Here is a 58,265-nt window from a genome sequence, read left to right on the forward strand (position 1 = left end):
CCTAGGGTGACGCCGGCTGCGCGGACCCAGGCGACAGGCACTCCCTTCGGCGCGCGGGGAGCCGGGGCAGCGGCTGTGCTCCGGGAGAAGCCGCAGGCGAGGCCGCTCGCTCCCGGCCACCGCTCCTGGGGCACTTTCGGCTGCTCCGAGGGGGGCGCAGCGGCAGGCCGGGCGCACGGCGGACGCGGGTCGCGCTGCGGCTCCCGAGGCACCTGCCTGCAGGGCGGGCAGGGCCGGGCCGGGCCGCGCCGCGGCGGGCGGGCGGGCGGCGGCAGCAGCCAATGGCGGCCCGGTTCGGCGGCGCCGGCCTCTCGCGAGAGCCGCCGAGTAAACATCCCTGGGCCGAGGCCCTCCCGCCGCCCTCCTCCTCCTGCCATTAGCGCGGGGGAGGGGGCAGTGCTCGCAGAGGCGCCGGGCGCAGGCAGCGAGTGGGGAGCCGGCGGGAGGGCGGCGCGGAGAGGTGAGTGCCGTGGGGAGCCGCCGCTGCTCTCCGCCCCGGGGGCGCCCCTCGGCCCATCCCGGCCCTCTCCCTGGCGGCGGCCGGAGGGGGGGGAGCGGCGTTCCCCAGGCGTGGTGCGGAGGGAGAGTGGACCCCGTCATTGGAGACTGGAAATCTCCCTCTGCTTCCCCCTCCGCCTTCCTCCCCCCCACCGTGAGGCAGCAGGAGCAGCCATAGCCGTAGAGTGTGAGGGAGGACAGCCCTCGCCCGGCTGCTGCTCAGCGCGGGGAAGAGGCGGGAGCATCGGGGGTGGCTCTCGGCTCCGGAGCCGCCGGGGCAGTTTGCCCGCCTGCCGCCGGCGCGCTGCCCCTCAGGTGACTTCTCCCCCTGCCCCCAGCGGGCGAGCCGGGGCTGCCGCCTCCCGCCAGCGGCACAAGTTGCCCGAGTTCGCCGGTCTCCCCGAGGGCGGCGCTGGGGGTGCCCTGCCGCGACCGCCCGCCGCTCCATCCCCCGGCAGGGCCGGCGGCCGAGCCAGCGGGCGGCAGGGCGCCGTGGGCTGCGGGGCTGGCGTGGCGGGTGGGCTGGCGGAGAGCCGGGGGCGCCCCGCGGGGTGGCGGGGGCAGGGGCTGCGCTTGGCGGGCGGGTTCGGCGCTTAGCGGGGCGGCAGGCGAGGGTGGGGGGTGTGGGTGCCGTGCCGTGGGTCAGGCTCAGGCGCGGCCGGCGATCGTGAGGCGGTGTGGGGTGTACCCGCGGTGATAACGTGGCTTTCGGGCTCTCCTGCCCTCTTTAAAAATAAACGAACAAAGGGACGACGTTACCTCAGTAATGCGCGCTTTAAAAGCAAACAAAACCTCACAAGTTTCCACTCTGGGACGAACAAATCCACAACCGGCTTTTGTACCGTTTCCCCGAGCCAGAGGGGGTCTGGATCGGGCCCGCGGTCTGACAGCCCGGCCCGTGCTCTGCGTCTTTAGGCGATTCACGGTGACGAAGAGAAAAGTTAAACTGAAGAACTGTGACATGTCTCCTGGTTTTGTTTGGTTTTAATTCGTTTGAAACGTCTCCGCTTAGAACGACAGAGTTCACATGCGTGCTAAAAGGCTGGCACTGCGCGCACCCGATTTCCTGTTGCAAAATCCAGAATAGGAATAAATGAGCCTTGATGTAGCCTCTGAATAAAAAGTAATACTGAAGTTTGACTTAAAAAAATCTTCCAGGATGTGTGGTGGGATATACTCCTGTTATTTTGCTTTTACTTGCTCTTTGCTGAAGAGCAGTGAAATTTATTTTGGAGACCACAGACGTTGGATTTTGTCATGTACGCTGGTTCAGTATTTTGATTACGGTTTGAAGTAGAGGGATCTTGTTTGTGAGCATATGTAATGCTAAAAAATCTCGCTCAATTGTTGTGCATGTTCCATAAAAGATGTCTGAATATACACAGAAATGTTAAAACCTGCTTTCATTCCTTATCCTTTAGGAACTTAGGGATGAAAGAGTATCAGTGTTGATTTTACTCTGAGCAGTTAACTGAAATGCTAGCCTATAGGCTACTAACCTGAGAGGTGATAAGCAGTGGCCATGCTCATTGCATATGAGAAATTTCTTCCTGTATCTAATAGAACTGATGCAGTTTTACCTTCTGTGCTATATGTAGGCATGTTTTCCTGCTTTTGTTGAAAGATGTCTAGGATTAGGAAGAGTCAAATTTGTGTAGCTCTGTGAAATGGAACTCAGCTGTTTTGTTGGACGTATAAGTTCAATTTAAATATTGTATTCTAACAGAGCTTAAAATTTTCTGATATTATAAACATTTTATTTCTCAAATACTTCAGGGGAAAAGAAACCCCCAAACCACTAGCTAAACAGAATTCAGAAGCAAATATTTACAGTGGGTAGGAAACTGCCCCCACCCCTGAAGTTACTCTTTAAAATAAATAAATAAAAAAACCAAAACCCAAACCAAACAAAAAAGAAACCCCATACCCTGTCATTAACTTCTGGTGGACTTGGACCAGGTCCCTATGCTCTTGGTGTGCAGTGAGGGAGTGTTCCTTGGAGAACAGAAGTTTTGGATTTCTGTCAGATGATCCATTGTGGGCTTGCTTGTGCAAGCAAGCCTTCGGGAACTGACCTCTGAGGGTCTGATCCTGTTCTTGGTGGAGTTGCTGTGGGCCTGTCATGGATTGGACTGATAGGGGATAGTATGCTGAATGGAGTTCAGTATATGTATAGCTTCTCACACGCTTGGGTGGGGTTTGCGTAGCTATTGTTTTTCAGGACTTCTGTGCAGCCGCCTTTTGGCTCATCTGTCTGTGTGCCCCTGAAGCTTGAATGGTGGGTAGAAGTTTTTATCATTTGAGTTACATGCTGTAGTTTGGGATCTCTTGAATCCTTTAGTGACCACAAGGGGCTTATTCATAGTTTTAGAAGCACTGGTTTTGTCCACTGTAACTGTCTAGGCAATGGGTTTGTCTTGGTTTTAAATCTTATCTTCTCCCTATAAATTAGGTTTTCACTCAGTCCATGTTTATTCTAGTAAAAATGTTCTTCTTCCCACCAAGTTAAAGCTGAGAGTTACTTAAAAATGCAAAGCCAACTGATAAAACTTCGTGTTCTAGGGGATGCAGGGTATACATGTAAGTTACAAGTGAAAGAATTACTTCTCTGAATACAGTATTCATCAGCACAAAGACTGCTAAGCTGATATTATATGGTAAATGGTTTGCTTTTAGTCCCCGAGAAAGAGGCATTATGTATCTTATGGTAATGACAGTTAACATAAATCAAACATATTATTGTCTACAAAATCACTTAATCTTCCTCTTGTTCACAGTTCATTTCAACATATAGCTGCACTTAGAGCGTACCTGTCACCAGTAGTAATTGCATTACTGTAGCATGAAAATGTGGGTTTGATAAATGACTGAAGTCTAATTCTTCAAGATGGGTCAATGCAGGATTTTTCAAAGTCTGGTGACTAAATAATGTCTTTTGTTATGCAAAAAGAAGTAACAGTGAGGGTAACCCAATCTAATGTTACAGGGTATGAATTCAAGGAAGAGTTATTTAGTGCATGGTGTGAATTTATGTGGTGAACTGTATTTAAGGTGGGAGATCTTTCCATGAAGGATCAGAAGTTAGTTGTTGCTAAACACAGAAGAGTAGAACTCACTACTTGATTGGTACCAAAAGTTCCACAGCTCTGCAGTCTAAAACTGCAGAATAAATTTTGGCAGTCCCACTGCTCCTGCATCTGCATGAGAAAACAACAATGTTTTTGTTTGACAACAATAAAACCAAAACAGGAACTGGAGGCGGGAATTAATTTATTGGAAAAAAATTATTTTCATTGTCATAAATTATTTGATCAGTATGGGAAGCATTAAAATGGGCAGTTGTCACAGTTAATACTGTCTTTTACTTGTGAAATCAGGTGATTTTGTGAAGCTTGCATTAATATCTCAACACTTTGTAGAGACTTAGAAAGCCAAAGGCAAACAACAGATTGGGAAAGTGTATTAATCTTTATGCTTAAAATACCTTGTTTTCTGATTTCTTAGTAATTTTGGCATCAGATTTTACATTCTGGTTTGAACTGTAGATTTGGAACTTAGTTTGTGATGTATGTCTTTTTATCTACAGACTTGCAATTTGTTAGCCGACATATGGTTTTATGGGAGTTGCAACTGAATAGAATATGAGGAAAGCAGATATCTAGAATTTTTATGTAATAAACTTGCTTCAGAAGACTACTTACATGAGATTTTGTTTGTCAAAGGAACAGTTGACTTCCTTACTTTTACTAGTGAAGGGAACAGTGGTTGATGAACATGGTATTCTGGGTTTATGGGATTGCACAAGAGTGAGAATCTCCTGAAGCAGTAGAAAGAGACACAACCATTCACCTTTTAGTAACAAGGAGCAGACAATATTAAGTAATAGCTTGGTGTGAGCAGGTGCGCAAACAAGTTGAGTTTATTATAGATGGCAGAATGAATGGGAGGGAGGAAGTAAATGGATAAATCAGGTCAGTATGGGGAGAGGAATTGTGTTTAAAGGAAGAGAGTTTATTGTATTGCAACTTAGATTAGCTATGTCTTTTATGTTCCAGAGCTTGAGCCTGTGATCGCTGACAAGCTGTAGAGGAACTGCAGACTTAGCAAAGATCTTGGCATACTGGAACTTGTCAAATTTCCTTCCACAGAAGCGGAAACAAAAAACCTTTTTGTTATCTTTGGACAGGTGAAAGGCAATAGCAAAAGGTCTCACCGTGTGTAATAAAGATAGCACTTTACAGTTCTTTGAGAGTACAGTGTGTAATGTCCCATCAAGTAGGGCAATGCTAGTGCATATATAAAATGTGCCAAGATGTTTTAGCAGGTAAATCTCCTTGTAGTAAAACAAAACCAAGCAAACCATGCCCCAGATGATTAGAAAACTTTAGTCAAGTGGCTACCTTACTGGAAATAAGTACTTTGTTTAGGGCCCTTTTAATGAGGTGCTATAGTAGAATAATGCTTATGAGAAATACGGTGTTGCTTAAGTTGGGTGCAATTAAAGTGAAGATACTGGGTCACACCAAGCCATAGGAGTTACAAATAGTCAGTCTCCATATGCAGGAGTTTAAACTGAGGGGGGAGTGGAATTAACCGTAACTGTGGCGAGACACATGACTACCCTGAAGCTACTGCTAAGAAGGATGCAAACAGCAAATGTAAGCTGCTTGGTGGAAGCAGCTTGCTACAGGTGGGGAGTTGTGTGTGCTTAGGGGGGCTCTTCTGGTTGTCCAAGGTTAGGCTCCATCTCCCTGTCCCTGATGCAAGAGAGAGACAACTTACCTAGCACAGCTTGTGCTCTACCATGAACTTCTGTCAGTGTCACTAGGAACCTGCACAGAGGACAGATGTCCTCTTCCTGCCAGACCAGTGCCAGTTTGGGGACTTTTGAGTGTGCTCTGTGGGAAAAGGGTTTTCTAGGGACAGTGTTCATTTCCAAGGTAGATTTGCTTCTGCCATGTACGCAAACCTTGAATTTGCTGGCACTGTTACCAGCGTGAGCTCAGTCACTTGTGGGGGTCCACTTGAAAGTGGACTGTTCCCGCAGATCACTGTCTTCTGCTACGTGTTTTCCAGAATGAGTAGAACTGAATCTAATATGGAGAGGCCTGACAAAGCTGCCATGTAACATCAGCACAGCTATAGCTTCACTTGGTAGAAAGCCTCAGTGTTATTATGAGTGCACTAGTAAAAGAAGAATGGATAGTTAAATTCCAAGTAATATTTCGTTGTCTTCAGGAGAGCTGTTCTGTACAAACCAGCCAATATGTGGATTACCTAGCCACAGAACCCGCTTACCATTCTTTGAAGCTGAATTTAAGATTAGCCATCTTAGTTTTCCATGTGTCACAACTGAGCACACAGTAGAGGGTGACAGGACATAGGTGTGGTCTGGTATCTCCCCTTTATTTCTCAGTGCAGAACTACCTCTTTGGCTGGTTAGCTAGGTCTGAACCAAGATGTGGAGAAGGCAGGAGCAGCTCGCAGGCTTAAGTGTTCTACTCCTTCCCATAAAAACTGAAAAAACCCTTTCCTTTCAGGAAAAATTCCCTTTTTCCAGATTAACCAGGTAGAAATAGCAGACCTTAGTCCAGTGGCATCAGGCTGCTTTTGTCTTGCTTTGTATGGTGGGAAAGTGTTTACCACAGATATTTCTTAAAATTTATTTTAAATATGTTTTTGCAATAAATAGTTGCATGATGTGTTTCCAGCCCTTCCCTCTCACTGGTGCCTTATAAGGGAGGTAGCCAGGACGCCAGCCAAATATCAGCCTGATGAAAGAATTGTTCCACTTAAAACGTCACTCATTTTTAGCATGCTGAGTCCTGTACAAAGAAGAAAGCTTGTATTAGTAGCTCCACAGACAAAAGTGTTGTACCGCATTATTTAAAGGCAGTTGTTTCTTGAAGTTAAAGATAACTGGATTATTCTGTTTTGTGGTACTTGGTGTTTGGCAGAGCAGGAAAGGAGAACAAATTCAATCACAGGATAAGGATTTAATGGGAGTACCTGTTTTTACAAACTGTAGAAACTGAATATGAAGAATGAAGTCAGCTTAACAATAATTAAAAGCATAATTTAACAAGCTCTAACATCTGGAACTATAAGGGAATTTGTGTTCTGTGCATGAGCTCTGTGGGACGCTAGGCAATCATACAGCAATGAAAGACATGGCTGTTACATGTTTGTAACAATTGTTAAAAACTGTTAAAACACATTCCTATTTAGTGGAGTAATGGCTTTTGGTCAACAGGTATTTGTAGCAAGTACACTTTGAGACTTTACTTGTCAAGTAAGGTCATCCTATGGTACAGATCATAATAGTGGAGTGTCTTGGAAAGCAGTTGAGTATATCACAGTGATTTCCAACTGTCAAGATGAGTGAAAGAAAGCAATTTTGTCGCTTCTGGTGTCATTAACATGCATCTTTGTCACTGGGTTTTGTTGGGTTTGTTTGTACTTGGTTAGTCCACTAAAGTGAGAAGAGCTCTGGTTGAGCAGGCGAGTTGATACGCTTTGTGACTGACTTGCCATATTTCACTTTGGTGCATCAAAAATTTTGTGTGCCTAAAGAAAATTTCTCTTACTAAATTAAGCTTCCTGCTTACAGTTTAAAACTTATTTCCTTCACTTTGTGAAATTAGTTACAGCATGAATCTTGGTTGCTGAAATGCTGTAGTAAAGGAATTATTCACATTAAAGTTGGGGGGGGAGCGCAAAAAACCCAACCCTGATTATATTATAACTACGATTTTTCAGTCCTTTCACAATTTTAACAGGTATAGGTAGCATCTTACAAAGTAATGACTAAGGGCAGATAAGCAAGGTTTGTTAAAACAGGAGTTCTCCATAAATTCAGCTCTCAAATCTCTTGTGAGCAAAGTATATACATGACCATTTTCTATTGAAATGTATTAGGAACAGGTTCTCTTCTGGTTAATTATTGTATGGAGACTCTTTCCCAACTCTGTACTGTTCACTTTCTCAAGGAGTTTCATTGAAGAGAGTAAGAGAGTTCATATAAAATACATATTATGGGAGCATCTTAGCCCACTGGTGCTCTGGTATGGTGGCCTCACTGCTCAGTTGCGTAAGTAGCAATTAGAAACCTTTTTGTGGCTGGTTTTGTTGTGTTTGGGGTTTTTTTTTTCTCCTTTATAAAAAAAAGTAATTGTATGTTAAGAGCACCTGGAATAAATCTTTTGTAAATTGATTATGCTTTGAATTTTTTCCAACTAGAAACTGAGTGAACTTTATTGTCAGGCAAAATGACAATAAGGTGAATAAAAACCTGTAGAGCAGAGACTGTTTTGAAGTATTTGAAAAGCCTGAAGTGCAGAATACAGACATTAAATCAGGGGGATCCTCATGGGGAAAATAAAAATGTGTGTGTAGTATAAAACATGAATATAATTGACCTTTAGTATCTGCTTAAAGAGATACATGTGGAACTGAAGTCAAATAAAGCTCCCCCTGATATTCAGCTGAATCTGAGTGTTACAGCTGTCTCTGAGGTTAAGTTATACAAGCCATGGAGGGGTTAGACAGCAACAGAAGTTGAGGCTGTGGTTCTCAAGTCCAGTGAACCACAGGCTACTGTCAAGCCACAACACTCCCAGACAACCATGCACTTTTGATTAAAAAACACTTCTGTCCCATTGACCAGCCACAGGCTGCTGACAGCGTCTGTGGACCACGGGTTGGAAATCATTAAGTTACAATGAGCTGTGGTATTAGGAACAATAATCTCCAGAAATAGTTCTAGGTAAGAAAATTAATTGCAGGTAATTTATTATATGATTTTGAGAAGGACAGCTTTTAAATGAAGGGAGATAAAGATCTGGAAAAACAAAACTAGTTATTTTGGTTTGGAAGATGAAAGGAGTAGAGAAAGGGGATTCCTTCTTCCCTCTGTTAAATCTTTTTCCTCTCCTTTTCTCTCCCAGCCTTTTTCTCATGAGCCAGTGATAAAGGGAAAAGAACAAAGTGGAATGCTTTAGATTTTCAAACTTTCCTGGCAAACCTTCAATAAAATTGGAAATTTTTTTAGCTGCTTCGTTACGTTGCAGCATGCCCCCACTTCTTGACCAGCTCTAGTTCTCAGTAATAAGCAGTGTTTACAGGCAGCGTTCATCCATTCCTTCAACATGAAGGAACACACTGAAGTCACTGTGAGCCCCAGGTGCACAAGGAAATGCGAAGTTGTCTCCAAAGAGTTGAGGCCATGTAGCTAAGGTAGTGTTTCAGAACAAATGCATCAGGTGAAAACTTGGATTTCAGCTGTGCTGGCATGGTAGTAATATGTGGAAGGATGGAGCTGTCCAGGTGAGGATCATAGTATGTTTACCAGCTAATCAGTTTGAGCATGTAAATCTTGGCATTTCCAGAGGGTTGGTTACACCTGGGGTGTAATTTAGATGCAAATAAACTTGTATCAGAGTTTCTTGTGACAGGAATGGTGGTGTGGCCTCTTGTCTTCCAAGACTTACTGCTCTGGGCTTTGTCATGATGAGGTGTGTGAAATGGATGCTATACTCATACAATCAGGCCCCCCCGATGGTGCTGTGAATCTCAGACTGTGGATGTGTTAGTGGGCTAACCAATATGTGGATGTTCAAGTTGACAATATATTGCAGCTCTAATCCCAACTCCTTTATCCAACATCAGTGGTGCTGATATTATTGTAGGGTGACCTAAAGGAACTTTCCACTCGGTTCTTCAGGAGGCATCTGAATACAACCTGCCGTGTTCCCTGCTATCACAGTGCCACTTGCTCTAAGTTGATACTGAAAGCGTTGTCTCTCACAGCTGTGGTTCATTCAGAACTCCAAAGTCTTAGGCTTGCACTTGGATATGTTTAAGCCCTATTTAATCCCAAAGGGCACCTGATTGATGCTAACTGCTTTTGCTTACAGACATGTAAACCAATTGTGTAGTGGTAAATGAAAAAAGAAGAACAAATTCCTTTCAGTATTCAAAACCATAGATGAACGTTGTATCGCCCGAACCTGAGAGAATTTCATGTCTCTGAATACAACCTGACCTACACTACTGATTTCAATTGCTGCTTACGGCTCGTGCTGCAGCCTGGCTGACAGAATAACTTTGCTGAACACCTTTGCTGGAGATCAGCAAAGAGGTTCCTTGGAGCCAGCCAAAGTGCCGTTGCCTTCACCGTAGCTTGTCACCAAGATGCAAAACTCTGGCTGTGGTGAGGGTGCAGGGAAAAAAGGTACTTGCCCATTATCTGTTTAAATAAGCAAAATGACATTCTGCTTTGTAAAAGAATGTTTACAATCAAAAGCAACATTTAGAGAAAAAACATTAATAGATACATCCATTTTTTTCATGCGTACTTTTGATCACTGCATTTAAAAGGATTGAAAGACTAGTGGAAAGTAAAAAATCAAAAAGGAAGTCATTATGAGGTAACTGGGGAAAATTGTTATATTGTAGTAAAGATAACTAATTTTAGCTAATCTTCCCTCTGCCCTCTTTATTAAATGCAGTAATATCTAGAAAACAAATTTCGGTTTTGTTTGCAGTCCAGTGTCAGTTTCAGATTTTGACCCCCAGGTGTGGGATGAGCTGGTGGTGTTTAGGGAGAAAAGGCTGCAAGAGAACTGTGATGATGACTTTGGTTATACTATTTCTCTCCTTTATTTATTTTTTTTTTTAAAAAAAGGGCAAAAACCCACAAATGAAACCTGTTAAGTATTCTTTGTATTTTTTTCCATGTAGAAGCTTGCTTCTGAAACTAGTCCTGACAGTATCTTATTTCTATTTTACTGTAATTTTCTCAGTCTGAGAAACAGAACGTAAATGTATTTTCTTGGTTCTTCTGCCTAAGTGCTCTGAAGCAGTCAAGTCATCTTTAAGGAATGCTGCCATACAGACTAAGAGGAGGAAAGCTCTGTATTCTTACTTAGGACCTTAGAGAGTGATAGTGAATCTGCATCTGCCTCTGCAGCTGAAGAATGCAGTTGCATGATGAGATTTTCTTCTGTCATTGTGGAATCTTAAAGCCCTTCTCCTCCCTCTCTTGCCTGCCAAGGCAAGGCTGGACTTCACCAGAAAGATGTTGGTTAAGTAAGGTCCACCCCCCCAACCCCTTCTCTTTGAATCATAAAGTAAATCCTCTCCAGATACTGCAGACTAATAAACCACAGTAAGAGCAGTGCAGATTAAGCTCCATATTTGTCTTGGATGGAAGGCCAGACTTCTGTCTGGAACATCTGAATCGGTGCTTTGGGTGCAGCTTCCTTCTGTTCAGGAGTGGTGATCATCTTGTCAACAAAGCATCTGGTTTACAAGATGAAGTCACTTACAGAAGTAAGCTCTCATCATACATGCTCATCTAGGGAGGGAAATAAGGACTTTTTTCCTTGTAGTATAACAACTGCTACACCTGCTTACGCTTTTTCCTCCTACTTTCTCCCCTCTAGGTAGATTGGGCATGTAGTTTGTGCTTGACCAAGAGAGTAGGGTTTGTAACAGAAATAAAATTTGGCAAACCTTACTTTTTACAAGGAAAGCCGCACTGAATGAATTCTCATGGCTTTCCAGATTAATAGGATCTAAATTAATATTTGCTGATAACTAATGTATAGATAAAATAATATTTTTTTAAATTCTTGGCTTCCTTTGGTACCTCAGCCAATGCTGCTTCTAGGCAAGAAGCCTCTTTTGTTGATACAAAGATAAATCTACTCATATTGAATTTGGTGTAAAATGCTCACCAATTTGAGGGAGAGGGGACTGATAAAGCATAATCCAGCCTCCATTTGTGGATACCTAGGACTTCTTTTTTTTTTTTTTTTTAAGCGATAGGCAGAGAGAATATATGAATGTACCAAGATCCTTTTATAAGTGCCTTTTTCAATATTGAAAGATCTGGTGCTCTTTGAGGTACCAACCATATTTGACTTTGCATACTTCAGAGCCATGGTTTAGTCACTTTAGCAGCTGTTTACAAACCACCAAAATCCAGAAGGCTTTCATCATCTTTGAATGAAAAACATTATTTTCTGTCAACTTTGCATCTCTAAATTTACTAAGCAGTACCAGTCCCCTAATATTGTGTTTATATTCAGTTACCCTGTGCCATCCAAATGCAACAAAGTTCACAATAATGAATGTAATTGATTGGGGTTTTTTCCAAAACTATTGCTCTGAATTGTATTTGTGACATGTATGCTTTTGCTTTCTAGCAAACTTGATTCACTGGGATCTATATGATGTTTTCTGTGAGTGTGGGGATTTATTATGAGAAATTAAGATTTATGTTTGTGATCAAAGATTTTGTTGACATACTATCTGTGTCCTCTTCAAATTACTCTGTGTTCTTAAAGCAGAGTCTAAAGTACTGTTACTTTTTTCTTAATTTTCTGAGTTTGCGTTACTTCCTTCATGCCCTTTTATTGGCAAGAGACAAGGCAAATATTCCTAATGACGTGATTATTAGGAAATTGAGTGGCTTATTCAAGGTCAGCCTATGTTTGTATGCTAAATTTTCTTAAAGAAGAATACTTGGGAGGTGTTAAACTTTTGTTGGCTCTGGAAAGCAGAAGTGCAGTGAGCATGTGGGACAGGAATATTCCTGTTGGCTGCTTTTCTTTTGCATGGCTCTGGCTTGTTGGGAGTCAGTAGGTCTTGGGTTTTCCTACTGAGAAAGTGTGGGGTTACATGTATTCCTTAAAGATATACATAGATTAGTTCATATTTTGTAAAAGCACACTGGGATACTTTCACCAAAGATGCTAGGTAAAAGCAATTAATGTTTTGAAGGAACCTGCTATTTTTAGGGAGGATAATTCATTTTGCCTAGTCTTATTTGTTCAGTCCTTGGCCTTTAGAATGGTATCAACAAAGGAAGTGACTCTTACAGATGCTTTTGTGATGTGGTTCCTAATTTATTGAGAGCTGGACTGAGATCCATTGACTCATTTCATGTAAGCCATCAACAAGCTATTTCCAGTTATTGCCTGGACCAGGCCTTTCAGCTGAAAGATGCCATCTCTAACTGCCAGCCATGCTTCACAAGAAGCACAACAAACTCACATTACAAATATTTCAATGTTATAATACAGCCTGTGAAGTTTTGGCACTTACTTGGCAAAGGGTGTCTCCAAAGAGGTATTATTAGCAAACACTATATAGAGAGCTTCAGATCTTCATCTTTTTTCTTTGTGGAGAATATTTTTTACTGTGAAGTGCCCAGAAGTAAAGGATGTAAAAAAATTACAAGATGCTCAAACCACAGTTGGGTTCAAATTGTCTTAAGTTTGGTGGGAGCTGGGTCTATCCACATTAGACAGTTGCCTGGTCTTCCTGTGCTGGAGTTGCTCTGTGGTGCAGATGGGGTTGGAGGACGGATGCCACCTATTTTGTTTGCTTCATTTGGCCCTTGGATCGTATTTTAACTGTAAGACAAGTCCGTTTGCTGTAGGACTACTATTTGATGAGGCTGGATTTCTAAAACAACTTGAGAAGCCTGTTATAGACATGGCCAACAGTTACGTGCTTTTGAGATGATCAGTAAAAGCAGACTGCTAAATCCAAAGGTTAATTCTAGGTACCTGTACCATAATGAGACTTGGCATGCTATTAGCTGCCAGGCAGGGTTCATCTACCTAGCCTTGGGTGCTGAAAATTGCCCATCCAAGCCAGTCATCTTAACCATCCTTTGTAGTCAATGGAGATGGAAAAAGCAGTAGGAGATATTTGCTTCTACCTTCTGCAAGGGTGACAATTTTAGGACTCTGCCACCACGGCTGGTAGAACAGAGGTTAACATCTTTTTCAGGAGAAAAAGATGGGTACAAACAAGGCCCTGGTTGACTTCCAGTTGTGCAGCCTCGAATGCACGTAAACACTCTGGAACTGCCGTGTGACTTCTGAGTTGTTTCCTATGGCAGCTGAAATTTCGACAATGAAATCTGCTAACTTCACCTTAGTAAAATATCCCTTCAGGTGCATCCAAAAACTTGTGAGTTCACAGATTCCTTTTGTTTTGCCAACAGCTAGTCAGAATCCATTTGTTTTTCTCCAGAAGAGTGTGAAGAATGTGCTTCCTCAATAGCAGCTGTGAAAGCCCCAGGGCCCCATGTAAACGACAGTGTAAGTAGGTAGAGCTCCTCTGCAGTTGCACTTCTGAAAAACCCTGGGCTCAGGTCAACTAAGATTTTTTTTCTGTTCCCTGCTGTAATTCTAGTTTTTTCCCATGCTTCATTGTGCCATTTAGTGTTAAAAATAAGATTCCATAAAACATTTTTATGTTCCTTAAGTGCACATTTTAATTTTCAAATGTGTATCTGTATGAAGGCTTGCCAGAGAAACAGCTTGTCTTTCCCCAGTGCTGACCTGATCTGACTGTAATACTAAACTCAAGGTAAGAGTTGACATTAATGCAGCAATTCCATGTCTCTGCTCTTCCTTCAGGTTTCTGGCAGCTTTTGCAAATTACACTTTATGCTTCAGATGCTGGTAAGGTGCTGCGTAGTTGACTTGGTTTTAATTATTTTTTATTTTGGTGGCTCTGATTAATTTTGTTGTGCGTCATTTTCCCCACTTCTAAAATGAGATTGAAATTGCCCTCATATTTTGAGAACTATGTGGAGGATGCTATGTAAGCCTCTGTGTTATCTTGGATCTATTTCTGCTACTAAGTATGTGGACCTGGAAGGGGTCTGTTCCCCAGGCCACTGTAGATACTTGCTATAAGGCAGGGTTCTCCGGTCAAGTTCTTCCCTTGGTCATTCACCTTCAAAGTCTTCCCAGGATTAAGCCTGGGTTCATTTATTTTCCTTCATAGTCAATAGTGATGCAGTTGCTGACTTTCTTCGTACCAAGATAACGTGTTAAGTTTCAGTTTTGCAAGTACCTCAAGGTCTGGGTGGAAAATACTTTAAAATGGCAAAACATAATTTTCTTCAAGGCTGGAAGGAAGGTACATCACATAGGGAAGCAGAATAAAGCTTGCAGCTCCAGTTCGTTGGAAGATGAAGATGCTTTCTGGCATTAACAGGAGGAGAGCAGCTTGAGGCTGAGGAACAGCCTCAAGAGACCCTTTGCAGCTTTGGGCATGCTGGGAAGGGGGAGGGCACACCTTCCCTCCCAGCGACTGCCAGCAGAGCAGCTTCCCTGTGCCTCCAGGATTTGCTGAAATTTCCATAATTTACTTTATTACTGATTTACTTTGCAAGATTTTACTCAAGGGGACGGAAAAAAAAATAGACTAGCCTCCAGATCTTGCTTCCATTGCTGTGTTACCATCTTCGAGCTGGGGAGAGTAATGAAATTTTTATTATGCTTCTAGGCTAGGGAGGTATCAATTGAGGCATAATCTGTGGAATAAAAAGAGCTAGTTTTTGCACAGACCTTTTCTGACTGCAAGGGATATTCTAAAATAAGGGATTTCACTTGGTTTGCTTTCTGTAAATGAGTACAAGTTGAAATGTATTTTTAAGACTCAATTAAAGCAATAATTAATCATCGGAGGGATTATAGATGTAAATGTCTTTTATTCTGTACTAATACTACATTACCTCCTTTCTCTTTATTTTTCTAATACCCTTCATATTTTCAGAGGTGAAGAGAATGTAGCAGAGCTTCCTAGTGATTGGTGAAATTGAGACGTATTCTCTCTTACCCTGTGTTTTATCAGTGTGACAGCCTACATTCCTGACATTGTGTGGCTTTACCCGGGAACTGGTAAAACTTTCCAAATGTCTATTTATCAGTGTTTTAAAAGACAGCTGATTAATGTTATTTGCATATGAGCAACAGAATGTGTAAACATTGACTGGGGAGTCATTCAAATGAATGCTTTCAGCTGGATTCACAATAGCAACGTTTCACCAAGGCTGAGTGTAGCTCAACTTGGAAAAGTTATCACCAAACTTGGCCACTTGCAGTACATTAACATCTACTTGTCTTTTCTGTTGCCTTTTGCCATATATTTTCCTCCAGCTTCTGAAATCAGAATTAGACTTCAACCCTGTCCTTGGAACAGTGAAAAAATTTCGGTTGCTTATCTTGCCACACACCCTTTCAAACCACAAGATGCAGATTAATGCCTCTTCTGCAGTCGACTGTAGTGGTTATCTCATCCAGTCTGATCGAATGGGCAGCACAGAGAAGTGCAATGACAAGGCAGGGGCCACATGTCTCCTGAGTTTTGGGACCAGGTTAAATAATGAGTTTTCAGAATGAGTTAATAAATAATTTTTAAATACTTCTTTAGCATCTTTCCTCTTAAGAGCCCAGGTTCAGTGCATGTGAACTCATTAAGCCTCCTAACATGACCTGCTAGGTACAGAAATGATATGTTTGTTTTCATGTAGGGTAACTGAGGCACACCCTAAGTATGTTTTTTTTTCTTTCTTTTTTTCTGTAGGGTTTGTTTTTGCGCATGGGAAATAAAATAGAATCCAGATCCTCTGTTACTTAATGCAGTTTCCTGTGTTGTACCCACAAGAGTATCCTTCCTTTGTACATACGTAGTCTGCAATTAGAAAAAGAAAACTCAAAATATTCACGATGTCAGTGCTTGCATCATTGGCAAATACCAGGAATTTAATGTGGTTTTGTTCTGCAGAAAGATTTGTTCACCTCAAGTCACCATTAGAGGTTGTGTTAAGGATACCTTCGCTGGTAGCTATTCTGGTAGAGTCATTGAGTAGAATGAGAGGAGACATGTTAAGGAATGAGTGAGAAATCAGTGGGCCTTTAGGCAGATGTTCTTGGTGTGTTACTGTAGATCAGGTACCAGACTTTGCTCTGAGTCCATGCTCTTGGCATTCTTTGGGTGAGCATAAAATTATTCAAATTCAAGTACAAATTATGTCTGTCTACTGCATAGCATAGACTTCTGCTCCATGTCAGCGTTGCTGTTCGAGCTTGCTTGTCAGTGTTGGTCTTTGTTCAATGTACAGGAACCAAGCAGCGTTCCAGGAGGACCACTTGGTGTGGCTTCTGAAGCAAGCGAAAGCAGTATGTAGTAGGAACCCTTCCTGGTCTCTGTAAATATAGCTAGGATTATTCATGAAGAGTGCAGCATATGGTACACTGTCTAGGAGATACCTGTTCATCACAATTAGCCTCACCATAACGACTTTCATCAAAATCAAATTAATTATGTTCGGTATTGTTGCAGCCTGAAGTAAAGGAGATGTGAGAAACTAGTTATCTAGTTATAGCCTGTCTTTTGAAAGCTTGGCAAAGCTGTCTACTCCATCAGCCAACTTCCAAATGGAGCCAGCAAAAGTTAGTGCAAGAAGAATGTGACTTATTAGTAAGAGTTAACATTTGTTTAACAGTTCTTACCATTAGACTCTGGGTTGTATGTTGTACCCAATCTGATAAAACTGGCCACTGTGAAGAGTCCTGTCCTCCCACTGCTACCAGCGTATCCAGGCCCTCTTGGATGTAGTTCAAATTCTGGTGCTGGCAAAAGGGCCAGTGCTTTTCTCCCCCTTGTCCTCTGTACCCATCCACGTTTCATTACTCCACTTTCACTGGATTTAGCAGTTGTGTAGTTGGAGGGTGGGACAAACCAACTTGCCGATCTTATGGAAGAGTGGTGCTCTTTTTGACAAGAGCATGGGGCTGGTTGGTAGCTCTAGTTTTGTCAAGCTGCTGAGTTCACCTAACACACCTGTGCCTGCAGCTGCATTGTTGGGAAAACTGTAGGACTACATGGCCAGGACTGGAGGGATCAGTGCAAGCGAGAGGGAGGGACCCCTCTCTCTAAGAAGAGAGAGACCTGCATTGACACTCTTTGAAACAGAACTTGGCAGCAATGTCTATCCCTTTTTGTGTAAGGGCCTTGTGCATGGGGCCCATCCTCACAAGGAAACATTAATGTTAAATAATATTTCAAGAGTGGAAATTATCTCATGCTTCCTACGGCTTATTTGGGTTTTTCTCTGGTTACTGTTTACGGGAAATAGCTGGTTGTATCCAGCTTGTCAAGCAATTCAGGTCACTGCCTGAAAGACTTCTTTATTTGCCGCTCCACCAGTCTCCATCTTTACACAATGTTTGCACTAAACTGGTATTTCCATTCAGATTTCCTGCTGGTAACTCCACTCATCTTTGTCTCCACTTGGCAGATAAAGAAGTGGAAGCATAGTGACAGTCACCTTACAGGGCAATAGAAACTTAGGCCTTGAAAAGGGACAGTGAGAGCCATTCTGCAGGAACACAAGTGTTGCTTTTCCTTCTGCTTTCCTGTAAAGCCCATACCTTTGTATGAGCTGATCTGTGTTTCATGCAGAGTCCTTCTGCTGATGAGTCTTGCTCCTTTTCTCGGGCAAGAGCATGCGTAGCCCTCAGGGCATGCTGCAAGACTGTTCTGAAGGCTTTCTTGGTGGGAAAGGTTTTCTCCTAGAGAAGGTGTCATCTTGTTCTCTTCTTCTTTCATACAATTTATCTCGAAAGTGCATGAAACTGGGCTTTTTAAGATACGTTTTTTTAAATCTGGAAATTTGCCTATTATTGCATGATTAACTATAGTATAGCAGCTATGTACAGCCTTAGTATCTTACAGAAACTTTAGCAGATATCTTCTGTTCCTTTCCCTCTCGCTTTATCTTGCAGCTGGATATAGCCAGAGCTTTTACCCACACCCTGCTTTTGCCTGTCTTGTCCTTTAACTAGGAAACCTGATAATAGAATCAAATCTCTGAGATTAATGTAAAGGAAAACACCACCCATTCTGAGTGAGCTTTCCCAGGCCAAGATGGGAGACCGATGTTTCATGGGAAACGAATGCCCATCACAAACATAATAATCTTTCACCTAGGGCAAATTTTTTTATTTCTTTCTTACCCTTCTCTTATCTTCCTAGAAGAGTGGATATGTGATTGTGTAGGAGGGATCATGTATATATACGCATAGCCATTACAAAGCACTCCTCTGGTCACTCTTAGCCCTAGAGGAGATGAGCAGTTGGGATCTTAAGCAATAGGCTGCAGGAAGATTCTTGGATTTCATGAAGGCAAGGCTGTTTTGCTCTATACCCAAACCTGTAAATCTCAGAAGGATAAGCCCCAGCTACCCACTTGCAGTATATTTTTGTTCTCAAAGTTATATACGTATGGATACAGTGATATGTATGTTCTCAAAGTGATATAAGTGTTGAAATGCCAAACCACATTTGTATTGACTGTTCTGCCCTAAAAACAATCTGATAATAAGGCAGAATGGTAATGCTTTCTCTTTGCAGTTGTCGTTGTTATCGCTGTAGGGATCAGATATTGCCATTACATTCTTCATGAGGTGATATTTCTTTCTCCACCTTTGGTAATGATGGCCAGAACTCCTGATGGCTTGGTGGTAAGAGTATGGCACAGTTCCATCCGTAGTGTTCCAAATCTGCTTCCCAGCTTCAGGCACTAGGAAAGTGGTACCATGTATTCCTCTCTTACATCAAGAGACTGCAGACATCTTTTCATATCTCTGTATCCTTGACCTTATCAAGGTAGTCTGTTTTATGTGCCAACAGCTGTTTTCTGCAAAAATCAGTTAAAGAAATTAATTGTTGTAGTGGGATTTTAATGGGTAGACACCTGTTCTGCAGCATTGCATGTACTAACAAGATGTACTACCTGCATTTGCAGCTTTTTGAGGCCAGAGGGATCTGTTGTGTTCATTAACCCTGACCAGAGGCATTGCACAGACCATAGCCAGTCATTGATGTTCTGCATCTGATTTAGCAGTCAGCTCCTTTGCTGCCATGGACTTACCGTGTGTAATTACAATATTTAATTTGATTGGTGTGATCTAAAAAGAGCCTAGCAAGAGTCAGGGATTTGAACATAATATCAGTAAAAAGAAAAACAAACTTAATGCCCTCTTCTCCTCCAGCATTCTCCAATGCAAAAGTCCCTCCTAGTTCCCGAAGGTGAAGCCCCACTTGGCTCCTGCTTCCCTGGGCTCCTTAGAAAACAGGCTTTACAGCATGCCTAAAATTTTAGTAGAGATTCTTGGATCAAAGCTGCTAGTTCAAGGAAACTTTATGCAGGTGCCACATAAGAAGCTCCTCCTCTTACTCATCTGTCCTAAGTGGTGTCTCTTGGCCGTGAAAAAGCCAGGTGTAGAGAAATCCCCTGCATCTGAATCTTACTTTTGGACAGCTGTATGTTTTTTGGAATGAGGCATATCTTTCAGTAACTAAGGACAAAGCAGACTTTTGTCATTGACCTTGCTCTGTTCGTAATTGTTTCATGATCCAAAACATTGCAGGGAAATAGTTACCTTGGGCTTTTTTTATGCCAGTTAATTTAGAAGATCTTAAAACACTGTTGTCTTGAATATGCCTTGATGCAAGTACCTGCTAAAAGCTGAGAAAATGCTGAAGTGTGCAGGAATGCAATTACTTCAGTAGATGGAAAAGCTTCCTGTTTTTAGACAGTTCTAAGAAGGCAAAGATTTGCAGCTCTATGAAACTTGGGGAGAGTCAGGAGAAAGGGAAGATACAAATGAGCTAAAGCAAGCTATGAAATGCCATTTCACTGCACAACATTGTTAGCTTTTCAGCAAGCTACTGATTTCTCATCGCCAGTAAATTAAAATGCATCAATTCAGATGCTGTGGTAAAACCTGGAAGAGAGGGGTGGCTGCATGGGACCGTAAGTCTAGTTTCTGCATCACGTCTTGTGCTTCATTTAGTTGCCCAGAGTGCTGTCCTCAGCTGACCTCCCATTTAGAGCACTCCTTGGAAGACAGAACAGTGTGTGGATACACCAGCATCTCTATTACCTTCCTGTTCCAGGTTTTGGCCCTGTATCCTTGCTGATGGAGCAGAAGTACAACCTCTCTTACTTTCTCCTCTCTCTCTCCCGCTACATGAGGTTCGTGGAGTGGGTGGGTGAGTCCTATCTTCCAGCCACACACATGGACAGTAAAGCAATTTGAGTGGGTACTGCTAAACCCCAAATGACTGGATTGTCTTAAAAAGCCCACTGTAAAGAAAATAAAATTAGTTATTTGAAAGGACTGAGCTCATGAAGATTTTGGTATGTCATTGCAAGTCATTCAACGCTGTGTGAGTGTTCCAAGTACAGAATGTCTCAAAATGGACTCTTAACTTTGGGACAGAGCTATTGATAGTAAAGCATAAAGAATGTAATTGTATTGCCAGAGATTGAGGGAAGTGGAGCTGAGATGGAAGTGACCTTATTAGTGGTCATTTCTGTTTCTAAACTTTAGGTAACCAGTCTCCTTGTGCTAGTGGCAGCAAAGGTTATGATGTTTGGATCAAAAGTTTCTTTGCTACTTGAAGTGGACAAAAGATTAAAAGGAAGAAAACAAAGGCATGTGTTTTATATAGGTGTAGATTTACACAGTTTATATTTATACCCACATACATACAAGTTGTTGTATATACTTACACAGTGTCACCCAGCACGTATCTTTTCCCGTCAGGGAAATGAATTTGTGTTGCCAGCTGTGCTTGCTGCTGGCTGAAAGTAGCAGAGAACTGAATCACAGCTGCTGTTCATGGGAGACTTCTGCTGCTCAGCTTCGTTGAATAGCAGGAAATCCTGGAGTGCAGCACAACTCCAATATTCAGGTTTTATTCCATATTAGGAAATATTTCCTTATCATTACTGCGGGTGTGTTGGAATGATTTGTGAGATTAATTTCTGTGAGCCAAATTAAAAGACGGGGCCCTGTCACTTCTCGCTTTCGGACAGACTCCATGGGAAGGCATGAACAGGCTCAGCCTGGGGAAGGGCAGCCCTTTTCAGTTGATACAAGTGAAACCAGCGTCACCAAAACTATTTTAAAAGAAATTGGTTCAGCCTGGTGTGGTTCCTCAGTCTGGGTTACGCAGCTTCTCATGCTGGCACAAAGCGTCGAGTGGCAGCAGGAGAGAAACAAACAGATGGTTTGATGGAAAGTGGGACGGCTTCTTTCAGAAACAGTACCGGCTCATGCCAGCCTGCAGTGTGCGCACAGCCCTGGCCTTTGCTGAGGGAGGAACCAGGTGGTGTTTTTTGAGAGGTTTTTTGCCTGGTCCACTCAGAGCCCCTCCTTGACATTTTTGGGTACGTAGAGGTTTAGGAGTCTACCTCAAGGTAGGAAAGTAACTTTCTCCATTTTTAAAAGCATCTTTTACTTGGGTGCATTGGGTGAAAAGCTCTTCTGGAGTTTAGGGGGTATGTTGGAGCCAGCCACTGATGCTCCGAGTTGCTCTCTGGACCTTGCTGTCCCCTGGGTTTCCCTGGTGTCGGTCCTAGAAGTGCAGCAGCCGCTAAGGCTGCAGGACCCATGCAGCGTTTCCATGCCCAAGTCTTGTGTGTCTGTGAATGTCTCCTCAAGGTTTTCTCATGGTTGTGGGGGTCGAGCACTGGGAGTGTCCACCCTTTTTGGTTTATGAGCTAGGGCCAGGCGAGTCATGGAGTGTTCTCTGCTTTTAGCTGTGACTATAATGGGCAGCTCACCCAGACGCTCCATGGGGAAAGCAAGAATGACTTAAAATGGCTAAAACATTTGAACATCTTTTGCTTTTAAATAGCAAAGCCTGTTCTGACAGGGCTAATTTTACTCAGTTTCTTAGTGCTCCTTTAAATAGAACAAATGTAATTCATTCTGTAACTTTAGCAAAACTTAGTAGAACATAACACACATTGGGGAATGAATAACAAGCTAAAGGAAATGAAGTCTATAAATGAGGTAAATGAAATGCTAAAGTGTCAGTGATGTGTTATTGCAGTCTTGTTTCATTTTCCCTTCTCAGGTGGGAACTCTTGTAAAAACTGGAGGGTGTCGGAAAGATCTGGTCTTGGCAATAATGTCAAAGAGGAGGAATCTGCATTGAAGTATCTGATTTGTTTTATTTGGCAGGGAATGTTGCTTCCCTCAGGTAGCATATTAAATAAAATAGGGGCTTATGAATGGTGATACTACTGAAAACATGAATTATGTAGGAACATAATATTTATTTTTCTGAAACACACCCCAGAGCAGTGCTTGGCAAACATGCTGATCTAATAACTATGAACTTCAGTAACAGCAGTAGGGCAGCTAACATCATCTAGATGCCGGCACAGGAATATTAGGTCAAAACCTATTGAGCTGAGGGGGGGGGGGGGGTGTTTATGGACAAATGAACAAGGCTCTGTTCTTAATATGGAAAGCTCTCTTTAGTGATAACACAAGTATTAAGATCAGGCTGCAAGAGTTAAAAAATACTGGTCCATAAATTGATGTAGATTGGAGTAGCAGAGTTTTCTTGTTTGTTTGTTGCTCCAAGACTTCAGGATCCTGTAGTGTTTTGTTTGTTTCTGGTTTTTCAAAAGCTTTGGAATTAAGTTGAAAGTGGGTTATAGAAAAAGAAGGCAGGGAACCTCTCCACGAGGAGGTTCAGTATAATCAACTGGATGGTGAAAATATGCACGGTGCAGTTGCCACACTTGTGCTAGCAGAACTGTAGTGCAGAAAGCAATTTCCCTCCAGGCTGATACCACAGTATGACCACTTTCTCCTTCTGTTTCATCACTGGAACTATCAGCTCTTGTATAGCATTTTTATTTTTGCTTTCTGCCATTCAGTTCTGCCATTTTGCAGTTCATACCATGTACAGTTGCATGTCTCAGAAGTTGCTCAGGGTGCCTGGGTGGTTGCTGCTCCAGCTGCTGCTCCTCCCCTCGCTCTTGCTGGTATGTCACACCACCTTGTCCTGCTGAGCCTTTGGTTGCTTACTTCATCTGTCCCTGCCCACTGCCTTTTGGTGTGAATCATACTGTTATTTGTGTATGGTGGGTAGGTTTTTTTATGTGTGTGTATATATATCCTGTCTCTCTTTAAGAGAATCCAAACAATTTATAGAGACAGCAGGGCTGGCGCTCATACTTGAAGCCTTGCTGTATCCATGCTGCTTTTCTAGGTGGCACTTCGTTTTTTTAAATATAATCCTTGTCAGCAGTAGTTTTTAGTGCCTGGTTTTGCAAGTTGCTTTGCTGTGTTGTCTGTAAGGAGCCAAGCAACGTTACTAAGTCCGCTCTAGCTTCTCACCCAGAAGAGCTCCCTCCCGCACTACGCACGGTGGTGATAGCTGGCGTTTCTGAAGGTACTCATTGAGCCGTATGCGTTTACTTTGGAACAGGTCTGGCACTAAAAGCCTCTCTCTCCTTTCTCTTTTACCTTCTAATTCTTGAAAAATACCATTTGTATACTTCATAAGCAAATTGAATGACAAAATGTGTTATGCTGAGAAAATGGGAACTTTGAAAGGCAGAAATATGTTTCAGTATCTGCCTTACCCAGAGGCTTTCATTCAAGAGACAGATTTCCTTGGAATGTAAAAGGAAACTTTATAAACTTTGCAGTTTTACCCTTTTTACTGTAACAGCCTTCCTAATTGCTGGGCTTTAGGGGCATGCTTGCGTGTATAAATGAAAATTATTATCAGCCTTTCTATGAAATGACGTAGCTGTTTTGGGAGGAAGGATTGATGTTCCCTGTCCTGTTGAATGTGTATGTACCTTTACATTTTAAATCCAAATGAGAGACCCAGTGGCATGATTGATGTAAGTAGCATCGTTCTGTCATGTGGAAAAAACTGTGCTTTTCTTTCTGAGAGTTATATGTGGTGTTTGCTCCCTAACTTAAATATGCACTAAGTAATGAGTCCAGAGTAAATTTATTCTAGGGCTGCTGTGTAATTATACTACACTCACGGTTTCAAAAATGAGGATGATATTTCCATTGTGTGACTTAGGTCCAAATTAATTTGGTAGTATAGATCCAGCCTTATTTAATAGTAAGAACAAGCTGTATGATACAACACAGTTGTGCAGAAGATTTGTGCATAAAGAGACTGACACCTTCAAACCCGTTCTTACAGAAGCCCAGTCGTGATACCACTGTTTAACTGGCACAGACTTGCTCTTTTGCTGGCAATCTGTGTAAGAGAAAGCAAGAATTGATCAAATAGATTACTGTAGTATCCTGAGAAATGTGAAACTCTTTAATAAGGAAGATAGCTGGAAAGGTTGGTTTCAGTTTTCACTGCGTGTGGCATACTGTCACATACTTTAATTCTCACTGAAATGAGAAATCATTGAAAAAGTAAATGTGAACAGTTGGAAGAATATGTTAGAAGGATCTGAAATTATGAACTTACCCGCATTGGGAGTTTGTTTTTTAGTGTGTTTTGTTGGGTTTTTTGGTTTTGTTTTGATTTTGTGGTGGTGTTTTTTTTCCTATCCAAGTGTTTGAATCTTCATCATCACTACAGTTCAAATGTTTGATCATGTGAAGTGTTATGATTGTGCTTTCTACTCCACATCCATGTCCTGTTCCTTCATTTTACAGGCTGGAAAGTATGCCATGGGGTAATAAAGCCAGTTTCTTGAGGTCTTGTTGCACATCTGTTGCAGGATCCTCTTTCATCCCTTATTATGCTTGTGTCTTTAAAGGCGAGAGCTACCTGGAGATGTAGAAACAGGCTCTAAAATTCCTGAGGGTGTCAAACCTCCATCCTTCCTTCCTGCCAAACAACAGCTCTGTGCTCTCCCTCACCTTCACACATCCTGGATGCCCTGAGCTGGAGCTGTGAAAGCTGGAGACAATGTGCAAGAGGCTTCAATTTTGTGTTCTCATCCCTTCCTGATTAGAAAGTGATCCCACAAAGTGCCAAGTGTTTCTTTCGGGGGAGAACGGTTCTCCAGGTGCCTTGATTTCTTCCATCTCTCCTCCTCTGAGTTGTAGCAGGTGGGATTGGATGCCTGCCTCAATGATTTTTGTTCTCATTAACTGGAGTCTTAATCTGATAGTCTAATATAAAAACATTAATGATGGGCTGTGGGAGCTGCCAAGAAGTGCCCCAGAGAGGACATGAGTGTTGAGTTACCAGTTGTGTAGCAGAAGCTGGAAGCTCCTGTCAGGAAAATCAATCAAGGGTTTGACTAGAGCTGTTGTGGTAGGTAGGTAGGATTAAAGTTGTAGTAAACTTCTTGGCCTTTCTCCGCTTCCCAGTCAGGAAAGATCTGGGAATAAAAAGATCAAACGTATGCTTTGACCAGGCAGCATTTTTCTAGCAGAAAGGAGAGGTCCCTTCCAACTGAAATAGCGTGTGCTGAGTTTGGAGAGACTTGCTTAGAGGAAACATTTGAAAATTCCAGTTTATTAGCACTGGGCCTGCTGTCCCCTTTCTGCTGTTGTACCTTGCTCTCATCCTTCAGGAACGTCCTTCAACTCCTCCCTGCTACACTGCTGTCCCACTTGCCTCTGCGGGCAAGATTTGCACATCTGTAGCTCCTCATCCCCATGGAGTAGGTGCTTGCTGCTGAGCTGAGCAGGCATCAGGAGAAAGGCTCATGCTGTGAGTTCAGCCATCCATCCAGGAGGCACAGGCGTGATTTCTGGGCCAAGCAGCACATATGGCATCTCTGCTTCTGGCAGCTCTGAGGTGATGTCCTGCAGGCTGTGCGCTGCTCAGTGTCTTCTGTCGATTAGATGGGTTTGATGTCTCTCTCATTCACAGCCAGTGGTATATCATTTTTTCCGAATTAACAGGCCCTTCAGAAAGAAAGATCTTTGGTCCTCAGCAGCCAGAGGAGTTTTGGCCAAATGCCTCTGGCTGGTTTAACATGACCTTCTCTGTGGTCCAGGGAGCCTAGTGCAGGGCTGGTGATGCAGCAGGAATAGAATGGTTCCATTATGCAAATGGAATGAATTTGGGTGAATTAGTAGGTTTTTGAGGGCATTTCCAAGAAACTATGGGTGGCACCTTTTCAAAACATGCCCGTTAATGTGGTGAGGTCAGTAGAAATAGCCTGTGCTGTCAATAAAAGCCCCCATTTTGAAGCTTCTTCCTTTCCACCCGCATCCCCTCCGGTATCATTTGTTTATAAAGGTCATGCTCAAGGACTTTACTTGGTTACTCCCAACTGAATATTTTGTTTGAGATGTGGATTTGTGCTTTGTTTGAGGGTTTTCTAGTGGAAGCAGAGAGGCAGGAGGAAAAAGGATGAAGAGATTTTCTCGGCTGTGAGTTGACATGGGTCTGTGCTCTTTTCCACTTACATTGGGGAACCTGGAGAGCTTAGGGCACCACTTGGTTTTACAAAGTTGTTTATTTTCCCCATGGTGACAGAGCTTGCTGGGGACACTGGTTGCAGTCTGAGCAAATGTAAGGTAAATTCTCTCTCAAGGAAATAATGTGCTGTGGTGCAGCATGGTCTGGAGGCAGGGCTGGTGGGGTGTGTGTAGGATAAATGGGATGCTGGAAGCAATTGCTTCTAGTGATGTAGCCCTCCTGCTTTGGTGAGCTTATGTCATGGTGTGATGGTAAAGTCGGTACAAGTTTCTTCTCTGGTAAACAGCTTTCTCTGAGCTTACTAATTTACAGATTGGGTTCTTGTCTGCATTCTCCTACTGTAGAACCATCGTGAGGGTCAGCCCTGCTATTTATAGTGTGCTGTGCTGCCAGAATAGTTATCTCCTTTTTACAGGCTTAATAAAATCAGGTGACTTTAGATTTGCTATTTGGTAACGTCTGTGAGTTTGTGAGTATAGAAGCATGGAAAAACAAATTAACAGGAAATAAAATTGCAGTCTTACTTTCCCCTACCAGGAATACAAGACGTGGAAAAGACGAATACCCTGTTGTTTGCTAGTGCTAGAGTGTACTCATTATACCTTAAGTAAAGGTTAATCCATTTCAAGCCTGGGTTAATGCTACGTTATCCTGGCACTTCAGAATGATCAGAAGGCAGGTTTTTACTCTATTAGGTCATTTCTTGAAATAACTTAATCACAGATACCAGTGTGTGGTCAGTAGTTGCTCTGTTTGATTTGCGTGTGTCAACATGCTGTTGGTTTTGCTCTCAGATGCCTGTTAATTTATCTTTTCCCACCTATCAAGGGAGAGAAAGAGTGCGGTATTGTACAACAGACTTGATAGGGAGAGCAGTGCTAAGTTCTGCCAACTTTTGGAGCAGTGTCCAGTGTGGGGTATGTCTTTGTGTGAAGAATAGAACCCCTTAATTTTTAGTAAAGACTGTTAAGATTGACAGCTCTCATATTCCTATAGTAGAAAACTGAAGAGGATAAAAGACTCATTAAAAAATAGAAATATTGACATCATCTTAAAGCAGCTGTATTGTAATTAAAACCTCTTTGTATATGTAGAGAAAGATACATTTTTGTTCTCAGAATTCTGGCGTCTTGTGCATTGCAAAATACACAGCTAAAATAATACCTACATAATGTTATAAAAAGCCTTTATTTGTGACACAGCAGCTGTGTTTCTGGCAACAAATATCTTATTGTTGCAACAAATCCAATTACAAATCCACAAGATAAAATACCATCCTCCCGGAGGGCAGCAGACAAATCTGAAACAAAAAATCCAGAGCAGGGTTAAGCAATCTTCCTGTCCTGATGTGGACGTGCAGATTTCCTTCTGTATGAAACTTTTAATCGGTTCACCTTAAGAAGTATTAGGATCTGCTGGAAGATCATAATTTGGGATTTGTCTTCCTCAAAATCCCCTGGTGATATAGAAGGTTACGTAAATAATCAAAGGGACTGCATGTACTTCTGTGTCATTTTCCAAAAACAACCCCTAAACAACCTGAACAAATGAGCATGGGGCTGAGATGCTGCTGTTCATGGCTCCCCTCTGTGAGGCTCTACTAAAGCGCCTCCAGGTAGGGCATGAGTCCTTGCGCAAACTGTGATTTTTTTTTTTTTATTATTATTATTTTTATTTTTTGGTTGGTTGGTGGGTTCAGTTGGGTTGGGTTTTTATCTCCCCTGTCTTCCCTAGACCAGCTGCAAGGGACTCAGGACTGTCCTAAGATGGCTTTTCCCAGCATCAAAAGTGGTGTTCTAGTACATCTAAGTTCTTTGGGTTGAAGATGAAAGCTATCAAAGAGAGTAACCTTCCTTTCCTCTTCCAAGTTTTCAACTGCTCAGTGACCACGTGCCCTGACCTCTAAGTACTTCACCTACAAGGGTAACGTTATTTACAGCAGTGTAAGACTACTCCCCTTGCAAATTTTAGAATCCAGACACAGGGAGCTCTGTAATGAACAGCCACTCCAGAAAATGCTCATTTCATTCATCAGTGGCATGGCACAGAGATGGTTGCAAAGGAAACAAACAGAAAGACTGGTTGCCTAATGGTCTTGTGGTGGGGAAGGGTTTTCTATTTTTGGTGGTTGGTTGCTGCTTTAAAAAAACCCAACTAAACAAAAACCCAGAAACAGCAGTTTTCCAATTAAGATATAGCAATTCCATTTTTCATTTTCATGTGATAATTTCTAGAAATACCCCACAGCTGTCCACATGTAATTTTGTTGAGCAGCTTTAAAATCTGAAAATACTTGATGGCTATCTTCCAGCCGTGAGTGAAATGGCTTCTCCTCTGAATGGGATTAGGGTTTTTGCCCGTTTAGTTTTTCATTTTAACCTGTCCTTTTGGTACCATCTAAGATTTCTGCAGTCCGAAATTGTCGTAGAGTTGTGACGTGTCCAGCTGTGGGAGCTGTCTGGTCCTTCTCTTACTTCCCCCTTTTCCTTTCCATGTTTTGCTGCCTCTTCCCTCCCCCGGGCTGGGCTCAGGTCCGCCAGAGGTATGTTTTCCTCATTCGTGGACGAGCGTGCTGAGTGAGCTGCCTGTAGCCTGCATCATTCTTTGCTATTATTCACCCTTTGTTTTGCCAACATGTCGTTATTTTTTTTAGAGAGTGGGTAGTAAGTCCTCCTGCTATCTTGGGATAATTTTATAGTACAGGTTTTTTTAATGGAGTTTCTTATATCATGTATCCACAGTACCTTTCCTGTGAATTCTGTAGTGTCTAAGAATTTGAGATGGGGAGTGGGAAAGAGGAGTATTTTTTTTTAAATAGATATTTTTTTTCAAGTGAGTAACCATTTGACATGCTGTTTCAGTACATGTTACCATGGCGATGACTGCAGGGACTACAACATCCTTTCCCATGAGTAACCACACCCGGGAGAGAGTGACGGTTGCCAAACTTACACTGGAGAACTTCTACAGCAACCTAATCATACAGCACGAAGAGAGAGAAACCAGGTACTGGCTCTGCCTCCTCTCACCCCTCTTGAGCTCTTTGTTGGCTTTTGGCAGTGTGTGTTTAAGGGCACTTTGATCCACATGCACAGAGCATTCTGGTTGTAAGGAGCTAATCCCCAAAGGGCGCAGGCTACCTTTCAGCTGCTGGCTCTGCTGTGAGGCCTGGGAACATCCCCTGCTACTGCACCAAGCAGTCACTGAGAAACTGAGGACCTCCACTTCTGATGTTCTTGTACAATTTACCTCCTCATCAGGTTATTTCTACTTTGCAGAAACCACTCTGTGCAGGGTCTTACTGTACAGCATGTGTGGGGTTGGTGACCTCAGGTTCCTCCACGTGTGCCTGAGGGAATAAACTACAGAGGTAGATGCAGCAGAGCTGCTGATGGGTGGTAACTTGGTGTTGTGTAAGGCACTGGCTTGTGGTGTCTATTTGTGCTCTGCAGAATGGAGCTCATGCCAAGACTCAAACCCTGCAGAAGGGGGTGTATAGGAGGTAGGGAACTCAATGGAGAGGTGTTTGACAGGATATGGGGTAAGAAAAGGAGGCAGAAAGCTGGGGGTGGCCTGGAGTGGAAATAAGGGGCAGCAAAGAGCATAGGGTTGGTGATGGGTGGTTTGAGAGGCTCCTGGGTGGACAGGAAGAATTTTGGGGATAATGTAATACCCACCCTTAAATTCTTCTTGGGTGGTTTTGAGTAGTAGTCCTTGCATAGGAGTATGCATTGGTCATCTCCACTTCAACTTCACTCATCAGTGCCCAATTCTGCTTGCAAAGTGGTGAAGTGCTACTTGAATTGTCAACGCACCAAGCATTTGATTATAATGAATGTTGTGTTTCAGATTGTCATCAGCATGTGAAATTGTCATTCCCCTGGTAATATGTTTTTAATTGAGGAGTTTTCAGCCAAGCAGCGAGGTTTCTCTCTTCGTCATATTTAGTCATTATCCCGTGTAATTGAGTTGCTTCTAGTTAGGAGAATAGACTGTCTGCTTTAATTTAGGGGATCCTGCTGTACTTCCCAAAGTGCAGAAAGACACCCACAGCTTGGCACCCAGCCTTCAAACTCCTGGCCCACTGCTAGTGGGTAGCTGGCTTTCTAAAAGCTGCACCCTGATGGTCATAAAGAAGCATCCCATGGGTGGAAAAAGAAGGGCCCAGTAGACACATTGCCACATGCTGAGCCCCCGCCATCTGTGGGGTACTTCCAGGCTTCAGTCCCTGCTCAGACCCTCCCAGCCTGGCACGGCACCAGCTGGAGGAGTCCTGGGACAGTGAGCCCTGGCCTAGGTAGGACACTGGGAGGAAATGATGATGGGTCTAGGGTGGGTAGAGTTAGTTGGCATGAGAGCAAGGGGAGCAGGACCAGGAGTGTGACCAGGGAGAGAGAGGTCAACAAGGCTGGGGCTGGCGGTGAAAGCTGGAGCTGGCTGAAGGTAGAGCTGGGATAGAAATGGTGGAAAAAAACATGTTTATTCTGATTTGTAATCCTAATTGATAAAAACAGCCTTACTTCAACAAGATTAGATGAAGAAATATAAGCCACGAGAGTGGTTATACCTTTGGACATTTAATGCCTAATTCTGCAAATACATAAGTATGGTCTTACATTTGCGTATGCATTTTCAACAGCTTTGGTCACAAATGAGTGAATGGGTGGAGTGTGCAGTTACGTCTTCAGATTTCCATTTAAGGCATATTCTTTGGTATATGGAATATATGATTAATAAATAAAAGCAATCTCCTGTTTCTCCCCTTCACAGGCAGAAGAAGCTAGAAGTGGCTATGGAAGAGGAAGGCCTCGCAGATGAGGAGGTAAATACTGCTTAAGTAACCTTTGAAGGGGTTGTTTTGCTTTTGTTCCACTACTTCAAATTGGCATTTGAGGAGCTTACAGAAACATTAGCTAGCATGACATTAAGTTTTACTTTGTAAATGAACATTGCCAATGTAAATAACTTATTAGGGAAGCTGTGAGTATGCTTGAATGATACTTGTAATAGCTAAGGCTTTTCAAGCCACCCTTAGTCCTTATGACACATATGGCTGCAGCAGGTATATGACATGCTTTTCAAAGATTAAAGTAGTTTGCCATTATGTTTGGCAGGAAAAAAATGTGAAATGCTTTTAGATGTGGGTAGAAAGCAAAATGCTGAACCATTTTTTCTTGATTTAAACAACAAATTGGGCACACCTTTTCTCCATTCGGATACAGATGAAAAGGGATCTCTGTCCGGTTGGCATCTCTCAGAACTTTGCTCAGTAAATTGCCTGTCTGAGGTCTGTCACACCATGGCTGCCTGTACTGCCTTCAGGATAGGCAGGGAAGTAGGAGCAGCGCTTGGTAACTTCTGAGAAGAGGGAGAAGTGAGTGTGGGTGCCTAATGCCATCTTGTGGTTTTAAATGACGCTGTCATGCTACTACAAAACCTGGCAGGTGCCTGAGCGATGGCACTCGTTAGCAGTGTCTGAGATCTTCTCAGCATCTTTGGGAGCATAGGTCGGCACGTGCCTTCTCTCAGGGTGAATCCCGTTGACATTTTTATAGAACAAAAGACATGACAGGATTTGGACAGATTTTTCTTCCAAATAAGAGTGTTTGCCTGCCATACACTATTTATAGCAAAATCCATTTGGTTTAAGGTGGGTCTCTGCTGCTGCCTGTGAGTCTCCTTGTCATCACGCTTTTCAGTGGGATGCAATTTTCAATTTTTATTGATCCTTCACCCTACCCAAAAACTGCCTCAGCTAGTGACTTTGTCCTTAGGACTGACGTACTTTGTTGGAACCAGTATGATTTTTTTTTCCTTTTCATTTTTTTAATAACTATTTATTTAAGTAATAAAAAAAACCCAACACCAACATCCCCTGCCCAAGTGAAACTGGGCCTGAGGCCTCTATATAAAAGACTGTGCTCATGGATCATACTTTGAGATATTCAGAAAGACTTCTTCTACATTTTCTCTGTAATCCTAATGGGAGAGAGAATGCTTCACAGGAAGGTAGATTGTATATCTTGATTTCCTACTGTCCAATAACGCAGAAATGTATGCGTATGTGTCTCCTTAGAAAAAATTGCGCAGGTCACAACATGCTCGCAAAGAAACAGAGTTTCTGCGACTGAAGAGGACTAGACTTGGCTTGGATGACTTTGAATCTTTGAAAGTTATAGGAAGAGGAGCATTTGGGGAGGTTTGTGACATTCTTGCTTGAATAGGATATTAAAATTGGATTTAATATTAAAATGAAACATTTTAAGTATGGAATAAAAAGTTCCAGTTGGGGAATATTATTGCAGAAGAATAGCTATTTGAGTAATTGTGCAAGTATGGTAAGTCCAGTAATGAATTATGTGCCTTGATTTCTCAAGGCCTCTGGGAAGGCCCTTAGTTTCCCACAGCTTCCCAAACTGTTGTTGTCCATTTGGCCCTCTGAAATGATGGATTTGCAGTTGCAGAGCTCCTCTCTGTAAATGTCCTGCCTGCCTGGTGTCACATCACAGTTGTATCTGCTCCTGAATTTTAGTGTACACAATCTCACGGCTACCTGGAATTTAGTTAGTGGCTGCTAACTTTTCTAAAAAAATAACTACTTCAAACTTCATCACTAGTACTAGTGTTGTACATTGTGTAGAAACATTTCTGTTTTCCATGTGTTTTTGAACGTTTAACAAAGGAACTGTTCCATGCCCAGTAGAGCCTTCCAGTAGATTCCATGCTGGGGTCTAGTTTCTGAGGTAGAGAATTGTTTGGGTTATATTTCTCATTATAGGTACGCCTTGTTCAGAAGAAGGATACTGGTCACATTTATGCAATGAAGATACTAAGAAAAGCAGATATGCTGGAGAAAGAGCAGGTTTGTGTTGGATAAGTCCCCTAGATTTCAAGTTTATACTGTCTAGAAAATTCCCACAGTTCTTTGTGGCAGATACTGTTTGGCCATTTTTTCCACTTCGAAAGCCCTAATGATGATATAGCAGCCCAAAGCATTTATGGAGTTGCTACCGTAGTACAAAAGAATAAGCAGAAGTTAGGAAAGAAGGTCATGTAATAGCATTTTGAAAAATGTTTTATTTGGAATAGTGACAAGTATTTTTTTTTCTCCCTTCCTTTATCAATGCAGACCTTATGGTACTTAATCTGTAAAACTGCATTTCAAGGAGATGCTTCTTGCAAAGTGATACTGTGCCATAGTGAAAACTGAGATTATTTGATGTTTTCTTTTGGTGGTTAGATACTGACAGATGTCACATTGTTCATTGGCTTTGTTTTCCTTTATTTTGCTTTTTAATCAGCTCTTGTCTTGTTCTGCTTTACTTTGTTTTTATTAGTTTGGTTTGGGGTTTGCTTTCACTTTTTAGTTAGTAATTCACTGCAAATTCCCCGTAAGACACAGCAAGTACTGTAGCACCACAAAGCAAAGAAATCAAGTATGAATGTCTCAAGGGAAAGGGCAGATGAAAGAAGACTTCTTACCAGTGCAAACCTTACCCATCATTTGATCTTATATTACATTTCTTTGCATTGGTACTCATACTTTTTTTTTTTTTTTTCCCCCTGGCACAGACTTTTTGTCTTCTCAAGCCCATGCCCTGAATATAGGGAACCAGAGGAGCAGCATGTGCTGCACAGCAGCCAGGATGTGTGTGGCCCTCTGAAGCCTTGCCCCCATTTCAGAACCTGATGTGGCAAGGAGGCTTAGCTCACACTCTCCATTTAGTTCGGGACAGTAATCTTCCTTGGAGAGTGTTTATCTGCTGTAATTTTCATTGCCTGGTTTGTTCAATGGAAAGCAACACAGGGCACAAATACAAGAAAATTGAGATTTTTTTTTTTTTTTTCAAGCCTGATAGCACTGGGAGATAACCTGGCTGTTCTTTAAGCAAGGTTTTAACATTGTGTTTTATAGCTACATTGAGGAGCAGAGGGTAGAAAGAAATAACAATAGACAGAGCTAGATAAATCAAAGCTGGAGTGCCTACTGCAGAGAGAGAACCCATGGCCCTGTGAAAAGAACATACACATGTGAAGATGTTCCTGGCCAGTAGAATTGGTGAAGAGATGCAGAAGACTGCTGTTAATTGGTAATAGCCCTCAAAGCTGGAATAGTGTACATATTTTCTCTCCAGAAGTTGCCTTCTAGTGTATGAATAATGAAACTCTTAGAGCTGTCAAGAAATATTTTTTCCATGCATATGTCTTTCATTTTTCTTCAGGATGAGGGTACGTTCTAGTGAAACATACACCCCTCCTCCAATCTCTATTATTCTTATTTTCCAGTGAATTCATGGGGTAGCAGCTCTCTGTATATTTTTCAAAGCCTCAGCTGGGACTGCAGTATCCTGGGCAAGGTCAGACATTCCCAAACTCACTTGCCCAGGACCAACATCAGCAGCAGCCATGGCTGTATTAGTTCTGGGTCAGCTTCATGCACATCATTTGGAGGAATGGCTCCATCTTCTCCCTGCACCCCCCACCCTTAAATAACCCAAGACCCTTACCATTTTTGCACTGCTTTAATACTGGCCGCTGAGCTCATTGCTACCTGCCATCATCTCTAAGGCCTGAAATGCATCCCAGTCCTTTTCCCACTTGGCCAAGGCACTTACCGTGCAGTTCAAGTAAGGTATGCCCTGTATGTGCATACATACGTGTACCATCTGGAAGGGGTTCACGCACCATCGGTGGCGTGCACAATGTGGCTTTGGGAACCAGACAGCAGTTCCCTGTAAGTCAGGCATTTCTTCTTCACAGCAATGAAGGAATTGGGTTTTGCAGGAAGAAATTAGTTTAGACAGTGTCACTTTTGCTAGAGAAGATTCCCCAGGCTTATCTTGCCAAGTTTAAACTGTGAGTTTTAACTCAGTTTAAACTATCTATATAGAAGTGGTTATTAGCTTTCTGTTTCTTTGTATACTTATATGAGAAATCTAGTAACTTCTGACAGTAATCATAATGCATCTACCATTTTACCTCTTGGTTCTTGCATTCTTTAAGACCAGCTCTGGCCTTTTCCAATGTTTTTGTCAGTATTTGCACACTGAATGGCATGTTAAATTTTTGTCTCAGCTTGCAGTAGGGACACTACCATATAAAGCTCTGTGATGGTCAGCTTTATAATTTTTTTGGATGTTCCTATTTCATGTTAGGGTGTAGTAAAGAAGGGAATTGCACTTTTCCACCAGCTTTATGAGTTCTTTCCAACAAAAAAACCAAACCCTGCTTAGCAGTCTGTGCTTTGTGTTTCTAGAGATTGCTTCAGCAGAGTTGTGTGAATGGTTATTTTCAACATTAAGTTGATTTCTGGTGGGTATTTTCTGAGGACTTTGTAGGATCTAGTTAAAAATTATGAAAAATATGAATATGAAAAGAGCATGAAAAATAGCCTTGTTAGTAAAGATCGTTAAAATAGATCGTAGGACTAGGAATATAATGTGGTGTTTGTTGCTGAAATACTTAAATTGTCCTTTAATAACGGTAATTCTAAAAAAAATCTAGGTGGCCCATATCCGAGCAGAAAGAGATATTTTGGTTGAAGCAGATGGAGCCTGGGTAGTGAAAATGTTTTACAGCTTTCAGGATAAAAGAAACCTTTACCTGATCATGGAGTTCTTACCTGGAGGTAAGCTGTATGCTGTGGTGTCAGGTGATAAAAGTACCTCTTCCTTAGTTTTTGTTGTCAGCTTCATAAAATCTTAGAAACAAGGATGCTGTGTGATTTGTGATAATAAACAATTTAATGCTGTTGAAAAGATGTCACAGTAATGTAACCATTCCTGATTTTTAGGGGAAGAGAAAGGTTATGAAGGGGTGTTAAAATAGACTTGGATTAAATAATTACTGTAATCCAATGTTCTGCTTTATACTGCTGAAGCTATTAACAGTAAAATCAAAATAAAACCTCTTGTTTAAACAGTTTATTTGTGCAATTCATGTATTATGTGTTACAATTCACTATTATCTTCTTGGGCTGTCCAATTAAAATTCCTATTTAGAATTTTCAACAGTTTTACATCCAGTTTACTGAAAAAGTATGTTGGGTTTGTAGGTCCTTACAGTAATAGTTCTATAATTAGTAGCTATAAGGCCAGTTACAAGGTTAAATTTGGATTCTACTGGGGTTTCATGTAGAATTAGTCTTGTGATTAAAATGTTCTGATTTCTAAGCTGTGTTTTCTTCTCTTTGATTAGGTGACATGATGACCTTACTAATGAAGAAAGATACCTTATCAGAAGAGGAGACACAGTTTTACATTTCTGAAACTGTGTTGGCCATAGATGCTATTCACCAACTGGGATTCATCCACAGAGATATTAAACCAGATAACCTTCTGCTGGATGCTAAGGCATGTCATGTGCATGTAAATTGCCTATGCTTTAAATATCTGTCTGCAGATGATGCCATTAGAGTGGTGCTAATTGGTGGGAACCAGTAGTGCCACACCAGTGATTTAAACTAGCTGGAGTAAAGACAGAAAGTGGTGTTAACTATCTTTTCCTTGTACCAATATACTTAAAGCAAAACTGCCCTTGTTTTTTGTTGGAAAAGCTTTTAACCCTTTTAAGTCAAGCCTGACCCACTTAGGGTATCCAAATGCTCATATTCATGCATATTAAAAACTGATACACTCAGTTACTTCAAGACAAATGAAAGCACAAAACATTCGAGCAATGCTAAATAATCAGTTCAGTTCCTACAGTTATCTCATTTGTGTTACTGTCCAGTCACCAGCAGAAACACTCTGTCTGTTAGACTGACTACAGTGAGTCTCACACTCAGTAAGTATTGTACACAAGTCTGTGGACTATCTGGTATTGATGGCTGGAAACCTGGTTAAAGTGAGGTTACCATCAAAACAAAGGAATGTTATCCTGGAGGCTTACTCAGTCTCAGTGGTATCCAGTTCAAAACAAAACCAGGCAAACTAGCTGCCCTCAGCTTTTGCAGAATTGTAGACCATTCCCAGGGGCAATAACCTGTTTGAGAGAAAACACGCTCCCGCAGTACACGGTTCAGACATTATTTGCCTACTTGCCCTGGATTAGGTAGTCCTGTGCAAGTCCATCATGGCCTGAGGAGGCACGTGCAGTATTAAAACTTCCCTTTTCAAGCACTACCTTTCTAAATTACATTTTCATCTTCTGATTTTTATTTTTTTTTAGGGTCATGTAAAACTCTCCGATTTTGGGCTATGCACAGGTTTAAAGAAAGCTCACAGAACTGAGTTCTACAGGAACCTTACACACAACCCACCAAGTGACTTCTGTAAGTATAAGGTGTCCTAGTTAAACAATTCTACAGTTCTGAACTGCAGCTATGCCACATCGTAATTTAGTTCTGCTGGGATAAGCAAGATTGGTCAGGCTGATTGCATGTAATTGGAAAACTGGAAATGCATGTTCCCTGGGACATGGAAGCTTTTCACAGGAAAGAAATTATGATTTCTGCAATGTTAATGTATTTTTGCACATTCATACACATATAAAAATCCACATAATGTAATGTATCTATGTTTTAATGTACTTTAATGTACTTTTCATAACAATGTTAGTGAAGTTAAAGAAATGCTCTTTCAGAAGGAACATGGGTTTCATGTGCCAACTGAAGTCAGGGGCAATCTCATGAACCTTTTTGTAAAAGTAAAGTTGTTGATCAACATGCCTTAGTGACACACCACGTTTGTCTTACTCCACAAATGTAAAACTTCTCTGCAGTTCTTCTTGGATTCTTCATTTGTTGCTTGAAAAAACATCACCCGTATCTGAATATATGTTGCCGGCTGCAACAACAAGTGCTGCTGATCTCAAATCGATCTGTAAAACTTATATCAAGTTTTAATTTAAAATTGCAGATTATGTGTCCTACTTACATGAGTTTCAGCTGCAAATTGGACAGTAGTTACTCATTACTGGTTTTTTTCCCCTCTCCAGTTGTAATTGTTTCTAGACTAAAGCATTCTAAGGATATAAAATAGTTATTCTTTGAAAACAGAATGCTGTCAACCTTTTCCTTTAATTCTTAAAAATGTATTTATTATCTAATAACTATTTTGTAAATTAGCATTTCAGAATATGAACTCAAAGAGAAAAGCAGAAACGTGGAAGAAGAACAGGCGACAGCTGGTAAGTTAATAAAACTATAATTTTTTTTTGCTTTTAAACTATTTGCAAGAAAAGTTAAATATAAGCATGGCATTAATGCTGCTGTTTTAAAAAAACTGGAAGACCATCATTCTTTACAGATGTCGCTCTCTTCAAGCTCCCCAAACTGCACATAACTCAAAAGCAGGTGGTCTAGTGACTCCAGTTGTGGAATAGCTCAGAGACCAGGGTTGCTTTGTCTGGTCTGTTTCCAGAGCTGTGACTATCAAGACCCTGCTCTTCTCTGTGCCTTCTTGTGTTTGTCTCTAGACTGATCTGGTATTGGCACCCTGTGTGAACTCCTGGGTTTAACTCCTGCGGTTCAGTGGCACAAGAAGATGCATAGCTGTGTAGTTCTTTTTCAGAGAACTGTGGGCAAAACTTCTGTGCCCTTTTGGTGAACAGGAATATGATGGAAAGGCAGTGGAGGGTGTTGGGACTGGAGTGCTGCAGCTTGGGTTTGCAATGAAGAATAATCAAGTAATAAAGGGAGCTCTGGCATTAACTCAAGGCGAAGTATCTGGTCATTCATGAGTTTTCAGAATTTCAGCCCTGCTCTTGATCTTTACCAAACAGCAGTTGCAAACCCCTCAGTTTTCAAATTTTGAACTTTTTGTTTTACACGCCCTGTTTAAGAAGTGATATGCTGCAGTATTCCCAAAAAGCTTTTGGGTGGGTTTTTTTCTTTCCTTGTGAGATATAATGAGATTACATTGCAGTCATGGTGCCTCATAGGTGCTGTATTTCACACCCTTACTACTTCTGCTTGGAGTCAAATCCCTGAAAAGTCTACATCTCCAGGTCCATAAAGACTGACGTAGCAGAACTGTGTGGTGAAGCTAGGTGAATCAATAAACAGTCCAACAGAGAATAAGAGGCCAAAATGAGAAGGAGCCATATTCTTGGTTTTCTATTGGCTTAAAACTAAATGTCTTGGCCTCGTTCAATCAAGTGAAGTGTTTTGTTTCTGATCAGACAAACACAGGTGAAATATTTTATTTTTTTTTCCTAGCCAAACTGGTCTTGGTGGACTTTTGTGAGTGTTTTTGTTGGTTTTCGGTCATCCCCTCCGGCCCTGCAAATTTTCCATCAGTAAAGAGAAATAGCTCAAGATTTAGTTATTAGCCACAACCATCTGGGCTGCATGTTGTAAAAGTTAAAAGCATGGAGCTTGGGTCCAGTAAGAGCTCAAATTAATTAAGAGCACAAATCAAGGGATCACCACTGGTTATCCCTTTTTAAAAAACCAAACCAACAACAAAACAAACCTAAACCAAAACTAAACCAGCAGATCTTGCATATCTTAGTAATGCGGCTACCTGAAACTTTAGCTAAGATGACCTTCTGATATTGCAGTGGGAATAATCTATGATTTCATTACATTTAGGGAGGGTGATTTCCATTTACTTTCAAGGTTCTCTGTGCTTACCCATGTAGAATAATAATGTTCTTGGGATTTTAGATATTGTGAATTTTCAAATTAAGCGTTCTTAAATAACAAGGTACCCTATATGTGAATCCCCAGGAAAAGGTTTTCCAAAGTGTAAAATCATACTATTTTTAAAGAGTTTATTCTTTTTTTCCAGGCATATTCTACTGTTGGAACCCCAGACTATATTGCACCAGAAGTATTTATGCAGACCGGGTACAACAAACTGTGTGACTGGTGGTCTTTGGGAGTGATTATGTATGAAATGCTAATAGGTATGTTAAAGACCCTGACTTAAGAATCACTTCAAAGGTAACAGGGTCCATTAGTTCACTGAGTCTGATTCCCTGCCTAGTGGAGGTACCAGAATTTCATTCAGTTCCACCTGAAGTAAGCTGTAAATTCAGCTTCCAGAAAGCTTTGAAATGTTCCACCTTTCCAAGAAGACAGCAAGAGATGATGCCTCAGTTAGTTGTTTCAGTGAATAATTGTTCACTATTAAATGTTTTTGAGGGTCAGTCTTATTACCTGGAAGTAACGGAATACCATTTAATGTTACATTACAAAAGAAAACTTTTGGCTAGTACTCCTTGTTAGATTTGGGTGCCATGCTGGCAAAAGCAGAGGCCCAGGTCACATTCCTTTTCTGGGAAAAGCTTGTTGATTTTTCTGTTTGTTTGTGCAGGGTATCCACCTTTCTGCTCAGAAACACCACAAGAAACTTATAGGAAAGTTATGAACTGGAAAGAAACATTGGTATTTCCTCCAGAGGTGCCCATTTCAGAGAAAGCAAAGGATTTAATTCTAAGGTCAGTAACAAAAGCTCACTTCTGGCCACTCACCCAGACAGTCTTATCTTCCATTAGGTTAATTTTGTTCCACATGAAAGAAGTTTTAGATTGGAGGGAAGGTTGTTTTCTTCTGTGCCACAACCCTTCATGGATTTTTTTTTTAAGAAAAAAAAAAAGTCTTTTTCCCTTTGCCATTTGTTTAACGTGAAGGAATAAGCTGTAATGATCTTGATTTGTACCACAGTGTTAGGAGAAACAGAGCAGACTGGGAAAAAAAGAAGGAAAAAATTATTAACACACAATTTGCCTCTTCTCAGAGGGAACTAGAAAATAACTGCTCGCCAGCATTTAATGCACTGAACAGAAATCTTTGGATGTTTTGGATTTACTCACTTTTTCCAAAATGGTAGGTTTTAGTCCATTCAGTTTGCACTGAAGTTTTTGTGAGGGGTTTAGGGATCAAGATCAGGCAGAAATGCTCTCTTGACCTGGGAGGTTTGGGGGAGGATGTGGTTTTCAGCTTTGACACCCCCCCCCCCCCAAAAAAAAAAATTACAAGCTTACACAAATTCATTAAAGGCAAAAAGGGGAATGTACTTTGTAGTCAGAGCCAAGTAGTAAACTTTATTATTATTTCAAGCAGTGCTCCAGTAGCATACAACAAACGTAAGAAATAGAACAAACTGTTATTCTTAATCCAGTGATACTAACAGTTCAAATTATTTGATTATTGCTAATCCTCATTAATAAGTTAGTGTATAACAGTTTTATTGTGTTTTCAGTATCTATTTCACTAGCATTATGCTTAACCTCTCCTGTGTGTTGTCAGTATCCTGCGTTCTTTGTTGGAAAGAGTAGCTGGAAAGTCTTGGGAAGTGTTGCTGCTGAGGATTTCTTCCTCCTCAGTCTTGGCTGAGTTTGGGGCATTTTTAGATATTCCAGGCAGTTTATTTGTTAACATTTCTTGCTCATGAATTTAGTTAGACAATGACAATGTGAATTTATTCGATTTTCTCCCTATATGGAAGGATTTACATTAGGGTAAAACATGTTTAGTTACAGTTTACTAAAATGAGGTCAAAACAGCAGGTTAGGCAACAAACACCTGGCCATTGGGTCCTTTGTCTGTTGCAGCTTGGACGAGTTAAAATATATTTCAGTTAAAGGAAGTTGCAGACAATGCTAAAGTTTCTTTAACTAAAATGAGCTCAAGTTCAGACATAGCCTTGAGAAATCCTGAGACCTAGTCTGTCTAACTGTTGTTACAAGGTTTGAGGTCTATTATTAGTACTTGGCATCAACCAACTGGCTGGGCTGCAACAGAAATATAATCAGGTTGGTTTTTTTCCCCAAGTCACACTCAGCTACAAGTAAAAGAACATTACAGTCTAATTGGAGACAGTTTATAGCCTAACTTGCTATGTTACTAAATTACCTGCTGAAAATTTCACTGAACTATCAAGAAGGGGACCTTTTTTTGTATTGCAATGCATTGATGTGGAGAGTGCCTTCAAATCTGGATGACGTGATTGTGTGGAGAGATTATGAGTTCAGGATAACTGAATCAACAACCAGAGGCTTTGCTCATCTAGGCAAACAGGATTTCATTTAACAAAGGTCAGCTGACTTTTAGAGCAACAGGAGGCCCACATCCCCATGCTACCAGGTACTCCCCATTGCCAGGAGGTCATTGGGTGACTCCACACTTGTCAAGACCAAGCGGGTTTTTTGGCATGGGCATTGTTTCCTGTTTCTGTAAACTCCCTCTTCGTGTCACCGTTGACATCTTTTGCCATCCTCAAAGAGATTGCAAGGACAGCGAAAAATACAAAGCAGTTACGTCTCTGCTAACACATAGAAAGGATGGCTAGGATTTAATGAACTTCTAGGCTAAGCATTGGGGTATGCTCATCGTCTCCTTGGTGAGATACTTCAGAGTCTTTTGCAGCCAGCTAGGCATTGGCCCTGGCAGGCATCATTCCAGAGAAGAAGGGTCAGCCTCTGCTGCTCGCTGGAACAAATCCCTGATGTCCCCAAGTTGCTGTCAGAGAGCTTCCACCTCCCTATTTTTCTTCATTCGGATTTTATACTTTCCCTGGTTGGTGTTTTTCCTCCTGCCTACTGGAGCAGGTAACTGTCTCCATCTGAACAATTCCATCTGTCTCCAGTTTCACCTTTTTCTTCTTACTTGACTCTACGGGCTTTCCCACAGCTGCTTCTCATAAATTGGCAATTTCTTCTGGAGTATGAGCTGAGGTTATGCAGCTGGGCCATATCAGAAATAGGCCTTGGGTCTCGGTACCACCAGCACCTGGGCCTCTAAGGAGTGGGGAGAGGGAGTGGCTGGCAGAATAGGGATGTGCTATGTTTTGAATGTGTCTGGCTCATTGTAGCTCCAAAATGTGACATCAGAGAGTGGTCCTGTTTCACTGGGTGTGTCTGTTAGTTGAGAACATGCAGAGGAGTTTTCAGTGGTAGGGACTTAAGCCTCAATTCCAGGCTAATCTTGCAGGGCTAGAACTTGCAGCAGCTTTTCACAAACCTGTAAGAAGTTACAAGTTATTGTCATCATAGCTTTTTGTTCTGGGACTCCAGCAATATTCTGGTTCCATTTCCCTTTTCTTCTACATGCAATGGGCTGCTCTTACGTTACCCAGAGTAATGGAACAATTTGAAAGAACTTCCTCAAATTCCTGATGTAGGATACCGTGACAGTTTTATTTGCTGTTGCTTCTGTCTACATTTATTGTAACGTTCCCCTTACCTTTTTCACTTTTTCAGGTTTTGTATTGACTCAGAAAATAGAATTGGTAGTAATGGAGTAGAGGAGATAAAAAGTCATCCATTTTTTGAAGGTGTGGACTGGGGACATATCAGGTATGTGTGTGTATATAGATATACACATTTTATAGAGAGAATAAAAGCAAGAATTTCATGTACTATGGAGTCAAGGATAATTATTTCCATTCATTTTTTATTTTGAAAGGCAGCTACTGGCAGTAGGTGCGTGACAGCAAAGGTTTTCAGGCCTTGCTGACATTCATAGATGTGATCAGAGTTTAACTGCCTTGAGATGCCTCAGATTGCCCCAGAGTGCCCAGGATGGAAAGAAATGGTGGTAGGATGGCTGTGTTATTCCTGATGTATGCTTTGATATCATCGGAGAGCTCCTCTTCCAGTAGCAGTGGGCTCTGCAGCTATTGCTATAATTGACTTTTTTTATAATAGGAGCACAAGAAAAGCAAACTCTATTCCAAAAATGCAGGGGAAATAGATGAATGAAGAGGAGAGGCAGCAAGTAGGAGGAAAACACAGGGCATGTCTTTACTGCACGGTGCAGATACTACACCTGAGTGAACCGGTATGTCTACAGAGTGCTGGGCAGAGGCACTGACTCACCTCAGAGTCGTAGCCTCTGTGGCCAAATTCTGCTGGGTCAGGCCTGGGTAGAGGGCCTGGCCAAGGCAGCTGTACCAGTTCCAACCTGAACTTGTGCCTGCAGATGCTGAGAAACATCTGCATGTATCCAAAATGGTAACACCTTTAGAGCAGACTTTGATGGCCCTACAGATACTTTCAGTTGAAATGATGGCTACTGTTCAGCTGTCTTTAAGGTCTGAGGTGATCTGCTTCTTCAGCAATACTGCAGTTTTCTACATGAACATCCATACTGTGGGCGTGTGATTGTCCAGCTCTTGTACTTCTCATTTCCTCTGGTGCAGAAAGCCTCATTTAACTTATCAGTGTGGGAGACAGTAATAAGCAGCAAGAGCAGTAACATATCTATTCATGCTGCATCTGGCAACCTGGCAAAATGGTTTCCCTGTTCCGCCCATAAGTACATTTAATTGTAATAATTACAACAGTATTAAGTTTACAGGTGCTAATTAATGACTTTCCCACAGTGCCATGTTCCAGTTTGAATGCTTTCATGGGACAGATCACATAAGAAACTTTGAAAGCCACCTTAAAACTTCTTAAAGGGCTGCCTAATTGTTGAGCTGATAAAGCAGTAGCATGTCAGAGCCAGCCTATTTTGGACAAGAGATGCTGGTGACTGAGTGTCAGAAATAGGAGCTATAGTCAAAAGGTATTTGGATGAGGTCCAGGCTGTTGAGTGCTGGAATTGTAAAGCAACACATCTGATGGCTCCAAATGCGAGTAGAATCCTGCTCAGCTGGGTAGGCTGGGTTTATGAAAGGAAGGTAACCACAGCAGTTCTTGGTGACAGCCAAGATTGTAGTGATAGCTGTATGGCAGCTAAGTGTGGAATGCTGTTTCAGTTAATGAGAAAATTATGTTTTCCTCAAGTTTGCCAAGAAGATACTAATGCTAGATAGGGAACCAAAAAATCTCCTCGTGGCGTCAGCAAACAGGCGAGTCAGATACATCTCTGATGGACTCAGTGGAAACTTTGTGCTTTAAATTAAAGGGATGTTGTAACTTTGAAAAACTAAGTTAAACAAAACTGGAACTTAAATGGATGTTTTCCTAGTATTCACTAGGCTGGCATTTATTTCTATTCACAGGGAAAGACCAGCTGCAATCCCTATAGAAATCAAAAGTATTGATGATACTTCTAACTTTGATGAATTTCCCGAATCTGATATTTTACAGCCAGGTGAGACTGCCATTATAAATTCTAAATTTCTGTCTGTGACATGCTAGAATACTCCACAGATGCTTTTGTTGTTGTTGTTTATATTAGTTTTTCTGATACCCTAATCAAGGTAATATACAGACTTGCTCTAGAGACTTTTTCAAATAGAAATGTAAACCTATGATCTCTCATAACTTCTGCTTCCTTAGAATTTTAGAGGGAAAAGAAGCCCACTGATTTTAACAATTAAATCTATTGGTAAAAATGGTTTGCCTATGTAGTCAGCATATATAGTTTTCTATCACACACTCTGTCTACCCCAATTGTAGTAAAACGTTAGGCACTGGTTTGCTTTTGATCTTTAGTGACTTTTGAGTTTCATGCCAAACATAAATGTTCACATATTTGTGGGCAAAAATTTTCAGACAGATGATTATTTAACATAATGATTTGTGAACCTCAGTGGCTCTGCAAGTCATTTAAGGTTTTTTTAGTTGTTCATTTTTATTGGCAAGTAGTAGGAATTTTTTATACATAAAAGCCTTGATTCTCTGACATGCCGGATTCTCCCAGCTTCCACTGTTTCATTTAATTATTAATGGCTTAAAGATAGGCAGATATTTAAAAATGATTAATTGATGACAGATAAGTGTAGATGCACGAACTACCGTAAGAATTATCAAAAAGCTGGGTGGTTTGTTTTCTGAAATGGCTTTTGTTTAATGGCAAAGAAATTTGTCCTTTTAATGCAAAAGCAATCAATTTCCAGTGCCTAAGTTAAGCTGTATAACTCTATATTTGGATAATGCCAAGTACATTTGTATTGGTTTTGGCATTTCAGACCCAATGAAAATATTATTGTACATCTAGATACCTAAGTACAAACTTTTCTGTCTGTGTGTTTGGCATCTTGAGTTGAAAATATTGCTTAGAACTCTAAAAGCAGCAACCAGAGAGCTAAATATAGAAGCCCACTGCAGTGAGTGTCCATGTGCAGCACACCGGTCATGTGGGCTGTTCATAATATAAAAGGAGGCTGTACGAGCCTTGCTGAAGCCAGAAGTGAAGAGGAAGTCCTAGAAGAGTAATGTGTGCATGATATGTGTAGTTCTCACAGGAAAACTTGGATATATGTTTTTCTTCTGTTTGTGGTGAGGATAACATAGTATGTGTACATGCGTTTGTTGTGCATGGAACATCCCAAACTTTATGATTTTTGTAATGGTATATCCCCTGTGGGTGTGTTAGAAGTTCCTGTCAAGGTATGGGAGCCTGTTATGGTGTGTAAAAAAAAAAAAAAAAAAAAAAAAAAAATCCACACCCCAAAACCCAAACAAACAAAAACCCCCTTTTTCCACTTCAGAGGTACAAGCTGAAATTATAATTCTTCTCAGACCATTGACAAAAGGTGACTGACCTGATTAGAAACAGGATTTCTTCAAGGAATTTTTGCTGACTAGGGAAGTAAGAGTTCAGGGCTGTGTATGTCAATGCAGTGTTAAAAGTCCTGTGAGAAGCAGCTCTGGTTTTAATTGTTTTGTTTTTTCCTTTTTTTTTTCTGAATTCTAGTGCCAAACACAACAGAACCTGACTACAAATCCAAAGACTGGGTTTTCCTCAATTATACCTACAAGAGATTTGAAGGGCTCACACAGCGTGGCTCAATCCCCTCATACATGAAAGCCGGGAAGTTGTGAAACAAACACAAACCCACAAAAGAAATAAAAATACAAACCTCAGGTAGCTGCATCACCAGACCCGCTTGGCGTTAGTTATCAATACATTGACTCTGGTGCGCATCAATTTCACAAGGAAATTCTACAGGATTAGGATTTCTAAGACTACTACAGGAATTAGTTGGCAGTGCCAGCTCGCTTTTTTTTTTTTAAATATTTGAATATTTTTGTTAACTTTATTATACGAAGGTACTGGAATAAAAGGAACGTACATCCCTTTAACTGCACTGCCTATGTGTGTATAACAGTTAATGATGCCTCTCTGTACTGTGGCTTTGTTTGTACTGTAAACCATCTAATCCACCCAGGAGTAAAACATATCATTTTATGCAGCATTGTTATTATACTGCTTACCTGGTGGGTTTTAGATACGCAGTATAAAAAATACATTGCCCACATTTGCAAAATTCTCTGAGCAGTTGCTCAAGGGTATTCCAGTTGTGGTCGGCAGATATCCCATGAGTGTGTCAACACTGAATTATTTTCAACAGCAGTGTCCTGTGGGGTCTACTTGTACCCTGCCTACCCTCACTTCTCCCCACTGGAGGGCTTTATCAGCTCATCATCCCTTCTCTTTTTTCCTTTTTCCACTGTGTGTGGTGGTGAGACAGTCCCTGTGATCTTTTCAGTAGCATTTCTGCTTTAAATGATAGTTGCTGCTTTTTCTTTTTTGTCTCCCTAAGAAGTTCCAGGCAGAAGCGGTCCTGCTCTAGCCTTTTCTTTCCAGAATATCCCAAAGCAGCCTCTGCCAAGCTGGAAGAAACAGAGTGCCCAGCTAGACCCACTCTCCTGTCTTCTTCTTGGCTCTGTCTTCTTCTAGAATCTCCATCTAACATGGACCATGGGATTACAAAGGAACAGCTGAGTCTGCAGCCCAGTTTCCAGGAACCACGACTGAATTGTGCAGGGCATCTAAATGCTATTCTCCCCAGTCTGCAGGATGGTGACAAACTGACAGCAGACAGGTCTCCTTCTCCTAGGTCGAGGAAACTGAAGCACAAATCCCTCTGTACGCAGAGTATGGTTTGGCTTCTCAGCCCAGCAGCAGTTCAGGATTGAATTGCACTTCTCGAACAGTTTACAGTTATCTGGTCACGAAAATTTGTGTATATTTCTGCCTGTACTAGCATCTAGCATATTATCTGCAGTACTTTGAATCTATCACAATACAGTAGAGATCTTTGACATCATTTTCTGGTTACAAAATAGATTTACAGCAATGACCAATTGCCCAGTAATTGAACAAGCAGAGTCACTGTTGCAGTCTTCCTCCTCTGAATGCATGTGAAAAGCGCTCTAAAGCCTCTGCAGCACCCGTTGGAGTGAAGCAGAGAATGTTTTGGCATGTAGTAGGGAAGATGCCGTTAGACTGGCTTTTGCAGCAAAATGGAAGTGACTGTTTATGAAGCCATTACAGAAATATTTATTGCTGTTGGGCACCACGGTATCAGCTGTTTTGAATTATTTTTATGCTTGAAGAACACACTGGGATGTTCATCTGCTGCATATGTGCATGTAGTCTTCCCTGATCCAACAGCTATTAGTTTCCTCAAGGACTTCAGTGATGTCTTTCCTCCAATATTTTGTCTTTCTCCAAGCACCTGATATCTGTTACTTATTCTGCATTTCTACAAAAAAATTGAGTATTCAGCTCACCAAAGAGGAGTAGCCAGTGCCTCAGGGCCCATCCAATTTATACAGTTATATCAGAACGTTGGCTATGCTGAACTTTACATGGGAACAGCTTATTGATCTCCCAGTTTTATTTCCCAGACCTTACACTAATTAGCACCCCTTTACTGCTGTTGAGGCAAGATCCCTCAGAAATTCTCTGGTGTTGTTCTTTACCTTGTCAACGTAGCAAAGCTCAACCTGTGTTCATCCAAAGACTGTCCCAAAGCAGTCACTCACTTAAATCCACCTTTACACTTTCATACTTTGTTCTGCCAGTACCCTGGCAGTTTTGGAGGCTTCTCAGGAAAGGAAGTTCCTTTTCTAAGGGCTTCAATCCATTCTACCAAGACAGAGGAGCCTGGGCAGAAAACATCTGAGATGCAAACTTGGCCTCAAAGGACATCACTATGGAAAAGAGAATTTTTATTAGTTTTGCTTTCCAGTCTCACTCATGGGGCACTGTGTACACCAGAAGTGGAATTCCTGCGAACAGCACATTTCAAAAGACTACAGTAACCCTATTGGTGTAGTATTAAAAGAAGTCTTTGCTTGAACTTGCCAAGACAAGATAAGTTTCATGGAAACTGCAAATGCTCAGTAATACTGCTGATTTTATTATTATTTTTTTTCCTGTGGGGTTGGCGGGAGGGGAGATAAATACACACTTAATTTAAAGCTATCTATTAAACAACTATGTCTGTACATACTCACTGGTTTACAAACTTGGGGAAAAAGCTCAACCCTATATCTGTAACACTAAAGATAATACTCATTTAAAATTGCGGATGATTAATCATATCAGTGCTCACATAGGAGTTATATCCATAGGGAAACAGCCTGCAGCCTATTTAGCATAAACTCCTGTATTGTGGTAGTAGTTGATTTTTTAATTTTTTTTAAACATAGCATTATTTTAATCAGTAAGTCAAGTTAAACAAAGTATTAACTACTGCTTTTAGGATGATAGAATTTTTTTTAAAGGTGAAACTGTGACACTGTAATGAATTAAAGAGAACAGAAGGTTAATCTACACTGGCTTTCAAAAAATGGAAGTGCAGCATATCTTTTGTTTTGTTATTTTTGCCTCATACCTTTGGATGCTTGTGGTTTTTCCTTTGGCAATGTTTGTCACTGTGCCATTTATTTTTCTTATTCTTGGAGTACCAAAGATCCTGAAATGGCTTGATGATTGCAACCATGTGAAAATTTATTTTCTGGAAGTATGTTTTGTTAACTTTTGTTAAAATGTGGAACTGTGTATGCAAATTGTTACCAGAGGTTTGCTGGGAAGTTAACCTATTCCAGCAGGTAAAACTTGAGTGCATCGATGGAAGTGGTAAGCCTGAATCCAAATTCTGGACCTGAATACCCTGAAACTGGGGAGGAAGCTTGGATTGGGAAATGCAGCTGAGCTTTTGCACTTTGTTCCATCTCCAATCAGCATGAGTGAGTGGCCTTAGGTACAGGACATCAGCAGAGGTTGTTCCATGTGCAAAAGGAGTTAAAATTGCCAGCATTCAGAAATCAAATATTGTTGATACTGCATTTGCACTGTTAAATTTGCCTTGCTGGAGAGTTATATAAGTGTTATTTTTATAGGTCAATTGTTAAACACCTGAGCCGTTGGATACAGTATGGAATAATAGCATCTGACGTGGGTGAATTCACCTAAGTGCAAAGGGGCTTGCTGAAAGCTCTCCACACTACCAAGATAAATGGGCATAAGCAGTACAAAGGGTGTTGTGTCGGCTCTTTCTAAAGAGGTGATTTTCCTCCTCTGCAACAGCAAGTAGGGAATACTGCAGTTTAGCCCGGTTATACTCTAATGCTTAGGAAGTGCTCTCACTTTTTCAATAATACGAGCAATTACAAGCATTGTAACATACTGTACTTTGTCCTTTTAATGTTGATATATTACAGCAGCTCGTTCTTGGAGTCAAAATGGCAACTGCTATATTTTTCCTAGACTGTTTCATTAGTTGTGGTTGGGAAAGTTACATAGAAGCATTATAAAAATTTATATGAGGCTTTTTACAGCATTTGAAAATAAAAGTAGCATTTTTTTTTAAAGTTGCCAGTTTGATTTTTTTTCACACCAGTGTACTGGATCTCTTTATCTTCTGGTATGGGAGACGTCTAAGGAATTGAGACAATATTTTGTGTATTCTCATCTTGAATTCCACAGACAGTGAAAACCCCGGTGTTGCTACTCTAATCCAAGGAGAGCGCAAAAATTGCTTAACTTGTACCAACTGCCGTCATGTGAAGCTACTTCTAAAATGGTTATTGCTGTTCACAAGAGACTTGCCGCCTTCCCTGCAGACCATAATTTATTCAAGAAAAGCTTCCACAGCCAGTTGTGTCCTTCAATTCACTATATAGTGAATAGAAACAATTTTGTCCTACTCTTCCCTGTTCCTTGCTGAGTTCAGAGTAGTGGCAGCAGACGCAGTTGTGAAATAGTCACATAAAAAAATTATTACAGAGTTGAGCAGCTGAAAGCAAAGGGGAGCTAGCAGCTGGCGACTGGCTTTCTCTGGAGCCCTCCAGTGAACAACAGCCCTCCCTCCACTTGGGAATTGCTGAGCTCAGTGAATGATACAATTTTAACAGAGTTTTACAATTTTTATTTAATGGGATTACACTTGTCTTCCAGTAACCATATATATTATATCTCAGAGCTACATATCATAAGGAAATGGGGGCTTAGTTCCTTATCTCCTTGCATTACCAAATTAGCTGTTCCTCAAAACCACGGCACTTTAACGGCAAATATAAAGGCTATGCCTTCACCATGTGCAGAATATTTTTAAATCAACCACTTAAATAATATTTTACAGTTTAGTGTTTGTAAAACTGCAAATATTTGTTGTGCATTTTTCATTTATTTATTCTTGCACAGTGTGCCTTGTACGTAAGCAAAACAATTATGCTTTGGATGATAAAAGGTCTTCTGACAATCGTCCTATGGAAAGAGAAGGGAGGAGTATTTGAAACAGTCTGTCTTGCTGTTGGGAGTCATGACAATAGCGGTTCCCAGCTGTGGACTAGACAAAGATGTATTTGCAGTTCAGGAAGTGTGTAATGTACTTCTTTAAGGTAATTTTATTTATCATGCATGTAAATTTTAAATATCACAGAGGTTCTAAAATTCCTGTCCCATAGCTGAATTTCAAAGATGAAAGCAGGTTTTAAATACGGGTGCCAGCAGGCTGTAACCTGTCAGCCGTGCTGGGTTCTGCCGCAGAATGCCTTTCTGCCTAAAAGAAGCTGCCACCTGAAGTGGCCCTACTGGGACAGCTGAAGGGCAAGTTAATGTCTATATAATACAATGAATTTACTGCCAATAGTAATGGCACCAAGATCTGTACACCTCATTGCACAGGAGCACTTCTACAATTGGTGTAAGGGGAAATGAATCTTTATACGTGCAGAGAGAACTGATCTCACTGCCGCCACCTCCTCCCACCACCTCTGGCCAGGTTATTTGGTAGCATGGAGGTTACTGTTCTCTGGGGAAATGGGGCATGTGGGTTTGAACCTCTCCGTGCCGAGGAGAGAAATTTCTCAATCAAGTCAGAGTACTGCTAGGAACAGTTTGTTTCTGGTTTGAACCGACCCTTGATGCCGCATCTTGTTCCCATACCAGCTGCTTTAATCTGTTCCTAGTGAGCCACCATCTGCTGCTGCTTCTCTCTCTTCCAGGAATACGTGCTCTCTATGCGTGCTGTCCCCCGGCAGTGCACCTTCAGCTGGTAGCGGTTCCTTCCCCTCCAGATGTCTCTGCCCATCCTCCCCCCTCCAAAGACAAAATCTTTGCCCTTGCCTGTACGTTTCCAGCCCGCGAAACTAAATGATGTGGAGAGGGCAGCTTATCAGCAGATTAAGTGCTGTGACCTTAAAGCTGTTGTGTAAAGGCGTAACCACAGCCCCTGCTCCACATTTTGAAAAAGAGACGGCAGCTACAGATAGCAAGTGTTATAACACCAAGTCTATGTAACACCTTGTTTCCTTCCAGGGATGCAGGCCGAATCTGCCCCTCAGTGTGGGTGTGCAGCCTGGAATATGAAGGTAATGGAGCTCCAAGAGGAAGCAGGTGCCAAGACGTTCCCCTCAGCTACGTCTAAGCACGTGCAGCCATCTACAAAGCTTCGTGACATGAAATGGGAGTGCCGATTTGAACGGGCATCTCCCTAGTGTTAGGGCTTACTCAGAAACAGCAATAGCTCTGCTAGTCTTTGACAATTCCCATACTAAGTCTGCTTCTGACTTCAATATATCTAATTAATAATAACGAATTATCAGATGAGAACTTCAGTGACTTTTTGGTCATGACTGAGTGAATCACTGGTAAAACCAGACACATGTGTCAAGATTTTCAATCCAGCAGACTGCCTTTGAGGTCTCATCCAGCTCCCACTGACGTCAGCGGAAGATCCCTATCTAAAGCCCAAAGAAACCAGTGAACAAGCATGGTCTCAAAAGCAAGCTGTTTGCTGATGCCATGCTTCTGTGGTCTTTACAAATGAGACAAAAAGATTTTACTGTCTGTACAATTCAATTGGTTGAAAAGCAGTACGTGAAGAGGATGCCTTTTGGCTTCAAATACAGTGGTGAGAAACTTGCATGGTACTTACGCTATTAAAGAAGAAGGTATTACCTGGTTTTTTATAAACAAACTAATACTTCAAGGAAACTTTGCAAAATATACAATTTACTTAAATACCTTTTTCTGAAGTAGCATAGTACGTTACTGGGCCCCAGTATGGATTTTTCATATTCTATGAACCAGATTGGCATGACTTCTTGATTTGTGAAGTTCACAGGTAGTGAACAATGAATGCGACCCTGCAATTGGCACGGTTCTGCTGAGTAACGTTACACATCTTGTGGGCCCACTCTGTGCAACAGTTGTTGGTTTCTCTTTTCAGTTAATTCTGCCTCGAGTAGTGGCACAGACTGAAGGTGCCTTACATTTCTGTATCTTTGCATTGTTCCTGTACCAGTTGTTTCATATGAGGCTGTTAACATTTGAAAAGACCAGTAATCTGTACTGGGGGCGACAAGTCTGCTTTAACCAAGGCGAAGGCTTTCAGGCAGTGATGTAAGGCACTGTCAGGACCTTTGCAGGCAAGATGGGTGAGACAGCTGCAGCGAAGGAGGTTCACAGAGTGGTTCTGTGCAAACCCAAGAAAAGCTGTTTTGGCCTTGGAGATACGCTGCCCTTGCAGCTGGATTTGTTCTCTTTTAGCCAGAGCAGAAAAGGCATTGGGTGGGGTCTCACTGATCCTGGAGAGGTAGGGCTCAGCTTGGGGGCTGCCCCTTGTGCACCATGGGCACATTTCAATTGCTTTTCATTTCAACAGGCCCCTTAAACAGCTTTATTTATCCTTGTGTAGAGATTTGTAACAGCAATACTGTTTTTCAAAGACATTAGGCTCTTGTTAGGCATTCAGGAAATACCAGTTTCTGCCAAGAATGAAATGGCTATTTAAAAACAGAAAATTACTTTGTTTTCAAATCAAAAGTGGCACGCATCATCAAGCACAGAGAGTTTTAGGTAAGAGATTTACAAGCAAGCATATTACTTTGTGGGCACAAATCTCATCAGCCAGGACTCCAAAATAAAGCAGGCACTTCGGAAAATGCTGATCTTTTTCACTGGTTTTAGTTTTGTTAGAAAACCACACAGTAAATTGGTCATCGTACTGGTTCCAATACTGAGATTAGAGAGGGAAAGCAAGTAGGATTTGGAAGCTCTTTCTCAAACTAAACTTGTTTCATCATGCAAGGAATTTGTCCATGACTCACAGACCTTTAAGGCCAGACTATATCACTATCACAATCCAGTCTGACATACTGCATATCATAATCCATACAACTTCACTCACTGTATTGTGTCAGTATAGCACAGCTCACTGCTGGCAAAGCCTGAATTATTTTGTGCTGGGGTTTTGGTTTGGGGTTTTTTTTGTTGGGTTTTTTTTCTTCTTCAAAGGGCTTCTGCGCCAATTAATGAGTAGAAATAACTTTAAGGAGTTTATTTTTATTATTGGCTGATTACAGTGTAATTATGCTATTTATATAACTTTTGAAGCAAAAGACTCTGTGATTGGGAGAGGAACTTTTGCTTTAAAAGGGTAGCAGGTTTTTGATGCACAGACACAGAATTTATAGCAAAGTCAACCAATTGCTTGTGGTGCCCTTAAAAATAATCCAGTGACTTTCAAGCACAAACCACAGACTAAACCAGACTTTTTTATTCATTTTATTCATTCTTCGAACTAGCTAGCCTGTTCACAGGTAATCTATAAAAACACAAGTGATTCAGGATACAGGTATTGTTCTTCACGTTACTTTGAGCCATGTAATGCTGTGGCCTGAGAGGAAACCATAAATAACTTGCGTTCTGGAAGAGAAGTCTGTGAGAAAATTGTATTTGTATTTACAAGTACGCTAAGTAACTTCAGTTTACTGCTATTAAGTTTCAGTAGGAAAAAGTTAGCTAGCTCACCCTAAGCAGTCACCTAAGCGTGAAGCAATACAAGTCACTCTAATAACATAGTGACTCTCAGTGTTCCCTCAGAGGAGGAAAGTACTTCTGTCCAGCTGCTCTCAGTTCTGAAACAGGTCTCTTAAGCGTGGCGTGCGTGAACCTAGCTTGGCACCAGCAAATACACAGAAATCCGCATCCTCTTCAGGATGGTATCTCAGAGAAATGCTGGCTGGATGCTCTTCATGTCCTTTGTAACAGCTAAGACATGCTTTTGATGTCATTAATCATTTACTGAAAAGAAAAAGGAGTAATAATACAGACACCTTTCTTTCACTGCTGTCTCAGGCTATTATTTAACTGCTCTGAGGTCTCGTTGTTATTTTTACCCCTTTAGCAAGTTGTTGTATAAGTTGTTTGGAAAAAAGAGGCTATCTGTTGCTTACATAAAGCATTCTGTTCTCTATTTTATAGCTAAAAGCTACTCAAGAGAAAGTGCTCACCTAAAAATGGGGCAAAAATATCAGGTGTGGCCTACTCAAAATCAGTGCCTTACATAAACTGGGATCTTGCTCTGCCAAGGTTTAAGGCTAATGACTTACATGAAATGTATGAAATTATCAGCGAAGAGACCAATCATCGCCTTGGAATAAGAAACCGGTATAATAAATGGTGTTTAAAACCTGTGTTAATGAAGTGGCAGTGCATTATGTTTATAAGAACTTTCTAAGTGCCAGGATATGTGACATTGACCATGGATGAGAAGTACACATGCTTTCGCATGACAGGCAGAAATATTGCTGAGATTGATCTGATTTCCTGACTTAGACATATCATAAAGTGCCAAAAAATTCTTCATTGAATTACAAGTACTTCTATTGTTACACTAAAAAATATGAGATAAAATGTGAATAAGGTGCATTAGCTCTGTTTCTAGTAAGTCAGATTAAAAAACCCCAAAACTATTGCATTTCGAATATCCTCATTGAATGTTCCCATACGGAGAGGGTTTGTATTTAATAGCTATTAAGGTTGTTAGAACAGTTTTCTGGAGCTATTTAAATCTTTAACTCATTGAGCTTTGTAACAATGGCCATCTGCAACTTTCTGTGGTTACTGAGTCTCTGAAACATTTTTAGTCGATGTGGCTGACTCACTCTGCTGAAATCTCCTTAACATTTCAGTGTCCACTGATGATGCAAACCTGGAGGAGGGAGCTCCTAGCTTCAAAACTGGGCCAAAAGAGTACTTTAGCAGGGCCAAACATGACATTTAAGCTTCCTGTTAACAAATTATTGGAAATTTTTTTCAATATAATTTGTAGTATATGAATAAAACAAATATGCATTAATGACAATGATTTTCTCAAAGATGGCAACACTGTCTAACTTCTGGGTTTTAGCTCTTCCTGCTGCTTTTTATTTCATTTTGGGCAGAAATGGTTTGTAATTGATTTTGTCCGATACAAATTCTGTAAGACTAACTGAACCCAGCATGGTGGAATACATATAGCACTGCAATGGTAACTGCAGGATTACACATAACTTGAAATTCTGAGATGAAAAGTTGAATTTGCAAGGGGAGGAAAGTACCTTATGAAGAAGTGTGCGTTGAGACTGTTGCAGTAGCTTATTTATATTTCAGCAACATCCCCAACTGGAACCCACAATTCCCTGGCCAGGTAAGCATATTCTGTAAGAGCAGTTCACCCACTTGGCCCTTCCATATGCCTGGCTGAACCCTGAGCTGCCCACTCCCATACAGAGGGGGTGCTTCCCAGCTGAGTGTGAAATGTGCTGGGAGCTTGAAGTATAAAAGATGGCACAAATGGAGTTTGGGACTGCATAAGAGTAATCATTCTCAGGATTATAGTCTGGAGTTCAGGCAAGTAAATTCTGCCTAAATCTCAGAAAGCTATGAAGGAAACACATCCTTGTTTTCTGGATTTGTTTCCCAGCTCTGTCATTGAGTAGGCAAGTTACTGATCTTCCACCACAATACATTAAACTCATAGGTGTTCAAATGCATTTGGCCATGTAATTTTGTGAGGATTTACTTTCTCAGGTTCTTAGAATCATTGAATCACAGAATCATTTAAGTTGCATAAGACCTTTAAGATCATTGAGTCCAACCGTTAACCCAGCACTGCCAAGTCCACCACTAAACCACGTCCCTAAGCACCACATCTACATGTCTTTTAAATACCTCCAGGGATGGTGACTCAACCACCTCCCGGAGCAGCCTGTTCCAATGCCTGACAACGTTTCAGTGAAGAAATTTTTCCTTATTATCCAATCTAAACCTCACCTGGTGCAATGGTAGGCCATTTCCTATTGTCCTATCGCTTGTTACTTGGGAAAAGAGACTGACACCTACCTTGCTACAACCTCCTTACAAGTAGTTGTAGAGAGTGTTTTGGCAGACATAGATGTTTATACATAATTAAAGTAAAACCAGTACTGAACTGCTGTCTTAGATGGAATGATGGAAGCAGAGAAGCAAAGGTTTGATGAGACTTGGGTTCCAAGGTACTAGCTTTCCCAAGATAAAACACTTAACTTTCCTACACAGAGAAAACAGACATAGAAACAGCTGTTTTACACATAGGAGGTTTCTGTCCAGGTAGATCAAACTATAGTAAGAATCTTTAGTAGGACTTCAAAGTTTCCTTAATTTTGAAGGAGGAAAAAAGCTTTCTTTTTTTAGAGAGAGTCAACAGTAAACAGTCTCTTGTAATTTTATAAATAACCATGATCACTTCTAGTCTTACCATCAGTGGTAACATGCTTATAAACATTACTGCAAAGGTTCCTCTGCACTGTTTCTACAGCTCCAGACCCATTTT

General features: G+C 41.3%; 1 protein-coding gene across 4 annotated transcripts; it reads left to right on the forward strand.

Moving 5' to 3' along the window:
- The first annotated feature begins 315 nt into the window (after positions 1–315).
- Positions 316–50,997, forward strand: STK38L (serine/threonine kinase 38 like). Of its 4 annotated transcripts, none has more exons than XR_005104445.1 (14): positions 316–460; positions 29,412–29,556; positions 31,321–31,372; positions 32,627–32,749; positions 33,329–33,412; positions 36,055–36,178; positions 36,748–36,902; positions 37,720–37,822; positions 38,618–38,679; positions 40,284–40,401; positions 40,812–40,935; positions 43,699–43,794; positions 44,183–44,278; positions 45,447–45,530. XR_005104445.1 is itself a non-coding variant. In XM_037389027.1 (14 exons), the coding sequence occupies exons 2-14, from the start codon at positions 29,423–29,425 to the stop codon at positions 47,212–47,214; spliced, it is 1,395 nt and encodes a 464-aa protein (XP_037244924.1). In that variant the 5' UTR covers positions 317–460; positions 29,412–29,422; the 3' UTR covers positions 47,215–50,997. The 4 variants fall into 4 exon arrangements, 3 of the variants coding, with proteins under 3 accessions (XP_037244926.1, XP_037244924.1, XP_037244925.1); XM_037389027.1 differs by lacking the exon at positions 44,183–44,278 and adding an exon at positions 47,087–50,997 and having other exon boundaries at positions 317–460; positions 45,447–45,538; XM_037389028.1 differs by lacking the exons at positions 316–460; positions 44,183–44,278 and adding exons at positions 654–813; positions 47,087–50,997 and having other exon boundaries at positions 45,447–45,538.
- Positions 50,998–58,265: the final 7,268 nt, after the last annotated feature.

The sequence above is a fragment of the Falco rusticolus genome, chromosome 5, assembly GCF_015220075.1.
Source record: "Falco rusticolus isolate bFalRus1 chromosome 5, bFalRus1.pri, whole genome shotgun sequence".
Lineage (NCBI taxonomy): Eukaryota > Metazoa > Chordata > Aves > Falconiformes > Falconidae > Falco > Falco rusticolus.

Coding starts and splice junctions, on each gene's coding strand:
- STK38L (XM_037389027.1), top strand. CDS start 29,423: ATGGCGATGACTGCAGGGACTACAACATCCTTTCCCATGAGTAACCAC. Junction 29,557..31,320: donor CACGAAGAGAGAGAAACCAG/GTACTGGCTCTG, acceptor TCCCCTTCACAG/GCAGAAGAAGCTAGAAGTGG. Junction 40,936..43,698: donor GCAAAGGATTTAATTCTAAG/GTCAGTAACAAA, acceptor TCACTTTTTCAG/GTTTTGTATTGACTCAGAAA.